We start from the raw sequence: 72,089 nt of genomic DNA, 5'->3' as shown, positions 1-72,089 counted from the left end.
TCATAGCATGATGGTCGACCGAAAATGAGGTTCAGTCGACCGAACAATAAAATCATTAATGGAGCATTAAGTGCGGATCTCGACGAACATGGAAGGTCACTATTCGGTCGACCGAACAACGGGATCGGTCGACCGAACCATTAAAGATCAATTAATGCAAAAGATCTAGCCAGCGCAGACTCCAGCTAGGAAGGAAGGGAGCGGGTTCGGTCGACTGAACAGAGGGATCGGTCGACCGAACAATAATGACACTTATAAAAGGAGCTCGAGGTCTAAGGCTCAGCAACTTTTTCTGATCGACTCAAGTTCTGTTCTGCAAGCAAACCGTGCTACAAGCCTTCATCAGCTCAGCAAGCCACACTATCCGGAAGTGCCGACTAAAGCTTCAACTGCATTTACTTGTCGGTATATTTTTATATAAGCTTGCATTGTAATTCACTTAAGCAAGATAGTAGGGTTGTTACTATCTTGCTCATTTGTATGATCTGCTTCTTTCTGAGGATATCGGAAAGAAGAGCTATAGTGATTTGCCCATCGGTGCGATCAAGGATCGCGAGCCTTCGAGTAGGAGTCGAGCTAGGCTCCGAATGAAGTAAACGAACTTGTCCCTTTATATTTTCTGCTGCTTACTCGAATTGTTTTGAAATAAAAAAAAATTTAAAAGAGCGTGATATTCACCCCCCCCTCTATCGCACTTAATCGATCTAACAATTGGTATCAGAGCCCGGACTGCCAGAAGGTTTAACCGTCGACTGTGCGCAAGAGCTATGATCTGATTGAGTCATGTGGGTACAATATTGACCTCGAACAAAGAAAGTGGGGGCTCCTATGTTCGGATCAAGAGTACCAGACACCAGGCAGGAAGTCCTAGTAGGTCGGGTGGACCAAGAGGCAGGAAGACCTGGTGGGTCGAGGATCGGACGTGGGAAGCCTGTGGTCCTTTGTTTGAGGGGAGATTGTTAGGGTTGCAAGGTTGCAAACATAGTCACACATTGAAAACACTTGGGAAAGATCATGAGTTTATAAGAGAAAGATATCTCTATTTGGCATGAGGCCTTTTGGATAGAGCCTAAGAGCAAAATCATGAGGGCTTAGGCTCAAAGTGGACAATATCATACCATTGTGGAGATATCTAAATTCTTTTCGATCCTACAATTGGTATAAGAGCCTCGTTAGCTCTGAAATTACTTAACCATTTTTCAAAGCATCTTTTAAAACTTTTTCTTTTCATCATTTTTTTTCTTAGAAATTTTTTTATTTTTCAAGCACTGCTAATCCCAAGACAAGAGTCTTGGAAATTCTTTTTGTTTCTCAATTTTTTGTGCAAGAACAAATGACACAATCTAAGGGATATTTGACCGTGCGTCCTCCGTTATTCGATGGAAGCGATTTCCCATACTGAAAAAAGAAGATGGAAGTTTTTCTCAAAACAGACATTGATCAACGGCTCATTATCCAATGCGGATACACATCACCAGTCAACAATCCAGAGGAATGGATAGAAGAAATAAAGAAGAAAGTACAAATTAATTCAAAGGCACTCAACACTTTACAATGTGGATTATCAAAAGAAGAATTAAAACGAGTCGACCCCTTCGACAATGCAAAAGATTTGTGGGATAAGTTAGTTAAACTACATGAAGGGACAAATGATACAAAGGTAATAAAGCGTGATCTATTAAATTCATTACTAAATATTAAAATGCTAGATGGTGAGTCGGCAAGACAACTACACATGAGGATTAAGGACATCCTAAATGGACTACATATCATCGGCCATCAACTTGAGAATCGTGATATCATCAGATATATGCTTAACTCATTCCCTCGAAACTCCTTATGGGCATCTATTATAGATGCCTATAAAGTTGCGAAGGATCTTTCCATTATTAAATTAGATTAACTATTTTGTGAATTAACATTACATGAACAGACTAACTTGAGTCAAGTCAATAAAGGATTAGCTTTGTATGTAGGGCCAAACAAGAAAGCTAAGCCCTAAACAAAATCAGAACCAAAGCACTTGAGTCATATAGCATTTATGGCAAAGACTGAAGACTCCGACTTCGAGTCCGATGAAGAGTACGAGTCCGAGAACGACATCGAATTCAAGGAAGGCTGCGAACCCAAAAATCCAAATATGGTAACGATTTATTCCAAGTCTAATTTACTTAAAGTAGTTAAATGCTTATTTAAAAAAATTGTCAAAATCTGAAAAACAAAGTAATCTATTACTTAAGGAAATAGACCACCTTAAGCAACAAATTAACTTAAGTGATTCGACTAACCAAGTTCAAGTCAGAACCTCAACTCAAGTTGAAAAACTTGAGGAAGAGAATTCCGATTTGAAGGGTCAAGTCGAGCGACTCAAGAAAACGTTGGAAAGGTTCGAACTGGGATCCAAGTGTCTAAATATGGTACTTAGGTTGCAACGAGCCATGTACAACAAATCAGGACTTGGTTACAACCCTAAACAAACAAACAAATCATATTTATCTTTAATCAGTCAAAATGTTAGAAGTCAAGTCCAAGCATGGGTTCCAATAAAATGTTTAACCAAACCAATTAAACCAAACCTCTACTTAGTCCCTGAGAGTCAAATTCATTACTTAGATAGACCTTATCTAAGCTATGATTCAGGAGGAGCAAGTAGAAAAACAATACAACCAACTTGATTAACCAAACTCATACACTTAGGATTAGGCTTATTTTCTGCTTAGAATGGTTAGATGAAAAAGGTTTACCAAACTCTACAACATAGCATCGGAATGGATTCAGATGATAGTACGTCAAGGAAGCTTTGTCGAAGGCATGTCTAGGCTGAATATGAAATTCTACCTGATGCACTAGACTTAGTGGATCTGACCGAAGCTACCTCAGTCAAACATGGGCTAGTTGGACCAAAATTTAATATTAAATTTTTTGGGCAGAAACATTTTGGAAAGTATTCAGCAAGTGGTACACCATTGATATACAAGAAGGTCATATACCTCGCCACTAAACTGAAAACTTATCCTTAGGACGTCTGCTTGATTAACCCAAAGCTAAATTTGAATCTAACCTGGGTTCAATAACCTTTTTCGAAAATTCAAAATTAAATAATTAATTAATTAAGTAATTAAATAAATAAAATATTCAATTAAAAACTTAATTAAAAGTATTTCAAAACTTAATTTATTTTTAAAACTTTATTAAAATTATTTTTAAACTTATTAAAATTAACATAATTAAAATTATTTTAAAACTTAATTAAAATTATTTTTAAAACTTAATTAAAATTATTTTAAAACTTAATTAAAATTATTTTAAAACTTAATTAAAACTATTTTTAAACTTAATTAAAATTATTTTTAAAAAACTTTTTTAAAACTTAATTAAAATTATTTTTAAAATTTAATTAAAACTTAATTAAAACTTAATTAAAACTTAATTAAAGCTTAATTAAAATTATTTTAAAACTTAATTAAAATTATTTTAAAACTTAATTAAAATTATTTTTAAAACTTAATTAAAATTATTTTAAAACTTAATTAAAATTATTTTAAAACTTAATTAAAATTATTTTTAAACTTAATTAAAATTATTTTTAAAAAACTTAATTAAAATTATTTTTTAAAACTTAATTAAAAACTTAATTAAAATAATTTTTAAAACTTAATTAAAATTATTAAAATTATTTTAAAACTTAATAAAAATTATTTTTAAAACTTAATAAAAATTATTTTTAAAACTTAATTAAAATTATTTTTAAAAACTTAATTAAAATTATTTTTAAAAACTTAATTAAAATTATTTTTGAAAAACTTAATTAAAATTATTTTTAAAAACTTTATTAAAAACTTAATTAAATTATTTTAAAACTTAATTAAATTTCTTAAAAACTTAATTAAATTTCTTTTAAAACTTTATTAATTTTTTTTTAAAAAAAAAACTTTGTTAAAACTTAATTCTAAAACTAAAATTAAATTAACACTCAATTAAACTCAAACTTAATTTTTAAAATTATAATTAAAACTTAAAATCGTGAACTTAAAGGAAAACTAAATCAACTCTAATTAAATTCATAACTAAATGATTAATCATTTAATTAAACTTGAAATCACTAATTAATTAATTTTCTTTAACAATTAATCTTGAAAAACTAAAACATAAATTAATAAATAAATTTAATAATAATAATAATAATAATAAACTTAAATTAATTTAAACTTAAACTTAACTAACTTGATCAATTAATCTAATAAATAAATGAATCAATTATTCTTAATTAATAAATTTGTAAACCTAATTTAATTATGAACTTTAAAGTAATCCTTAATTAATTAATTCTAAATTAATTATACAATAAATTAGAAATTAAATAAATCAATAAATTTTTAATCTCAAACCTAATTTATTTTAACTTTAACCATAAATTAAACTTTAATTACGTATTAATTTAACCTAATTACCAAAATAATTTGAATCATCTCACACAACTATAGGTTTATTTAGTTTGATAACTTAGAAATAGTGAGATTAATTAATTAAATTAAAAACTATTCCAAAATTTTGGTCTAACATATATTTTTCATATCTCGCTTGGACCTTAGGATTATTTAATTAAGAGGAGCCTTAACATCATTTAAAAACCAATCTTTCCTAGAATTTTTTTTTAAAAAAAAATCATGTTTTCAAAACTTATTGGTTAAATATTTCTTTTAGACTTATGGATTTTTAAAATTCTCTTTCCAACATATTTCAAAAATTATACATTTTTTTTTTGAAAAAGTATAAATGTTCTTAATTAGAATATTTTGCTTCAGCCTTTCAAAACCTAACTTTTGAACCAACGTTTTTTTTAAAAAAAAATCTAAAGATTAATTTCAAAACTTAGTTCACTATTTTCTCTTATAAAATTTTCTAAAGTTTTCCTTAGAAAATTTTTCTATCAAATCATAAAATTTATACTTTCTTATTTTTTAACTTACACTTATTCATGAAATTTTTAAGTTGTTCTACAAACATTTTCAAAAAATTTAACTTAATTCTATTAAGTTTTTATGAAAATATTTTATGAAGTTTTTTTTAAAAAAAAAATTACTATTATTTTCAATCACATAACTTCTAACTTATACTTAGAGAACCTTGATTTTTTTAAAAAAAAATCAAATATTTTTTCTAACTCAAATTCTTAATTTTTTCTCTTGGTTTACTTTAAATATGTTGGTTAGTATTACCCTTATTTTTTATATGTGTCAAAGGGAGAGAGATAGTAAATTAAGGGAGAGTTATTAAACTCAGGGGGAGAGTTAAATGTTTGTTTACTTAACTCTACATATTTTAAACTTAACTGTGAACCTTGGTTGCCAAACATCAAAAAGGGGGAGATTGTTGGTGCAAGGTGCACCAGAATCAAACCTGAGTTTTGATGTTGTCAAAGGTTCAAGTTAAGTCTTGTTATGATCTGATGATTTGGCTAAGTGTGAAGGCTATTTACTCAATTGAGAAGGCCCTAATCACGGCTAGATAGTAAAGTCTAAATAGGTCTGGAGGACCCAACGTTTTAGCAGGTAGGTTGAGGTAAATAACTGGAGGAGCGACAGTGAGGTCAGGTTCTTGAAGGGAACAACCTAAGGTCGTTGATCCAACTGAAGAAACCGGGATGGTTTCCAAGTTGAGATCAAGACAGTCCTAACTGTTATACTCATGCATATTACTACTCATGTATTATAACTGTGTTAACTTTGTTTTGCAGAAATACTATTGTTATATCGAACTAACTTTGTGTTGTAGAATCATATGACTCCTTGAGCTTCAAAGGGTCATAACTTTTGACTCAGAATCAGGCTCTATCAGTGGTCACGCATCCAGCACTTAGAAACCTTCAATTTACCAAGGGTTCAGTCAACTGAACAGGAGGTTCAGCCGACTGATCAAGGCATTTTATCAGTCGACCGAAAAAAGGTTCGATCGACCGAACAGGCAAATTTGGCAAAACAGTTCAGGCTCGCAAACATGTTATCACAACATGATCGGTTGACCGAAAATGAGGTTCGGTCGACCGAACAATAAAATCATTAATGGAACATTAAGTGCGGATCTCGACGAACACGGAAGGTCACTGTTCGATCGACCGAACAACGGGATCGGTCGACCGAACCATTAAAGATCAATTAATGCAAAAGATCGAGCCAGCGTCAGACTCTAGCCAAGAAGGAGGGGAGCGGGTTCGGTCGACCGAACAACAACGACACTTATAAAAGGAGCTCGAGGTCTGAGGCTCAGCAACTTTTTCTGATCGACTCAAGTTCTGTTCTGCAAGCAAACCGTGCTACAAGCCTTCATCAGCTCAACAAGCCTCACTATTCAGAAGTGCCGACCAAAGCTTCAACTACATTTACTTGTCGATATATTTTTATATAAGCTTGCATTGTAATTCACTTAAGCAAGATAGTAGGGTTGTTACTATCTTATTCATTTGTACGATTTGCTTCTTTCTGAGGATCTCGGAAAGAAGAGCTATAGTGATTTGTCCATCGGTGCGATCAAGTATCGCGGACCTTCGAGTAGAAGTCGAGCTAGGCTCCGAACAAAGTAAACGAACTTGTCCCTTTATATTTTTCGCTGCTTACTCGAATTGTTTTGAAATAAAAAAATAAATTTTTTTAAAAGAGCGTGATATTCACCCTCCCTCTATCCCACTTAATCGATCTAACACTTCTAACTAAGTTTTTTTATCAAAACCTTTATTTTGAAAGCTAACTACTAAATTTATTAAAGTCTTTTTAAAAGCTAAGTTTTGAAAGCTAAGTACTAAATTTATCAAAATATTTTTTAATCTAACTATTTTCAAAACTAAAAATTTAGCTAAGTTTTCTTTCTAAAGGCTATGACAGTTTCAAAACTTACGTTTATCTAAGTTTTTTTTTTAAATAGCTAAGTATTTTAAAAAAAACCTCTACTGCTAAGTTTTTTTTTAAAAAAAATATTTTCAAAGCTAAATTTCGTTGAGTGCTACCCTTCAGAGGGAGCTTAAAGTTTAAAAGAATAAATTTTTGCAACCCTCTCTCTATTTAGTATGCTTTTTTTATTTATGTTAAAGGGAGAGAGAGAAGTCAAAGTTAAAAAAGTTAAGAATTTAAACATAATTTTTATAAAAGGGGGAGCACAAAGTTTTTTTTATTATTTATGCTCATAATACTTATGCTTAAATTCCTTCATTTTATTGTTATGTTTTACTTAACTTTGAACCGTGTTGCCATAATCAAAAAGGGGGGATTGTTGGTGTGGGAAGCATCCGACAGTCGAACTTGTATTTTTATTATGTCAAAGGGTTCAAAGTTAGGTTGTCTTGTTATCTAACAAGTTTTATGAGATTGCAAAAAAGCCCTAAGTGTACTTAGGCAAAAGTCCTAGCTGTGGTTAGGCAGGTGGAAAACTCCTAGGGGGTGGTAACCCTAGGTCCTAAGGGGTGGTAACTATAGGTGAGGAAAAGTCCTAGCTGCAGTTAGACAAAGGGAAAACCCTAGGGGGTGATAACCTTAGGTCCTAGGGGTGGTAACCCTAGGCAGGAAGTTTTGGCGGGTCGAGGGCTTCGGGCAAAAGTCCTAGAGTCGGGGACTCTTGGTGGAAAGTCCTAGTGTTACGAACCAGGTGGAAGACTGAACGAGTCGTGGAGCGGGCGCCCAATAGAAAGTCCTAGAGCCTCAGAGGTTGAGCAAAAGTCCAGTCGGTCTGGAGGACCGATCTGGCAACAGGTATACTCTCCTGAGTGGAGTATGTGAGGAAACATTCCCCGGTAAGGGAACAGCAGGCGTCGGTTCGACCTAGGGTTTTTGGACGGAAATCCGAAGTTAGAACCGGGCAGTCCGAAGACTGTTAAATACTTATGTTTGACTTATTTTGTTATGCTAAACTCTGTCTTGCAGGATATGTTTTGTATTTTCGACTAACCCATCTTGTAGGGGGTGAAAAAGAAGTAAAAGCCTCGGATGAACAGTCTTGAGGCGGCCTCTATGGAGCTTGGAGGCGCCTCAGGTCACTAATTGAAGACCTCCACGCAGTAGGCCAGAGGACATCCTCCATGGATTTGAAGATGCCCTGAACGCTGGGTGGAGGGCACCCTCCATGGAGCTGGAGGCGCCCTGGACGCTCGGTGGAGGGCGACCTCCATGAGCTTGGAGGCGCCCTTAGGAGGATAAGCAGCGACGAAGCAAAGGCTTATCCACACGCGGTTGACCCGGGGATTGGAGGCACCCTCAATGAGGTTGAGGACGCCCTCAACAGGCTATATATGCCTGATTCGACCAGCAGCAGAAAGACAACAAGAACTCACAACCATTCTTCCATGTGCTACTCAAAGGATGATCCGATAAAGTTGTAGTAACACACCGACGAGCAGAAGCTTCAAATTCTTTACTCTTAAATTATCGGTATAAGTTTTCTGTACTGTTTTTATATTGTACTTCGAAGTGTAATTTTCTAGACTTATAGTGATTACCCACCGAAAGCGATTAACGATCGCGGACCTTGGAGTAGGAGTCGTCACAGGCTCCGAACCAAGTAAAAGAAACTTGTTAGTAATTGTGTTGATTTCTTTTCTTTATTCCGCTGCATAATTTTGAGTTTTCCAAAACGAACGAAATAACCATGAGTGCTATTCACCCCCCCCTTCCCCCTCTAGTTCTTTCGATCCAACATAACCTATGCTGACTGAAAATCACAAGAACTATGTTCAAAGGGACAACTAACCTGCACTGACTAGATACACTGTGGGGGATAACCCAATAAATCAGTGAAGTATGGAGGTTAAGCACACAACTTTAATGATCCAAGAAGAGTAATGTGGAATATTCTTGAGAGATCATCTATGTGAGGAAAAAGTGGGGCCGCTTCGAAAAGAATTTAAGGCACAATTTTTAGAACTTTTCACAGAACCATACGTGTTCATGGTCAAGAACGAACATACTCATGAGAACTGTGTTGTATCAGGGAGAGTCTTGGGTGAGATATGTTAATGCTTACATAGACGACATAACAGTTTAAGGGCATCACGTCTACTGTTAGCCAGTAAGCAAATAGATCTTCACAAGGAAAGGTTTAAAGGGTAAAATCTACCTATCCTATATTTGACTCAACTGTTGAATACTATCATATACCCTGTTCTCCATTCATGTGTGAGATTGTTGAAAATGTGAATGGAATAAAGAGGTGGAGACGAAGAGACTCTATTGTGCATGAGTTTAGTTCCACATTAGAAGTTTCTTGGCTTTATTGTTGGTTTAAATTATGGCGCATGCATTGATATTGTAAACATATGCATGGGGAGAGACTCTCTTACGCGTGAGTGCGCAGGGGTGGGTGGAAATTCAGGGCTCAGATTGTACTAAACCAAGGTTGACTCGTGTGCGAGCATGACCTACGCATGTCGAATGCCGAATCGATCGAGACAAAATTTGCCCAAAAGAATAAACCAATATATTGCCACTTGAATCTCTTTGTTTGCTACATGCTCAAGAGTGTAATAGAAACATTAATGTGAAATTAATGATGATTCCATAATGTCTCGACATTAATAGCGGCATTAAACTCATTAATAATGATTTCGTAACGTCTCAATATTATTGGCGACATTAAACCCATTAATAATGATTTTGTAATGTCTCGACATTAATGAAGACATTAAACCCATTAATGATGACATTAAACTCAACATTAAATGATCATAATTTGATCATTTATTGCAGGTAAGGTGAGAGCTCATATATAAGGAGACTGGATCTTGAGCAAAGAGTAGAGCGGAAGATAAGTGAAAGAGAAAGCGAGAGGAAGAGCAGAGAGCGAACCTCTGCCCACCCGTGTTCTCCCACAAAACTCTCTCAATTGTGCATCCGCTCGGCTGAATTACTCGTGATAATATTTAGGTGCATTCTCAGTTCACCACGAACAACCAGTGATTGGTTGTGTTCGTGGTTTTGCCGTTGTATCCTGGGAAACAAACGACCTGAGAGAACCTTGAAGCATAGCCGGAGGTGGGGCGAATCTGTTTCAAGAAAACTGCGTTGAGCACAGGCCTCGACATCATACTCGGTGAATTCTCTTTCCGACTTGACGATCGACTCCCGATTCTGCTATGCATCGCATCGACTCCGCCACTCGGACCACCGGAAGCTTAGCAGAACCAAGCCAGCTGGTAGCATGAGATTATCAGCTCAGGTCATCTCGACAGATAAGTTATAATTGATTTTGTGTAATTTCAATTCAGTTAATTCCCCAATATCTCCGACAACAGATTATCCAACACAAGTCTAGTCTAGTCTAGTCAATGTGACTATGACTGTCAATACCCAATCAAAATCGTATAACTCCAATAGTTAGTTCCATCTTTTTCAGTTCCCAAACAATTAGCCGAGCAAATTATCTCGATCCCAAGGGCTTTGCTTCCTCATTAGTGTTCCATTTGTCGAACTTGGGAGACCATCAATTGATTGAATTGGTCTAATCTTGATGTACATTCCAAACAAACATTCTTAGTTATCTCATAGACGCTCTATCGATCAGGTAATTCTTACCACATGTCAATCAGATCCCTTGATTCATGAGGGTCATGCTTCCCCCAACTCCTTTATCTTATTGCCATATATTCACCATATTCTAATTAGATTTTTCTGATTTTAGGGACTCAAACTCCCTTCAAACCCTTATAGATGAACATACACATTATTTGATTCGCTCGCCCACAACCCTACGCTTGGTCCCCATGGCTTGCAATAGCCCCTTGAGCCTCCATTAGATTCATCCTATAAGGGTCTAGGTCATGAATGCCCAATAGGCTCTGGGTTCACATATCCACCAACATTAAATACTACGTGTGGGATGTTAAAGGCACATGCAACAGTATCATTATATGAATACAATATATGAATGATGAGATTGCTCAATATAATAAAAATATAATGATTTAATAATTTTTTTTTACCAAAACAAGATACTCATTAATAAAAAGATTACAATGAGAGAGATTAAAGAAGTACTTTGCACACGTCTATTTTTTACTATGCTCAAATTTCACATTCATTTTCTTCATTATTCATCTTCCACTTTTTCACTATACTATCGCGCTGGACACCCTTAGTCTACTTGTTAATGTTTCTTTTCCTTCTCTTTTCATGAGCTTATAGGTTTTCTTGTTTTGAGATTTTTTTCAATTAACTTTAAAGCTAGTTTACTGGTATTTTAGTTTTTATCCATTTTAAATAGGATCGCCATATTATAATGTTTTGATGAAATAGTATGTGAAATTATGAAAACGTATATTATTATTATTATTATTTAATTTAAATGATTAAATTACATATAGTTTTAGTTAATTTTTTTTAAGATGTCCAATTTACTAAAATATTACTTCAATTGTCAACTAAAAGTCAAATTTAAGAATTTTGACCATTATAAACTTTTAAACACCTAAGTCATTTTTGATGAAAGAAAAAATTTGAGCGTAAATTATTTTATAAAATAGTTTATGCTGATTCAATTCAATGTCAATTTTTAAAATGTCTGCGCTTTAAAAATTAAATATTTTAACTATTATGAATTTCTAAATTCCTTAAATATAACTTTAATACTTTCATTAAATATTGAAAAGTTTTTAAATATATTAAATGAAAACTATTTTCTATATCTATGTTTATTTTTAAAATACAAGCTAATTTATAAATAATTTTATTTATTATTATTATTATTATATATTTTTTAAAAATATAATTTTTATATTTAAAAGCTAGAATCAAATTTTTATTGTTTAAATGCTTTAAATAAACAATATCCATTAATAAATCTTTGTTAAACTAATAAATAAATAAATAATAAAAACTCTTACCAAATTTTAAAATAAAATAAAATAAATAAATAAACTTAAAATATCAAACTCATTAATCAATAAAATAAATTTTTTCAAAACCATCAAACAATCTCAAATAAAAACTTAATAATTAAACCGAAATAAATAATTATTTAAAATTTAAGAATTAGTCCTATTTATTTACACTTTTTTTTTGAAAAATTATTAACAAGTAATCTTAATTACTGTTTTGATTAATTGGCTAACAAAATACAACTAAGCACGATTTGCCAATTTGGAAGCCCCGTTGCATTTGCGACACCACCCATCATATTTCACAACTATTTTACTGACACGTGGGGCTTCCGGAACTCTGATCAGTCTATCCTACGTACATCTGACATCACTCGATTACCCCACTTCTCTCTATCGGTCGAGTCCCATCGGATGCTTCGCGCATCTCAGAGTTCAGGGGATTTTTCACTCCCCCGAAGGATCCCAAACCGTAACCGAACAAAAACCCTAACTGGCCACGCCCTGCGGCCCGACCGCCCGCCCGACACCCCTGGCGGCCCTCTCATACCCTGCTTTGCTCTCCCTTCCCTTCGACAAAATTAAACAGAAACAAGAAAAAGTTCACAATTTGCGGTGATTTCATCCCTCTGGTAGCCAGCGAATAGGTCCGGCGGAAGGTGGATGAGAGGTGGAGAGCTACGATGCTCTCTGCCACCGTTTTGCGGGGCTGCCGCCAGCTTCGCCGCCGCTTCGCCATGCCTGTAGCTCCGACCCTTCTGTTTCGCTCTTTCTACCCTGCAAATCCTACCCTTAGACCTAGGGTTACCTCAAACCTTGGTCCCACCTTCGCGCCGATGAAGACCGGCGGCGGCTCCACCTCCGGGGTCTACGTGCCGCCGATCCCGCGACGGCTTCGGTCCATGATCAGCTCGGCGAACGGGACCCTCAGCGCTGCGAGGTCTGTCGACTACGATTGGCGTGATGGGGTTGGGCAGGGAGTGGCTCTCAGTCCGACGTCCTCTGCGTCGGCTGCTTTGGGAGCCGATGGATATCTGCCTTATTTACACCAGCAAAGCTCGCACTACGCCAGGTATGCGTACGAGGATTACCCTGACGACGAGTCCGATCGCGACGTGGAGCCATCATCCGCGTCTGACAAGGTTGGTGGTTTGTATTTATATTTTTTGTTGATAGGGTACGTCTGCTCTGTAGTGTACTCTACTTTGATGTTAGACCTGCTATAATCATTGTGAAAAAAATGATCTTTGTTCGGAAAATTGTTAAGTGGAAGCTGAGAACGGAATTACAATCTTTGCGTCACTTTCTTTCCCTTTTTATTTGATCGTAGCTCTAGCTCAGATTACAAACTCAGCTGTTCAAATTCATGGTCCATTACTGGACTCGAATAATATTCCTTCCTTTAGTTTCTACACATTACAGAGATATCGGTATCAAAAATAATCACATTAGTTTTCACAATGTGGTTTTCCTCTATGATAGCTTCTGAAATTTGAATAACATTCCTATTCCGCAACTGTGACTTTGTAGATCTTATTAGCGTGTTTGTCTAGTTCACTGTTATATTCCAATATATACTCTCTCTCTCTCTCATGAATTCCGCTTTTGAAATGTTCAGGGTGCATCAACTTTGGAAAATGTTGATGAATGGAAGTGGAAACTAAGCATGCTTCTCCGAAATGAAAGTGAGCAAGAATTAGTGTCAAGGGAAAGAAAAGACAGGCGTGACTTTGAGCATCTTGCAACAGTGGCTGATAGAATGGGCTTATGCAGGTATGCTTTATCCATCTTATTCCTTCCGATTTAGTATATTTTCACCAAGTAAAATATCCTCTCTATCTTTTGAGTATGAAGTGCTTATTTAAAGAAAATTATTTCTATTTCAGTCGACAGTATGCAAAGGTCATTGTCTTCAGTAAGGTGCCATTGCCAAACTATAGACCAGACCTTGATGATAAAAGGCCTCAAAGAGAGGTACTTCTGAGCAACTACTTACAGTCCATCCATTAGTATATGAAACATTCAAAATCTAGGATGGTAGTTTGTTTTTTTCTTTATCAAAATTCATTATTGATTTCACTTATTCTGTCTTTTTTTGAAATAGGTATACTGACATAACCTACTTCTTATTCTTCTAGGTCTCTATTCCTATTGGTTTGCATAGACAAGTAGATTCTTTACTTGGGGATTATCTCATTCGAAAGAGAAAAAATCTTGAAAATTTTCCTAGTGTTGGATTTTCCAGAACAAGTAGCACTGACAGTTTTGCTACCAATGAAAGCCTTTTTGAACAACAAGACATACAAACATCTAAAAATATTGTGATGGAGAAAACCCTCAGAAGGAAAAGTCTTCAGCTCCGTAATCAACAACAGAATTGGCAGGTTAAATTTTCCTAGTTCACATAATTTTTATATCATTTATGCTTTATCTTCATAAATTTGTAAAAAATGTTGTTTGTCAGAAGCCTCTTGACATTAGTTATGTATGTGGATATGAATCATATGATATCTGTATTTACCTGGTAGTTGCACATATTCCCATCTATCTACTTGGGAAATGAGAAGATCTAGCCATCTATGAGTGGATTTGTCTATATGTGTCAATCCATGTAGCATAGCTTAGTGATGATCCGTTTTGTGTAGTTTACTCTAGCATAATTCATCCTTCCACAACATGCCTAGTTGATTGTAGATATCAAATTATATCATCGATATTTTTTTTTGAATGATCCATTGTAGTGAACAATTTCAGCCATTTTCCCTCAAGCTAGTTTATAGATGTTGATCAATGTTCATTTTGTTTAAAAAAATAATAAATGTACTACAGTCTATAGATATGAAATTAGACCACTAAGAGTTAACAAACATAGCAAAGATGCAATATTGGTGCTGTTGAGATAAGTGGAATATTGAACAGAATTTGACAAAGATTTTTTTTTCTTGGATTTGATTTGTTACTTAAACTCCAACCACAACATCTGATTAAAAGCAAAAGTGAAGTGAAAAATTGATCACAAATAAAAAAAGATATGTTAGTTTTTTTTTTTAAAATAAATATCTATTCTTGTCACATACATGCGACATTAAAATTGAGTAAAATTCTGATTTAAAGATGCCTGAAAAGAGAATAGGCTGATTAAAGCTTTGTTATCTGCTTGAAAGACGAAGGAAGATATTGAAAGAGAGAAAATGACACCTATAAATTGTAACCACTGTGCAGCCTATAGATTGACATAACCTATAAATTGTAGCCTACTGTGTTATCGAGGGATTGATAAAGTGTTGCAGTCATTAAAGAGATTAGTGCTCCAACATTTACTCTCAGAGGGGAGAAATGTTAAGAGAAGATGACATTAGATAACGTGAAATTTGACATTGATTCTGAAAGAAAGATATTGGAAGAGCTAGACAATTGATAATCTTCGTTTTAGGTACTGTAATCAATAAACAAAAACTTGAATGAAAATGAAAATTCATGGTGAAATAAAGAATCTGGCAGCCACAAAATTTGAATTAAAGTTGCTTTCATACAAAGAGACAATAAAGCAAAAATATTATTGAATTGAAAAAGAATCACAAAAACTCATGTAGGGCTCCAACATAAGATCTGATGATTAAATCAAAATCAATGTGGGAATAAACAATTAATTCTTATTGCTTTTTATGTGGGATTGAAGTTGGTTATGTAGAAAGAACAAAAAAAAGATCCTGCAAGAGAAGATTGATCTCATGAAGCTCTAGCTTCACTAGCATTCATGGTTTCTGAGGTATTTTGAAGAATTTAAAGTCCACTTACACATCTTTATTCCGCTTTGATGCTTTGCTAGAAAAAATGATCTCCTAAAGCTCTTGTTTGTCTAGCGCCTGTTGTTACTGAGATATTAGTTGAGGGATCTAGACTCTGCTTTATATGTTGTTCCTTGGTTGAACTGTGTAAGCTTGCCTTCATTTCCTACCTGTATTCTTCTTTGCTATATGATTCCTTTGGCATTGCTCTGTAATATAGATTGACCTTGGTGGTTGAACTTTATCTGGGTCTTTTTCTTTAGTATTGGTCATGTTTAGCCAATGATGGAATGCTTATTGTTTGAACCCAAATTTTACCCATCAAATGGATGTGGTGAAACAATAGAAATTAGGGAAAATTGTAGAAATGAAAATTACTAGAATTGTTGGCATGCCTCTGATTTCCCTGTGTCAATTAAAGATTTAGATGTTAGTTGCTCGGGTAAACTTTTCATGTGTTGTAGCATCCAGGCTAGTGTCATACCTTGACAAATCTTATATTCTTGTATAGGAATCTCCAGAAGGTGTGAAGATGCTTGAATTTCGCAGAAATCTTCCAGCTTATAAAGAAAAGGAAGCTTTGTTGTCAGCCATATCTCAAAATCAGGTTGTGTACAGTTCCTACTGTTTCTCCTACTTCAAATATCATACTGATTTTCACTATCAACAAGCATTTTTCTTCATTTCTTGAACTTCATCTGCAATAAACAACCATTTGCAATTTTCTTGGTTTAAGACATGTCATGTGTGATGTTTGATCCATTAAAATACTCTAAGCAATTACAATATTTTTTGTTTGAATTCGTCTGCTAGTTTCATAGGCCTGCTTGAGTGCCTCTGGAGTTCATCCATTAAAATACTAAATGGCATTTCCTACCTCCTGGTATTTCTATTTGTTTATGCTTTTTCAAAATCCTTGCTTAGAAACTTTAGTTGTGTTTCATCTAATCTTGTGTATTTTGACATACTGTAAACTCATTTAGTACAATTCATCTCTTGCTCATTAACTACTTGACATCAAGGCAGCGTGGTTGGTGCCTGTATATCAGAGGTGTGCTGAATGTATGCCAAAGGAGGAGAAGGGGAAAAGAGAGGAGGAAGAAGGCCGATGCCAGAGGAAGAAGAGTATGAGATGAGGAACTTAGCTTGCATGTTAGGGTTTCAGTGTGGAGCTAGTGTAGAGGAGCGACGGTGCAGAGGAACGACGAACTGTAGAAGACGCTGCTGAAATAAGCTGTGGAGGAGGATGTGCCCGCTTATGAATGCTCATTTCATTCTGTGCCGAGGAGGAAAGTTGTGGAGCAACAAAGTGGAAGACTTATTTGAAATAAGTCGCAAAGGAGGAGGTGTTGGCTCACATGTGCTCTTTTCATTCTGTGCGTAGGAGGAATTCGTGAGATAGTTCTGTGAGACGGAAATAAGTTGTTTGTGAGATAGTTCTGTGAGACGGAAATAAGTTGTGCGCCATGACTTTAGTGCTCATGAAACGAAGGTGCTGGATGTGCTGGGTGCTGCTTGTTTGGTGGAATGAAATGTTTTGCCTGTTTTGAACGGCACAAAATGGAACTTAGATCATGTCACCATGGTGAAGTAGTTAATGATCAAAGATGAACTTGATATCTTCTGTGTGCTGATCAATGTGCTTGAGCAGATCTGCATCTGAAATTACCTGGGTCTAATTTTATTTTACATTTGACCATTTAGTCACACTTGAACCCCATTTTCATGCATTCTGTTGTTCACTCTAGTAGTTTGGCTTTGTATGACCAAATATCTAATGTCTTTTTCCAACACACTTCTCTGTTGTTCACTCTAGTAGTTTGGCCCTGTGTGACCAAGATATCTAATATCTTTTTCCAATACACTCAACAGGTAACATCCTGATGTTTCTAATTGTTAGATTTCTGATGTTAGTCTGAACATCTTTCGTTTGCCTATTGTTCACCAAGTTTTTGTTAGTAGTCCAGCAAATGATATTTTTCTTCCTTCTATAGGTGGTGGTTGTTTCAGGTGAAACAGGATGTGGTAAGACTACACAACTACCTCAATATATTTTAGAATCTGAGATAGATGCAGCACGTGGAGCGACCTGCAGTATTATTTGTACTCAGCCTAGACGAATATCAGCAATGGCTGTTTCCGAGAGGGTTGCTGCTGAAAGGGGAGATAAATTGGGTGAATCTGTAAGTGCTTTTACATTGAACACTTAGTCGCAAATGCTCTATATGTGAATCAGATTCAAGTATATTGAAAGAACTAGTAATCTTTATCATTTTTTTGTAGGTTGGATATAAAGTTCGTCTGGAAGGCATGAAAGGAAGGGATACTCACTTACTTTTTTGCACAACAGGAATCTTGTTGAGGAGATTGCTAGTTGATAGAAACTTAAAAGGTGTTACTCATGTTATTGTCGATGAAATTCATGAACGTGGAATGAATGAAGGTGATTTTGTTTGTTGAGACTGTCATGAAATCCAGTTTTGAGGGGAAAGTAGCAGTTTATCTTTAACGACCTATCTATTGCTTGCATTCACCAGATTTCCTTCTCATTGTTCTAAAAGATCTTCTCCCCCGTCGACCTGAACTTAGGTTAATTTTGATGAGTGCGACTCTGAATGCTGAATTGTTCTCTTCCTACTTTGGCGGTTCTCCAATGCTGCACATCCCTGTAAGTTAGCATTTTGTTGAAGAATGTCTTTATTCTTAGAAATCTGACCTCTAGTGCTACTTACCGATTTTAGTTAGAGCTATTTCTTATTCTACTTATCACTTATTATTGTTCTTTTTTTCTTCTTTCTTATTTCATTTACCTATTCCTTTTTTGTTTTTTCAGTTTTGTCTCCATTGATTTGGTCCCATCTTTTTGAAATGCAACTTTAGCTATGAAAGCTTGATTAGAAAGCTTGAGGTCCTAGTCTAGTTACTGGTTGGTTTGTTGCATGTTTGATCATAATCAAAGATGATTTATGCCATAACATTAATTGATAGTTAAGTAGCTAATTAGTATAGTGCATTTGTGTGTTTTTGGCACCTTCTGAATCCGTGCTATCCATAGAGTTACCAAACTATTTGTCTGGCATGTTTAGATTTTTTCCTTTGAGGTGTTCTAGATGAAATGATTCTTAATCAATGATCTATATCCTCCGTACATCTTCCCTTCTCTTCTTCTAATTATGATGGATGACCTAGGATGATGCTAATGGAGTTGGAGCTGACATGGATTGACAAACTTAGCCAACGTCACCATCTGGATCAGCAAATTGGATTGAAATTGGCTTAGTTTGATCTTATTTTTGTACGTGTTGTGGAAGTGGCTGGATCGCTAGAGGGGAGAGGTGAATAGTGTACTTGCAAATTAAGCGTTCTTTTTCTATTGCTAACTACTCAGTAAGGACACACACATTAATTAAAATAAAATAAAAACATGAAAGAAATGGACACCAATATTCACTTGGTTCACAATCCATAGGTTGCTATTCAAGGCTTGTGCACGGAAGCTTCTGTCCACTATTCTTCTCCTCTTTGATAACATACCGGAGGTGGAGAAACCTCATACAATTGTTTGAGTACAAAGAGAAGAAAAGAATTAAAGACTTTGAATGTAAATGAAACTTGAGTCGTGGATGTGTGTTGTGTCTTGCAACTGAGCTCCTCACTTCCTTTTATAGACTTGTGATCGAGTGTTGATGCGGTACGTATGATCGACTTGAAAGGCTTTTTCAGTCGTCAGGAAACCAATGACATGACAAGTCGATCTAATCCTCGAAATAGTTTTGCTCATCCTTTTGCTGATGTGGCATCCTTTTAGTCGCCTGATCACCGTTCATGTCAACTGGAACTTGGTCAGCTTCGAATAACTGCTTTTGATATTCTGCCATGTGTGATTCGGTCGCCTAATCCCGCACTCCGATTGCTCAATCTCACTTACGTCGGATCTGGGCTGCTGCATCAGCTTCCATGTGGCTTCCGGTCGCTCGATTCCGATGTTCGAGCTACTTATCCAACTCGATAAATAACATGTAGGCAAATAACTATTATCCTATGCATAGGTCGATCGATCAAAAATCTTTTTCCAATCCCCTAAACCTTCTAACTCAGTCGACTACATTTGAGTTTGCCTATGGTTGAGCTTTACCCTCTACCTGAATACATGTCACTCAACTCATCCCACCAGCTTACCTTGCATAGACTTCCTCCCAGCTTATCGTCCCTTGGATTCTCACTCCTTGTGTCATTCTTCTCCTTCACTGGAGTACCCTTCCATATTTTCTCATCTCTCAAATTTACCAAACACGTCAGCTCCCTTCTCGTGCCGTCATTTTCGCTTGTTTGTGTCTTTTGCCAACGTTTTGCTGTCTCCAATGCTCCTCATCCTTTCCGGTCCCTTATGTGTCCCATACCACCTTTCATCGTACTCCATTGGATCCTGCACATACTTGTGTGTCCTCTTAAGTCTCTACGTACTTAAACACACACATCAGAAGTAACAACAAGACCTAATTTAAACTCATTTGGCAACATATCAAAACAATCGTGGCTCAACCACTTGGGGTTCTAACAATTTTATATGTTTTCTTGGGTATCTCAAGTGAACCAAGGAGAAGAAGAATGCAAGGGTTAGAAGCTTCAAAAACCTAAGTTCAAGTGGACGTCATAGAATTTCAGGCTAATTGAATGATACCTAATGCATTGATGACTAAATGAAGCAGTGATGATGGTGAAACTGTGCGTTGTTGGTATTTGGTTCTGTTTGACTTGTGATTCTGTGGCCATTAGGAGATCTGATTGTATGAGGTGGGGGAGTGACATGTGTTGTGGTTGTGAGAAAATGTTGGGGGGGGGGGGGGTGTAAGAAACATAAAGATATTAGGATTTTCAACTTATATACTTATACTTAATGTAAAATATCAGTTATTAACTTATTTTTAATAAATATGTAATTGTACAGTTTAATATGATATCCTGGTTTGGTACAATTAATTAATGATTCTGATATTGCCTTGTCCTAATTATTGTATAGTTAGTTATCATCAGGAAAAAATTGTGTTTGTTTCAAAAAATACTGCTATTTTTTAATTAAGGGCAGGTCGATACACGAAGTGCCTACTAATGCGGCTTCTCAGGAAGGATCTATTGTACGTAGTATTACCACTTTGTAAGTGTTTTCGCGACTCGAACCGTGACCTCTAGATTTTACATGACAACAACTTTATTATTGTGCCAAGACTCTCCTTCATTATTAAATATTAAATATAATTATCATTAATTTATTATCATATTTTGATGTTAAAATATTAAATATTATTTTAATTAAAAAATATTTATTGGTAGACTTAATTAAAATTATAGTTCCTAGGATATATTGCCCGTTATTAATACCTTTTCATTTATCAATAATTTAGTAAAGTTGAAATAAATTAATATTTTTTATGCGGGGATTCAAATAAAGTAATAGTTACTAGTATTTTAATGTCAATTAACAAGTGTAATTATTTTCATTATATAGTGAATACTCAATATTTTTATTGATGATTAATAATTTACTGCTAAATTAGTAATCTAAATGGGTATTCATTATGTTAAATATTATAATTATTAGTGATTATTTCTCATTTAAAGTAACAATATCAATTGATTATCAAGTAATATCCTTAATATTTCTAAATGATATCAAGAATACAGGTAATTTATATGAGAAGGAAATAAATAGCAAACAATACCATTGGCTATCTTTTGAAATATTTCAAATATTAATTAATAGTCTGAAAGACTTTTTTGGATCCCTTTTGTTATTTCAGTTATTAAATAAATTTATTTATTAATATTTTTTTTTTCAATTTTTAAGGGTTTTCTCTTTAATTCCACTAATTCGATACGGCAGATACTTAGGTTTTTGGAATATTTGCGATATTGATACATGCCAATCATGGTTCTCATGAAAGCTATTGAATGACCCTCTCGGGGCGGTGCGATGGTTGAGACATGGGGTGTTGTCACATGAGGTCTTGGGGTCGAAATTCAGCGCGTCTGAGCATGCCCTCCCCCATGCCTTGGCCACTTATACTAATGGCTAGTAGTCATCCGTGATTTATCTCTTTCGTGTTGGCTTAGGGACGGGTTGACGTGCTGGGGGGCGAGCGAAACACCTTTTACCATTTGAAAGCTATTGAATACTTGAATATATAATAGTGAATTTGTGGATCTTGGTTAGTGGTAAATTATGTTCTGATTTGAGTTTCTCTTTTGAGTTAGTTTGTGTTGGATCGTGCAAGACGGGGACTGAATTAGAGTAAGAATTGCAGCGGAAATAAAATGAAAGTAAAACTAAAGACTTGGTTATTTTTACTTGATTCAGAGAGCTGATTCCTACTCCAAAGCCCTTGATCCTTGACTGCTTTCGTTGGGCAATGCTAATATTAGTTCTTCTGAAGAATCAAGATCGTACAAGTATGATATGATGATAGTAACAATCCTACTATCTTCAAAGAATAAGTGCAAGACAATATTAAAGTTACCAACAACAATTAAATAGAGATGTAGCATAGTTGTTGGAGAACTCGGAGCAGAGTTGTCAAAGCTTGCATGGACACAACAAGAGCAGATTAGATTGGATGAGAGAGTTGTTGCTGGCTGGGTGCTTGAGGGCTTCTTCTATAAGCAATGTTTGGTCGACTGTAATATCGTTCGGTTGACTGATCCTACTATCAGTCAATTGAATCCGGCACCTTCCTTATTTACGTTGATCCAAATCGGCTGATCCCGTGATTTTCGCTGTTCGGTCAATTGATCAAGCCTATCGGTTGACCGAACCTCTGAATTACAATTACAGTAAAGATTCAATCTGATTGTCTGGAACTTTCTTTTTGGGTTCGGTCGACTAATCCCCATTATCGGTCGATCAATCCGCCTGTTTACCAAGTTCACGAGTTCTACCATTTCTGTTTGATTAATCGACCGATCTTATGATTTGGTCGACTGAACCTTGGTCAACTCGGAACTTAGTTTTATCTGCAAAACAGAGTGAGCACAAATACAATAATAATAGCGCTCATGTAAAGTAGAGTTAGACAGATATATTATTGAATAAACAAGATAGTAAGATCTCAACTTAGAAATCTCCGTCGATTTTTTTAGTTGGATCGGCGCTTAAGATTTGTCTCTTCTGGACACGACCTCACCACACTACCTCCAGTAGCTTACCTCAATTCACCTACCAAACATCGGGCCCTCCAGACTTGTTTGGGCTTTACCACTTAGCATCGGATCGGTTGCTAGGGCTTCCACTTGACTCAATATCGGATTTTCCAAACCTACCGAGTTCACTTGCCAGATGTCAGGTCCACTTAACCCATATGGACTTCCTGTTTTGTTCCATGATTTACTGAGACTTCCCTTGTCTAGTATCGGATCCAGTTGGGATACTAGGACTTTTTGAGTTGAGCATCCTGTACACTGAATCAATTCATCGTATAACAACAAGACTTAACTTGAATCTTGACAACATCAAAACATATGTTTGATTATGATGCTTCCTGCACCAGCAGTTTGTAGATTTTAAAATCTGTTGAGCTTATAATCCAGAATCCCAGACTCTAAATCAGTTCTATTTATAGATTTGTTTGGCTTAAATTAGTGGGTCATATCCTTGAATTGGTTAACGTTCTAACCATTGTTGTTTAGTATCAACTTTGTGATGCATGATCAGATATCACTATTTTTGCTTTCATTTATATATTTTCCTTTATAAATATGTGTAGATTGTGCTTGACTGTTCTAGTTTTAATTTCTCCATTGGTTCAATATTTGGATCTAAAACTTAAAATGGGATTAAAATTATCTTGATTGACCAATTTCGATTTGGAAAATCAATTTAATCTGTCTGAATTGGGGATTTTGGTTGGCTTACTTTGGTTGATCAATCTTGGTTTATTAATCTTCGAAAATTTACCTTACAGTATCAGCATTTTGATGTATGCTCAGATGTGCGCTTGCATTTTTTGTTTTCACTCATATATTCTGCTTTTCTTGTAGTTTATTAATTGAATACTTGAACCACGAGTCCTCTAATTTTATTTACAGGGTTTTACCTATCCAGTTCGTACACATTTTTTGGAGAGTGTTCTGGAAATGACTGGCCATAGGTTGACCCCATACAATCAAATTGATGATTATGGCCAAGATAAAACGTGGAAAATGCAGAAACAAACTCTCAGGAAAAGGAAAAGCCAGATTGCTTCTGCTGTTGAGGTATGAAATATAGCATTATAATTTATAAGTTAAAGCTCTAATTTAAATAAAAAAATAATAATGTTATCATTTTTTCAGGATGCCTTAGTGGCTGCAGATTTCAGGGAGTATGGTTCACAGACTCGTGAGTCACTATCTTGTTGGAATCCAGATTCCATTGGTTTTAACCTTATAGAAGGTGTTCTTTGCCATATTTGTCGGAATGAAAGGCCTGGTGCAGTTTTGGTGTTTATGACTGGTTGGGATGACATCAACTCTCTCAAAGATCAGTTGCAAGCTAATCCTCTTCTTGGAGATCCTACAAAGGTTCTACTTCTCGCATGCCATGGCTCAATGGCTAGTTCAGAGCAGGTGAAACTTAATCTTGCTGTTCCCTAGTTGTGTATATGTTTTCAATTTGTTGAATCATGTGCTAATACAAATAGAAATTTTATAAATAAATCAATCTATGGTCTACATTGCTCTACTTGTTTTTGAATAACTTCTATTTTTTTCTTACCTTCTCTACTAAATCTAGTCTATTTTGTCCTAGTCTTCTGAAATCAGATTATTTTAAAACCTATATGATTTTCATTATTCTAACAATAAATATTCTTGGTTCTCAAATATTCTCTTTAATCCTGTGGGATCATAAATTGAGAACCAAAGTCATTTGGATGGTTAATTGGCATCCAAATTAACTTGTGCAGTGGGTATTTGCTAAAACTAAAATCAGAAATTGATGATGCGTGAAAGTTTTTATAAAAAACACAAGATTAGTTGTGTACATAGTTAGTCATCCCCTTCAAACTGTCAAACATTCCATGCATATTCATGAGGGTGATACAACAAATTGTATGGATCTCTATGCGAAAGTTATTCGTAGTCTAGATTGATGATATTTTGATATATAGAAAGTGAAGCATTTAATTTGTGTTCTTTAAGTCTTTCAAAACCAAAAGTTTATATCAATTTCAAGAAAATGTTTTTGTTAAGAAATTCTTTTAACATTTCTAATCAAGATCTGATGATGACAAAATTAAGATAACTAAGGGTTGGCCTAAATCCAATTACATTTAAGAAGTTCAATGTTACTACACACTATTTCTTTTTCTTTTTCTTTTTCTTTTGCGCACTTCATTAAAAAATTTAGTACTATCCCATAAGGACCTTTATTAGAAAAGGAGAGTTCACTTTGGATATACTCTGCTTTCACAATCTTTTTGGAGATCAATGAAAGGATGACTGGTCTTCTGTCCTTAGTCACCTAGATCATAACAAGCCTTTTGAAGCCACTTGTACATGTATGGGTGGGAGACACCTTAAGCCATAAGGAAGAGTTAATTATGTTCTTTAGCGAAAAATTCAACAAGACTAGAACATGCTTCTCAACTTATGATGAACAGTTTTATGCTATCATTGAGGGTTTAAGATGCCGATTGTGTTCGTCTTGCACTTTGATCATAAGGTACAAAACTTCATCTAATTGTGAAATATTGTGTCAAACATGCTAGATGGGTTTATTTCTTTCAAGAATACAATTTTGATCTTGAAACATCATCTTGGGAAGAACAAACTTGCTAATGCACTCAGCAGCCTTGTTGCTGCTTCAGGATGAGCACACAAATCATAGAATTTGAGTGTCAGAGGGATTAGTTTATTACTTGTCTACTTTGGAATGATTTTTAAGAGATATAAAGTGGGAACCATCAGGACTAGATGAACTACATGATCAATGATGTTACCTATTTAAGGGAACACATTAGTTTGTTCCTTGAACATCCATTCAAAATATTTTGTGCATTATATGAAGGTAACTTTTTGAGACGCTTGGAAAGGTTATTGCAGCCTTAGTAATTGATCGTTTTTTTTTTCCATCCTTGTGAGGTTGCAAGGGTTGTCTTTGTGTAGCACATGTTGAACAACTAGTACTGTCAAGAAAAATATTGATTTTGTGCACACAATTAGATTCATTGTTCTGTTAGGGTGGTCATGGACAAATTTTACAAAATGATAAGACTTTCTTTTGAAGGGGAGTCTTGGCGCAATGGTAAAGTTCCTGTCTCAGAAACAGCCTCTTGCAAAGCAAGTTAAGGTTGTGTACGATAGACCCTTCCCTGGACCCACATTTGCGGGAGCTTTGTGCACCGGACTGCCCTTTATAAGACTTTCTTTTATATCAGAAAAATAATTATGCATCACATATCAGAGTAAGGCTGCGTACAATATATCCTTCTCCGGGACCCCGCATGGTTGGAGCTTCGTGTACCGGGCTGTCCTTTTTTTTTTTTGTTATATCACAACATTGTTATGGAGATTCGTAGGTTGCTTAATTTACCTACACTGCTTTTGTCAAATCGGGATGTTAAGTTTTGGCTACTTCTAGAAAACCTTATGGAAATTTTTTGATACTGTACTCAAATTTTCAATTGCATTTTCTGTGAACTAACGGACACAGACATTTTTTTACCATTACCAAAGAACATTTAAGCCTTTATCTTGACTTTTTTAGAAGTCTCTGTCATTCAATTATTGTGCTTATACTGTTGCAGCCCAATGCACCCACTAATATGTGCATTAGGGCATTCCAACAATTGTCATCCACTTTAAAATAATGTCGGTGTCCACAGCCTAAAGGAGAACAATTAATTGACACAATATCTAATTTTTTTACAATTTTCCAAAACATATCACGATGGCAACACCAACTATTAAAAAAAATCTATTGAAGGAACAAATCAATAACTGTATATAAAGGTACTACATTATTTTTTTGGTTGGGTTCACTAGACCACTCACTAGAATATGAAAAAAAATGTTAAAAGCAATAAGGACAATTGTTAAGTAGGAGTCAAGGTCAAATGTTATAAATAAATATTAATATCAAGAGATATATAGATAACAAAGAATTTGCATGAAGGATAAAAATCTAAAAATCTTACAATAATGATCCATCACATCATAAACCTCATTATGTGTCATTACAGTCCCCTCGGATGGGTCTAGTGGCTAGCGCATGAGGTGTTGCCATCATGAGGTCTGGGGTTCGAATCTCGACAAAGTCAAGGTAAATGCCTCCCTTATGTGCTAGTCACTATTCCAAAGGCTAGTAGCCGCCCGTGATTTACCTCCTTCGTGTTGACCCTGGGACGGGTTGGCGGGGGCGCTGGGGGCGAGCATATTAGCCTTTTGCCATCATTATGTGTCATTACAAAGACATTGAAACACAAAAAACCAAGATGCGAGCTCTGATAAAGAAACTTTTACACTCCCTTAATGTGGCCTTCACTCTCACTAGTGTGCTTGGATTGAGGATCTATTATTCTCGCAATGGGGTGACCCTGTTGTTGCTACGTCTGACAACTCAGATCTGAGTTAGCGCCACTACATAACATAGAACTACCAAAACTGGACTCTTGCATACTGGAGCAACTAGTGTCCAAGTATGTAAGAGAGATGTACAAGTATTTTTTTTTTTTGATAGTAAAGAAATCATTATAGAAGATTTAATTTAAAATAATTAATCAATTAGGTGTTGGTTCAAGAGTTTTTGGTTTTAAATTCATGATGTCATCTTTTTTCTTTTAATTGTTTTCCACTATTAAAATCAGAAATTTAGAATTGATAAATTAGAAAATTTGCATTTAATTAACCAGAAATCTTAGGTTTAATTTCCAGAAATAATGGTTATAATTAACTATTCTTGTGTTTAATTAAGGAGAACTCATGGTTATAATTAACTATTCTTGTATTTAATTAAGGAGAAATCATGGTTTGAATTAACCAAAATTCTTATGTTTAATTAACCAGAAACCATTATTTTAATTAACCAGAAATCTTATGAGTTTGAGTAGTAAATCTGTTTTCTCCTCAAATCTATTTAATATACTTTGGTATTATCTACTGTTACTTTGTCTTATTTAATTTTAGTCTATTTTTTCTAAGCCAGTTCTTGTTCTTCTTTTGCAGAGGTTAATATTTGATAAACCTGAAAATGGTGTGAGGAAAATAGTTCTTGCAACTAACATGGCTGAGACAAGTATCACAATCAATGATGTGGTTTTTGTTGTCGATTGTGGAAAGGCAAAGGAGACTTCATATGATGCTCTAAATAACACCCCTTGTTTGCTTCCAGCCTGGATTTCAAAGGCAGCTGCTAGACAAGTAAGAGTCAATTTCGATCTGCTTAAATTTTTAGTTCAAACTATTGCAAAAGAATTTAATTAATATTTTGTTTCTTTCAATGTTTTCTCCCTGATTCCCTTAATCATTTTTGAATTCCTCTTAATTTGATTATGTTGAGAATTATTAATGTTTGCATGGATTATTCTACAGAGAAGAGGGAGAGCTGGTCGTGTACAGCCTGGGGAGTGCTATCACCTTTATCCAAAATGTGTCTATGATGCATTTGCTGATTACCAATTACCTGAGCTTTTAAGGACACCCTTACAATCTCTTTGCCTGCAAATCAAAAGTCTTCGTCTTGGAAGCATATCTGAGTTCTTATCCAGGGCATTGCAGTCACCAGAACGTCTTTCAGTATGTTCTGGATTTTTTTCATTTAATTTATGTCACAGTAGCAATTAATTGACTTGGCTAGCTAGGCGCTCTGATTTTCAAATATGTATTTCTATTTTTTTCATTGAAATAATGGATGTGATCACCCCTCAACTACAGTTTGTCTAGTTATACCTGTTCAAACTGAGGGCTTGGCCCAAAATAAACATTGAAAATCAAATGGTCTGCTATTGGTGACAATCCCATCTGGTGGGGTTGATTTTGTTTCTCATGCTTTAGCATACAGTCTTCCTGTAATTTTTTGGTAGTTGAGTGATTTGAATGCCACGTGGAAGCATAATTTATTTCCATTGTAGGTTCAAAATGCCATTGAATATCTTAAAGTAATTGGTGCATTGGATGAGAAGGAAGAATTGACCATTCTAGGTACCAAGTGATATTTGTTCATCTGCTCTGTTATTAACCATTCTTTTTGTTGTAATAATCTTTTTTTCTTGAACTGTCATGTACTTCTTTCTACAGGACATCACTTGTCAATGCTTCCGTTGGAACCCAAATTGGGAAAAATGCTTATTTATGGAGCTATGTTCAACTGTCTTGATCCTATATTGACTGTTGTTGCTGGTCTAAGTGTTAGAGATCCATTTTTGACCCCCTTTGATAAGAAAGATGTACGTGATTTTCTTGTGTGCTTTTAACTGATTATTAACTTAATGTTTGTATCCTGGATCTTAGTGCTATAATTGGCTGAGCTTCTTCCATTTGTCTTCTGATGTTCTTAGTATTTTATAAGGCTTAACCCAACTACCATTAGCTAGCTTGCAATGAATTACTTTTCAAATAAAAAGGGAATGACATGCAAAACATCCACATATCATCTGGGCCCTGCAATGTGAGGATTTTCATTTAGGAGTACAAAATTTGGTTTCAATTGAGATCCAGTTGCAAAAAGATCACTCCAGCCCCATATATAGGATGATAAAATGGAAAGAACATTTCCTATTCCTTTTTTGCATATAATATCTTGCTTGTAACCTTCACTATGTTTGAGTTCTCAGATTTCAAAAATTCCCAGCACGACAAATTTTGATTGTGATGACTTGTAAATTTTATTGCAGTTGGCAGAATCTGCAAAATCTCAGTTTTCTTCCCGTGATTATAGTGATCATCTTGCTTTGGTTCGAGCTTATGAGGGATGGAAGAATGCAGAAAGAGAGCAGTCTGGATACGAATATTGCTGGAAGAACTTTCTTTCAGCACAAACTTTGAAAGCTATTGATTCTCTTCGAAAGCAGTTTCTTCCTCTTCTGAAGGAATCTGGTCTTGTTGATGATAATTTAATTACTTGCAACAAATGGCATCGAGATGAAAGCCTTGTCCGTGCTGTAATATGTGCTGGCTTATATCCAGGGGTCTGTTCTGTTGTTGTAAGTTCTCAATACTTTAAACCAGTAATTTTCTGCACTATTCTTTTCAACAAAAAATGAAAAGGGCTAACAGTTACATTAGGCCTTGACAACTAGTGGTAATAGTGTGTAAATAATTGAGCATGAATCTCAACCCTATTTCTTATAATCACATTGTAAACTTTAAGCGACACGAGGAACCTTGACAACTTGAGTACGTCGATGTTCAAAGGGTGACCTAGGAAGTTGGCTAGATGCAATCAATCACATAAGAACCCAGATATGATGGAAAATAGGCAAGGATATTCACACTGTTGGGGGAAAATGAGGGTCTAGAAGCTGGTCTATTATTGTAACATTAGATTAACCTCTTCAACATATAAACACTTTTAAGAGAATGACCGGACTTTGTAAATCCAATGATGCAAAGAACATAAAATAACATGTTTGTAGGAAAAATATAGTTGAAGCTAGGCTCGATAAATAGGCATTTTGCGAGATCTAAAATGATTTTCATAGCTAATAGAATTGGAAATAAAATTATTGCGGTAAGATGGATTTTTTTAGAAAAAGAGATTTGATGATCAAGTGTGTATGCTTCTCAAGTAGGATTGAAGGATCAAATCGGATGAGAATTTTGGGAGAACATAGATCATCGTATTTTTGTGACTGAAAAATTTATACTTGACAGATTAAAATGAACATGCAGAGAGAATTTATGAGGAATACAAGGGAGCATATGGAGGATTTTGTAATTGAAAAAGAAAGAAAGAAAGAGGGTGGCATGATTTTGAATGTTGCCATATCTCATTATTAATAATTCTAATAAAAAAATATTTGGTTTTAGAGACTAAAATTTCTGGTAAACTTAGAAATCATAAATTTGTTAGATAGATATAGATAGACAGACAGATGGATTGTCTGAAGTTGAAAAACCTTCAAAGAAAATGAAGGTAGGAAAAAATAAGTTTGCATAATATTCCTAATGAAATTTGGAGGAGTTTAGGACTCGTTTTAGCTAATTTAATTATTCAATTATTGTCTTAGTTTGTATAATTAGATTAATTCATTTTATTTTTGATGTTATTAATTTGAGTATTAGTAATCTAATTTCAATAACATGTCTAATGATTATAGTTAGACCAACTTTTTATTAATATGATGTTGTTTTTCAATTGTCAATTATATTAACTATTAATTTAATATAGTAATCCAATTTTTAAATGGTAGTTAAATTCCTTATTGCTTTATTAAATAATCCAATTTTCCAATTTAGCCAAATATTATATCATTTACTTTTATTTTATTTTTCATCAATAATTATAATTATACTATTTGTTATATATCATTAAATATATTAATCATATATTTTGTTTTAAAATATCAAACATATCTTTCTTAGACATTACTAAAATATAAGTAATTGTATATTTATAAGGAGTGGTTATTACTTTTATATTAATATATCAGTTAATTATACTATGTATTATTAGTTTAATAATCAGATTGTTTTTCTCAATATCCTGAAAAATTGAGCAATAAAATATATTGCAGTGAATTGAGAAGTGATATTTATTTATGAAGAGTGAAATTTCCTTGGTATTTATACTGAAATCTCTTTAATGTTCAAAGAGATTCCCATCTATTTTATTGTCTCATAGGATTTTTGGTCCTCTACTCCTCTTCATGAAAAACTAATAATATTTAGCAATTGTTTTAATGTACTACCAAATGTGATTATTTTGATTTCTCCTCAATCATATCTAGCTAAGTTTGAAGTTTCTTGGTCCCCTCAGGGCGGTCCGGTGGTTAAGGCATGGAGTGTTGCCACATGAGGTTTTGGGGTCGAAACTCGGTGCGTCTGAGCATGCCTTCCCCCATGCCTTGGCCACTTGCACTACCCGTAATTTACCTCCTCCGTACTAGTCTAGGGACAGGTTGGCAGGGGCTCTAGAGGCGAGCGAATCACCTTTTGCTACATAAGTTTGAAGTTTCTTAGTTTTCCCATTAGGATTCACGCATTGATGCTATATTTAATTCTAACAATATTTTTTATGATAATGTTTATTAAATTTCCATGAAAGAACTAATTTTAATTATTTTGTCATGCATTCACATTATGTATATTTTTTTTTTATTGATAACAAGTTATTTAAGTTTTAGAATACATTTTGTGCAATATTTTTTTATTGAATCACGATGAATTATTTGTTGAAATTAATAATTTAATCATGATCATAATTGATTTTTACTACATCTAATTATTTTTGCAATAATTTAATTTGTCCTTTTTTTGCCTTTTTAGAATAAAATAAATGTATTGATGGACAATATATTTTCTTATACGGATAATTCTTAAATGAAAGTTTAAATTTTTGTGAAAAAATATTATTAATTTATCAAAGCAGGTTTAATGTTATTTGTGCTATTAATTTTTTTAGATTTATATAGGGGGTAGAAAGAGTAGGTAATTGACTAGTTATTGGGACAAGATCTGACTCAATATTTTTATTGACTTCCTAAAGCAATATAGTAACTGTTTTAATGAAGCATAATATTGTTCATTTCCTAATATTTTTGAATTTTTTTTCTTGCATCTTGAAATTATTTATCTTTTTTATTTTTCATTTTTTTCTAAATTTTTTCGACCCATTTCGTTCAATCAATCCTAACAATCCAATACAACTTATACTTAATATATTTTACTAGCGATATCAATATGCGCGCACACACACACCAATTCTGCAATGGTATGTGTAAACTATTTATAGGTTTCGTGAATAAAGCTATATCTAGTAATTATGTTATTGGAGTAAAAGATGTCTAATTAATATAGTTATTAGTATTAGAGTTGTCAATTATGTTATTGGAGTAAAAGATGTCTAATTAATATAGTTATTAGTATTAGAGTTGTGTGACAGACGATTTATCATCTAGGATTGTCTCTAGTGGAATAAGGCTTGATTGTTGTTATAGTATTGTCTCTAACTTCTTATTTTAACTTTGTACAAGTTGACTTCAGTAATCATATTAAAGATAAATGACTTTTGTATATGATTTGCAAATGCTATTGTGATAGGACAAGTAGATTAGATATGAAGTTTGAATTGTAGAAATAAACTTCATTACCTAAAAATTGGAAGTTAATTATAACTAGGACATAATTTTTATACATGTTCAAAAGTGATTAATAGAGTCTATAGTTGAATGTCTTCTATTTAGTTAATTGAATCAAAATTCAATTAATTGATCTATATTAAGAATACTAACTATATAGCATGGTGCTCAATATTTGGGTAAGATTGATGTAGCCAACTCAAATAGTGGAGACAAACATAGCTAGATTGTATTAAGTATTCTTCTTTAAAATATTTGGTTTTGTTTCTGTTTCTTTGATTTTCTACTGTACAACTTCTATAATGTCATGAAAATATTAAAGTGAGTATTCATGATGATTAACTTGACGTTCTACAGAACAAGGCAAAGTCAATATCTTTGAAGACAATGGATGATGGTCAAGTTATGCTTTACTTTGTAAGTTTTCCTCTCTACCTGTTCATTTGACCGCATGATACATGCCTGTAGTTTTTTTTTTTATTGCAACAAATGAAAGTTCTAAGCTCATAATAATAGTAGTCTCTACAGTTATAGTTTTGTTTACATCATCATTTTTCTTTCACAGAATTCAGTTAATAGCAAGGTGGCAAAGATTCCATATCCATGGCTAGTTTTCAACGAAAAGGTTAAGGTTAATTCTGTGTTTCTTCGGGATTCAACTGGTGTATCTGATTCTGTACTGCTGCTCTTTGGGGGAAACATTTTGCGAGGCGGACTTGTGAGCTTCTTTGGTTTCATTTTTTGTTTATTTATTTATTTTTTTTATGCATTTTTGGCATTCCACTTTATTTTTGCTTACTATGTTTTTATTATTTTTAAGGATGGTCACGTGAAGATGTTGGATGGTTACCTGGAATTCTTCATGAAGCCCGAGCTACAATCAACTTATCTTAGTCTCAAAAGAGAGCTCGAAGAACTTATTCAACGCAAAGTATGATTATTTTTTCACTTTAGTATTAGTTGTTAGCTTTGCGTGCAGTTTAGTAGAAAGAATACTCGTGTTTAGCTTGATGACCATCTTCTCGTCCTTGGGTTGATGCTGCACATTAGGTGTTTTTTTGAAACATTTAGTTCTTGTAATATGCACTCCTTTTAACTTTCTGCTCACACCTGTTTCTTAAACAGCTTGTCAATCCTAGAATGGACATACAGAGCAGTGAGGATCTCCTTTCAGCAATTAGATTGCTAGCAGCAGAAGATCCTTGTGATGGTCGTTTTGTCGTTGGTCGACAGGAGCTGAGACCAAAGGCAGCAAAGTCCCTGCTTGAAAGCAGCTCAGGCGGTGGTGATAACTCCAAGAACCAATTGCAGACATTGCTCAGCAGAGCTGGGCACCAGAACCCTACTTACAAGACAAAGCAACTAAGGAATGATCGGTTCCGAGCGATGGTTGAGTTCAATGGAATGCAGTTTATTGGGCAACCTTGTAACAGCAAGAAACTTGCGGAGAAGGATGCTGCATCGGAAGCCTTGGAGTGGCTCAAGGGTGGTGGCCCATTGCCTAGTTCAAGGGACACCAATCCCAAATCCATGCTGCTCAAAAAAAGTAAAAAGCAACAACACTACAGTTAAACTGACACATCTTGAACAAGAAGCAATGCCACAGAAGTGTCTGCATAGGGAACAAGACCTGCCATGGCAGAGTTTGCCAAGTCTATTTTTTTTTAGCTTCTCCCCAATTGTTGAGGAGCATACACCTTAGCATCATAGAAAGTCGGTCATATGCACTTTCATTTTTCATTGGGATAACTTCACAGGCATCCAAATTCTTGGACTCTAGAGGTCTTGGAGAACAGGTGGGAACTTGGATAAGATGGATTAGATGGACAAAACATGTAATTTAGTTCTTGTATATTGAGTTCCAACTCACTTGTGCCTCCTGTGTTAGAACAGCCAGTTTGTGGCCAGGCAATCTGCATTAATAATGCTCACTTATATATTTATTTGTAGCTAGGTTGAAATCCCTTTTTCATAACTTCCATCTTTGTTTTCCATGAGCAGCACCTCTGCATCGCCAAAGCTCCAGAATGCCCTTGGATGCCTACATGGACAGGGGGCAGGGCAGGGCAGTTCGGATCCTTTGCCTCTATTTTTCTCTGTCCTCGTGTCCCACTGCCGATCGGACGGATCAGATTACATCTCAAGGATGCCTTGCACATCACGAGAATACTGCACACTTTAAAGATGTCATGATGCATTGAGATGTAATCTGATCCGTCCGATCGACAGTGAAACACGGGGACAGAGAAAAATTGGAACAGAGGATCCGAACTAAGGGCAGGGAGCTCAAACGAGTGTTATGGTAATTGGTAAACATGGCTTATGCTGAGTGCCTATTAATTTTGTGCTTTTCAAGTATTACTGTCAGGTCCTCTTGTTTCCAAACAATCTAATATGTTGGCACATTTAATACTTTAAACATAAAGCAAGGTCCAAATACCATTACTTTGTAGGATCACAAAGTTGTCAGTCAGAATGATTTTGAGTGCTATTAGCGAGTTAGGGTTATTATGCTGAGGTTTGATTAATTCCACCGGCAATCTATTCTTACTCAACTGTCATTCATTTTCCGTCTATATTTTCCATTTCAATCCTGAATCGGAAATATAATATACCAACTACGAAATTGTAATTGTTATATTAGTAGTAGCTACGGTTTTGTAGATAACAGCTATGATTTGATGAGATACATTCGTTGTTTGGTGGTGGTGGATTTCGTTTCCTTTACCCTAATTTCCCTAATTCCTGAGAAGCTTCAGAGCCCTCGACAAAACCGGCCTGAACCGCCTCAAATCCAGCCTCACGTTCTGCTTGTCCAGATAGATCGCGCCCATGGTGAACCATCCCAGCTTGTGTATCGACTCCGGATCTCTGAACACCGGGTCGTCCCTCGAGTACAGCTCCGTCAGCGTGCTCTCCTCGGCTCCGATCGTGTACTCCAGGTACCGCAGCCTCATCTCCCTCGCCGGATTCCTGAAGTAGTTCGCCGCGATCCACTCCAGTTTCCCGAAAGGCACCACCTGAATCAGAACCGCGTTCGTCGGCAGGAAGACTGCGTTGGTGAGCCCCGCGCCGTGCACGCCCAGCATGGCGTCGCAGGAGTTGACGAGCCGGGAGAAGTTGGCCACGCCGCCGAAGTCGGCCTCCGCCACCACCACCTCGAACCCCACCTTCCTTGCTAGCCTCGCGATCTCGTCCACGTTCATGAACTTCCGGGTCCTCGCCCTCGAGATCACTAAGAGCCTCGGGTTCCTCCTCCCCCGCGCGCCGCCGGCGTGGTCTCGGTCGAGCGAGTAGGCTTCTCTCATGAACTTGGTGAAATCGAGCATGGTGTACCTCGCCGGCGAGCTCGCCGGGTCTATAATCAAGTCCCGGCTGCTTCTCAGTCCGACGAGCACGTGCCGGAAGCAGTGGACGCGTTCGTCCCTGTCGAAATCGATGATCGGGTACCGCGAGATCCTGTTGAAGTACGGCAAATACTTGCCGACCCACCAGAACTTGAAGTCGGCGACGACGAGCTGGACTTCGCCGGCGAACGGCCCGGCGGTCTGAAACAGCGGCACCAGCACGTCGGTGAAATCGTGGAAGTAGTTGCCGAGGTAGCCGCCGGTGGAGAAGACGACGGCGGGCGCCGTGTGGGTCACGTCGCATCGCGGGACGGCGGCAATATGGTCGACCACCGCTCGCACATCGATTTGCCTGACATTGCGCATCGCCGTCGGGTCCGACTTCCTGGCGTACGGCTTGATCTTCCATGACTGCACGCTTGAGCCGCCGGGAAGAACTGCTACCACAGAGGGCGAATCCTTGCCGGCTACTCTGGCGTCGCCCTTGATTTCACAAGTGTCGCTTCTGTAGTTGGAAAGATCGCACAGTGGCGATCGATCCGACATTTCTGCTTTCGTCGTGGGGGATCTCTGCAACTGATCCACAGTAGTAGATGCATTGTTATTGTTTAGGGATTCGGCAGTCTCTCGGCTCCGATCGAGCACTGCACGATCATCCACTTCGCAATAGTTGAACGTCAGATCGCACGGCGATGATCTCTCAATTCCCTCTTTTTCCCTCGTTCCTGCAGAGCAGATGCCAAGTACTGTAAACCAACTAAGAACTGCAAAATCAGACCACAATTCCAAGAAAAGAACAAAAAGGGGAAAGAATGTGAATCCTTTGTCTCATCTTCCAGCTTAATTAAGAAAACTCACCAAATTGCTGGTTGCTACTAGCGGTAGAACTCGCAGGAGCCGTAACAGAGTAAGACATCTGAGAACCCACTGCGAGGCAGAAATCAGCACGCGAGAACTCAAAAACGATGAAGAAAGCAGTGAGCGAGCAATTTGAGTGAACTAACTAACAGTTTGAGAGCCCTTACGGAAGGAAAAACTGAGCGCGTCGGAGTTGGTGGCGGAGAGGTAGATCAGGGAGAGAAGGAAGCAAGCGACGAGCAACCACGCTCCGTAGTACACAGGGGGAACTCCCTTCAGCGGCGCTGCCAGTTTCATCTTTCCGCCTGGACAATCTTCTGCGCCTCGAGGAGGAAGACGCCTACTCTGGGAAAAACTAAGGGCAGGGACCAAGGACAATCCCACACAAATCTAGGGGAGGGGCCCTGTCGGCCGTCCGATCGGAGATCATTGGACCTGTGCAGTAGCAGGCCATTCCACCGTCAATGATGGACATATTATTTGTCTCCGTGGGTGCTCAATTTATTTAAAGGTGGTAGATTTATTATAATAAAATTCGCATTAATTTTTAACGAACGTATATATATATATATATATATATATATATATATATATATATATATATATATATATATTTTAAAAAATCTCTTTTTATTTTTTATTTTATTTTCCTTGGGAACGAACTAGAAGGACGTCTGATATAATCGTAATTGCCTTTTATTATAATTAAGGAGGTACCTCTATGTTTTTTTAATTAGGAATCCAAATCTGGGATTAGATTAATCTTGAAGACTTAGCCGTCTCCGCCCACGGGATAAATCCAAAAATAAGTGAAAAAAATAACTTGCATTGCATTATAATTAAGATTTAAATATTTGTGAGTCTAGTAAATGTATTATCATCATAGTTTTTAAAATCATCAACATGTATAATAATAATATTATTATTATTATAAGATTTAAAGTCAGGATCGTAAATTATACTATCTTATATTTTAAAAAAATTTATAATATATGATTAATAATTATATATATATATATATATATATATATATATATAGAGGAGTGATCTCCTGCGCGCTCACACAGTGCGAGACTGTGCAAGCGCGCATGAGATTGCTCAGTTTTTTTTTTTTTTTTGATTTTTTTAATATTTTAAATTTAAAAAATCAATTAAAAAATTTAACATTTCTTTATATAAATATTTAATATCTTAATATATCCCCTCAACTTATTATAATACTCAATAAATACTTAAATTAATTTTATTTTAATTTTTTTTAAAAACCAAACACTATAACCTAATTGGAAAGCCTAAACACTAGAGGTAAAATCTAAAAAAAATAATAACTTTAATACTATAACCAAAGCCTGAACCCTAGAAATAAACTCTTAAAAAAATATTTTATTTTTTAATTCATAAATTAAAAAAAAGAAGAAAAAACAGTTGTTATCCTGCGCGGTGCGCACAGTCACACACTGTGACGTCACGTGGGATAACAAATTTCTCTCTCTCTCTCTCTCTCTATATATATATATATATATATACACTAAAATTACAAATCATCTTATAAATTTAAATTAATTAATAATTTAACTATCATTATAATATAATAATACTTAATAATATTTATATTTTCATATTATAAAAATAAAAGAGTTCTACTAATACAATAATAATAATAATAATAATAATAATAATAATAATAATAATAATACGATTTCAACCTAAGAATGTTCCATTATTCATAAGATTACTTAGTTTAAAGGCTAATAAAAAAATTGACGTAGAGAAAGATATTGAAATCATTGATTTAAATACTAAGATTGAAAATAATCTTTTAAAAGACTTATTAATTCCACATAATATAAGACAATAGACATTTAAAAATTTATTGTTTTAGAAAAAAGAAATGATGAAATATTAATAACAAAAGGCTAACTAAAAAATAATTTAAATTATAATTAAAAAAACTAAAAATCTTCTAAACATTTGAAAAAGTTTAAATGACATTTTTTGAATTTAAAATTAGACAATTTCATCCCATGATCAAAGTTAGTTTTTTAAATTAATTTTAATTTGATATATTAAATGTCATGTCATTCAATTCAAATTAAAATTTATGAAATCTTAATTTACTAATCCTACTCTGGTCCTACTATGATTCCATCAACCCCACTCCATTCCGTTGTAAAAAATAATCCTGTACGATCCCGAATCGATTTGGTAAAATCGTGATTTTGCAAACACTGAACGACCACTATATCATGTCACTCCGAACAAATTTAAAATACAATTCATGCATAAAAAAATTTAAATTCTATTTTTTTATTCCTCGTAATATTCTATGATGCTGCCAGACTCGTATGGCGAACATTCATTCAGTCACTACAAAACGTGAAACGTGGTGGAGCAGCCTTAGAGTGCCAAAATTGGTTGGTAGTGGAGCTAATTTTGCGATTTGCCTACCTAGACAAAGGAAGATTCTTGGTTTCTACTTATCTCTATGGACCACTTGATCGAGACACGCTAGGTAAGGACACTAATAAATGTCTAATAATTAGATATGATAAAAAAACAAACTTTTAAACCGCACGCTAAAAGTTATGAAAATCTTAGGGGGCATTTGGTTCTTTCCTAGGAATAGGAATCGGAATGAGAATCATTGTATTGTGGAATGAGAATGGGTATCAGCATGAATATCACTCTTAAAAGCAATGTTTGGTTAGTTGTATATCTTCTATCGGAATAAATCAAAGTTTCCTTTTTTACCCTTAAAGGAAAATAAGAGAAAAAATTAGATGTGGGAGAATGAATGTGAGAGAAAAATATGATGAAAAAGAATGATGAGAGAGAAAGTATTATGAGAGAGAAAATGTGATAAGAAAGAATGAAGAGAGAGAAAGTATTATGAGAGAGAAAATGTGATAAGAAAGAATGAAGAGAGAGAAAGTGTGATGAGAGAAAATGAAAAAAGAGAGTGTGATTGGAGAGAGCATGATGAGAGAAAATATGATGTGAGAGAAAGTATGATAGGAGATGATGAAGAGAGAGAAAATATAGTGAGAAAAAATGAGAAGAGAGTGTGTCATGAGAGAGATTGAGGAGAGAGAAAGTATGGTGAGAGAAAAAGAGAACAGTGAATATGATGGGAGAGATAGAGAAAGTATGGTGAGAGAAAAAGAGAACAGTGAATATGATGGGAGAGATTGAGGAGAGAGAAAGTATGATGAGAGAGAAAGTGTGTTGAGGAAAAAAGGAGTAAGTGTGACAAGAGAGATTGAGGAGAGAGAAAGTATGAGGAGAGAGAAAGTGTGTTGAGGAAAAAAGGAGGAAGTGTGATAAGAGAGATTGAGGAGAGAGAAAGTATGATGAGAGAGAAAGTGTGATGAGAGAGAAAGTGTGATGAGAAAAAAGAGAGTGCGATGGGAGAGATTGAGGAGAGAGAAAGCATGATGAGAGAGAAAGTGTGATGAGAAAAAAAAGAAGGAAGAGAATGCGATGGAAGAGATTGAGGAGAGAGAAAGTATGATGAGAGAGAAAGTGTAATGAGAAAAAAAGAGGAAAGAGAGTGTGATAGGAGAGATTAAGGAGAGAGAAAGTGTGTGATAAAATGATGAGAGAGAAACTATAATGAGAGAGAATAAGGAGAGATAAGTGATATGAAAGAAAAAATAAATAAATATATTTTGATATTTGATATTAATGGAGAAAATTTTAGTTTTAAGTCAAGGGTATTTTTGGAATAAGGGAATATTTTGATTGATGAAAATAGGGTAATGACTCATTGAAGAGGGGTACATGGGAATGAGTTATTACCCAATTTCAAGAATTCATTACCTTATTTGTATTCCTATTATCCAAACATTAACAATGGGAATCAATGATTCTCATTCCCATTCCCCACTCCTATTACCCTAAATCAAACGCCCCCTTAGACTACCTTCTCATGATATAATCCTATGTTGAATTTATTAAGATGAAAAGAATTTATTCAGGTTCGATCTAACTTTTCATATATTTATTTTTAAATTCTATTAAAAAAATCTCATATATATATATTCTCTTATAAACTCATAATATTTTTATTTAATGTATTTTCAATATGAAATTGGGATTGTATTCAACGAAATTGACCTCTCATAAGTTATCAAATCTATCTACCCACCATTATAAAAGTAAAGATTTTCAATAAAAATAAATTTTAAAAAAATCTGTCCGCCATCCTATTTTATGTAATTTTTATTATTATTGGGATTATAATCAAGAGCAAAGTCATGTGTTAGTGAACTTTAATCCGGGGCGATGACATTGAAGAGTTACAATTCAGATCTACCATGGGAGGAAGAAAGGTGGGAGAGAAAGATAGATGACAATACGTGGATGGCAATGACTCCTCCGTAGTCTCCATCTATTATTATATTCATCCTCGTATTCATCTTTATACTCATCGTGTAAGTAACTTTTTTCTCCAAATGAGACATGCAATTAAAAAATACTGGACTCCTGAGTTGCCCGCTACAAGCACTTCCCGATTTATCCTGATAACCGATGAAAAACTTCCATAAGGTCAAGCTAGTCACCCCAAACTCGACGTTACCCAACATAATTAATCATTTTTTTTTTTCATTTTTCATTTTATTCATACCCATCGAGTAATTCTTTGAGATATGATGCAACGATAGAATATCTAGATTATTATCAATGAACACTTCCCGATTTATCTTGATGGGCGATAAAAAATTTTCATATAATCAGACCAGTCACCCTCTAGGACTAGTCAATGATGCTAACTAGATTTATCATTTTATTCTATACCCATCGGATAATACTCTCGAAAGAATCTAGTGGCTAGTGCATAAAGTCCTGCTAACTTGAGGTCTGTGATTCAAATTGCGACATAGCCGAAATAAATACATCCCTCATACGCTACCCACTATTCTAAAGGCTAATAACCACCCGTGATTTTCCTTATTCGTGTTGACCCTGAAACAGATTGACGAGAGCACTAAGAGTGAGCACAGTCATTTTTTACCAACTTCTAGACCCACCAAGGGCTAATAACCAACCGTTATTTACTTTCTTCGTTTTGATCATAGGACGAATTAACGAAGACACTGAGAGCAAACACAATCGCCTTTTACCAACTTCTATATCCGTCAAGTATTTAACTTTCATCCCCCCTCCTATTTATCGAACAATCGAGATGCATACCCTTTCCATTATCCTATTATCACCTATAATTCTCTTTTATTTTTTTTTAAAAAAATATTTCAATAAAATTATAAATATTTATTAAATTATTATAAAACTGAGTGTTTGTGAGAATTTCTCATGAAACAAAAAAAAAAGAGATAATATTGATAATCGAGTTTTTTTTCCCTAGGACATAAAGAATATTAAAATTCCTTCTTTCCCATACATAGAATTTAATCACATCTACCCATGCCTGAATATTTAATTATTTAATCAGATCAACCCTTCCTATCCTCTAAAAGAACCTAAATGTTACTATCTGATTAGAAAAATCTAAGACGACGTCTTCTTATTGGTGAAATGCTGTGAAAATAGGATTAATAATAATTGGTGAATCTCAATGGTTTTCTAATGTTTATACGCTATATATCATTAATGTTGAGCTTAATAGACAACATTTGCAAGAGGTTTATTTTAAAAATATCGTTTAATCACTAAATCTATTGTTGCTGAACTCTAAGTGACAATTCATACGCATACTAATAAATAAAAAAAAACATAAAATAATTACTTAAATAATATTTTTTTAACAAATAATACAACAATTGTAGCATAAGATAGAATCTATCATCCAACAATTCCACGCAATCAACCCTATAACTATCTATTGATCGCCCTATAACTATCTATGACAAAGTAAATCAGAAAACTATAATTAATCAGTGCATGAATTTTTTTTTTTTTTTTATCAATTTTACTAAAATCCACACTTTTATATAACAACTTTACCCACACTAGCCAACTCAACCCTATCCCAAAAATAATAATACAACACCAAGGCATAAGATAACCATGGTATGAACCATAAGCATTGATTATACTGATCGTTAGTTAATCACCGCATCAATTGCTTGCGCTACACCATTTGATATGTGTTACATATTATTTGTACTTCGGCTCTCGTTGTTGTTACATTGCTCCGCCGTCTTTCTACTACTCCGATGACTGACTTAAACATTGAAAAGTCAACACCGAGAACTCCTTCCCTGGCCCAGCACTAACATTCCTTGTGTTACAGAATGGAACAAAATCTTCACGCGATTAACCAAGGAACCATATCCCCAACCCACCGTCTTTGTTGTTTTCGGACAGAATCCCATATAATGATCAATATTTTAAGCTTTGATAATCTCAATTCATAATTACGTTTGGAGAAATAGTGTTAATCTTAATTCATATTAAGATAGAAACCAACCGAACTCACAAAGGTACAAGCCACATAAACTCAAATCATATTAATGTTTCATGTTTTAAAAGGAAGGTATCAAAGAAACTCAACTTTCATAAACAATTGTCAATACAAAAATAATAATATCTAATATTTATGTTAATTAATTGTTGTAGCTAGTAATCATACGATCGAAAATGAGCATGCATTTTCAGACACAGAAACAGTTGTTCTAAAATCAGAATAACAAATGGAGAAGTAATAGAAACAAAATGCAATTTCAATACAATCCAAAGAATGAATGATGTGTTAAGAAATTTGTGTGTCTAGCGCGTAAGCTTCAAATAATGCCAAGAGAGCACAAACACAAAGAGACGACTCTAGCTTGAATACTTTGTAAGCATATTTCAGCCAAAAAGTGAGCTAGTGCAAGGCCAAGGCCAATCAAAATTCCTCTAAGGACTATATCGACTCAACACTTCCACAATGCAAAGTCCCAAAGCTCTATACAAGTTCTAAAAGAGAGAAATATGCGTGCCGAGAGTAATAATGTTCCTGAATAGAAGAAGAGTAGTAGGAGGTCTAAGCATGAGCAGGCCGTGGCACTCTTCGCGTTTCAAAAGCTTTGGTGTCTAGGAGGGAAACATGATGATCGATGGATCTGAAAAATGCATCTTCGTCCGGTAGAGTAAGCTCTACGACACACGAGTTAAGGAGATCAAATTGCGAGAAAGAAAAGAAAGTTACAAAGATTACTCTTGATAGATAATGATTCTTTGCAAACTATTTAGGAGTAAAAATCACCACCATCCACTACTCCATTCTCAAATTTAGCATCTCCATCATCTTTGACAAATTCAAAATCACCTATTAGAAAGATAAGGAGCATAACTAGAATTGAGGCAAAAACGAGAAGAGCTTTTTAGGCGATGATTTTGCAGTTGCTTTTGAAGATGGAGGAAAAATGTCGATGAGTTGAAGAAATTGAGAGTACCCAAACGAGAAGAAGCTCATTAGAGTTAAAATGTGTATACAGCACCAAGAAGAATGCACAATGAGAAGTTGAGAAACATAAACCACAGCTAGTTATGAAAGGATAAAAGCTAAGGCATGATGATGATTATGAAGAAACATAAACCGTGGTTCATAATGGAGAAAACAAAACTCAATTGTTACCCTAGTTTGGAGTTAAGAAAATATGGTCACTCTATGTGATGTATTTGAAGAAGTAAAGTTGACTTAGTGAATTCATGTCTAGGTGATGTATTTTCCAATGTATTTCTCTAGCTATCTATCTATATACATAGACACACTCAAGAATGCAACTTAAAGCATTCCACTTAGTGAGAAAAAATTACTTAAATGAGTGTTCTTCCTAAAGTGATCTTTGTGAGCATTAGGATTAATATGGAGACCAAGTTTCTCCTCTATAATTTAAGAAATGATTAAATTAGTGTCACTTGTAAATTTTTCTTCTTATTAAAAATCTACAAAAGGAGAAATGTCTATTCTTAATCATTTTTTCACATCCAAGTGATTTCAAGTAACTGTAAATGTTCACATAATTAATCTTATCAACTAGAAGAAATGCCTATGGCCTACATCCTGTTAGATATCAACCAAGAGACACAACTTAACGATGAACGATAAATATTGTAAAAGATGAATAAAACACAAGTATTGATGAAATAGAAATGATATCGAAAATGTGTAAATAAGTTCATCTACAAGCTAATGGGCTGATTGAAAATGATTCTGAAGTCAATATGTTGGATTACGAGGATTGCCCTAGAGTTTAGTATCTTTTTTTATTCAAAAAAATCTAATTAATGGAGATGTTAAAATGAGAAAAATAGGTTGGATTATTTAGGAGATCATGCTAAAAAGTCATAAACAAAAGAAAATAAAGAAATATTTAAAAAAATAGTTTAATTATATATAGAGAGAGAATCAGAGCATATAGATGATCACGATCTCTTGTCATTCAAAAAAGATATTAAAATTCATACTTGACAACCACTAATAATATTCGAAAAGAAGTATGTCAGATATCATACATTAGGCGCAAATTAACACAAAGCTTTTACTCACCACAGTGATCAAGTGTGGTTTAGGATGATGCAAATTAACTGGGGAAAATATTAGAATAAAAAAGGTACGTGCCTCAATCGAGAAGGAAGATCATAATTAAGATTGGTTTATTAATTACAGAAAGCACACGAGCACAACATGAAAGCAAAAGACGAACGAACAATTAAGGGAAAGTTTGAAGAACTCGATAGGAGGTTTGCATTTATTGTTACACCAATTTGCACAAATTAATTGGCAGTAGAATTACCTGGAGTAGGAGATGGCTTCCATGTCCCACGTTGGCTGTTGGAAGACGCCGGCAGCTTTGAGGATTATTGCTGCCGCTCCTCCGGGCTCCAGTTGGTTATTTCCGTACAACGGCATGGCTACCGGACCACCGGCTGCCGTCGTCGTGATCAGATGACAGCTTCTCTCTATCGCCTGCGCAGACTTCGTTTCCTCCTCCTTGACCTTCATGGCGTCCGAGAAAGAAGACATGAGCCGTTGTTTCTCCATCGCCCTCCCTTTCGCTCTCTCCCTCGCCTTCGCCCTCGACTGCCTCGCGGTCGCCGAGTGGAACTCCGTCTTCTTCCTGGAGGCGGTTTCCGTCTTGTGCTTCTTCTTTGACTTGGACGCTTCGCGGTCGTCAGTGAGCGCCTCGTCGTTGGTCGTCGTCGTCGTCGTCGTCGTCGTCGTCTTGCCCTTGGGACCGTGAGCGCCGGCGGAGGAGTACTGGTAATCCTCGCACGCCAGAGTGGAGGATTCGGTGCTGTAGGGGCTTTGGACGACGGAAGTGGCGACCGCGGCGGCGAGGTCCCTTATCGCGGAGGCGGACATCGTGAGCAGCCATTGCACCGTCTTGCTGGCCTTGTCGAACCCCAGCATATCCTGCAGCTGGAAGAACTTTCCCGCCACCTCGATCGACAGCCGCATCCGCCGGTCCCTCGGCCCCCTCGCCGTGACTATCTTACTGTGCCGGTCCTTCCTCCTCAGCCTCCGGCCGACGCAAGAGGAACTCTTCTCCTCGCTCCCCCGCGTCGACGTCACTGCCGGCGCCGCCGCCGCCGGTAGCACCAACGGAGCCGCCGCCGCCGCCGTAGTACTGCTCACAAAAGCATCCAGCGAAGAAGCAGAGGGGAAGAGGAGGAGGTCATCCGGGCACAAAATTGGCGGAGGGGAAGCGAACCAGGAATAGCTCGCATCCGCGACGAGCTGATTAGGGTAAGCCTGAAGTTGCTCGGCGAAAGGTTTGGCAAAGATATGATCTTGATAATCGGGAAACGGTAGCATATTCCCCCTCTCTCTCTCCCCTTAAGTAGATGGTAAAGATTTGGACGACGGATAATTGGATAATGGCGTGGAAGAGACACAGAGATCTATGGACTGTAACCCATCTCGCAACCTACGTGGATGAAGGGGATGAAGGCGTACGTACAGTCGAGGGAGTTACCTTTGCGTGAAAGAGGAGCTAGCTACCTCAAGCAAACGAAATCTGCACAGTTCCGGTTCTGTCGTTTCATCTTCTCCCTTGCCCTCCTCCCTCTTTATTCAACAACCCACTTGCTGCTTTATGTGCAGTGAAATGGATTCGGCGAGATCTTCCTCAACTCGAGCACGGAGGAGATCGTATCCATCACACCTCTAGGGTAGGAGGGAGGCTGGGAGGAAGAAAGGAAGGGGGGATAGGAGCGTGGAGAAGTGGACTTGACAATGGAGAGAAAAGCAGCATTGATGGTCTCCCTCGCATTTATGATCATATATCGAACACGATATCCACGTGTCCTCATCAAAATTTTCAGTTAAATTAAAAAGATTCTAAACGAATCTTCGTCGAGATCACAAGCACGTGGAGCGTGGACGGGCTTCCTTGTCGCTGGCTACTCGCAAGCTGACCAGGAAGGAAGGAAGGAAGGCAGAGGAGGAAGGAGATCACACTCGTTCAATCACTGGGAAAGCGATACCGATCAGTCTGCAGTCTGACATTTACGCTCCTGCATTAGGAAGCATATCGTTAGAGTAACACAGCATCTCCCTTGCGGTAATAGCGAGGTTTTAGGGTTAAGGCTCTTTCAGAACAGTCGTCGAACAGGTGGTGGGCGTTTGACGTTTCCAACTACGAACGTACCTTCGCATGTCCTCGCCTCTCCTCTCCAGAGCCTACGCGTGTCCTTATCCTGCAACGCACATTGTGCACAATTATTAATTCACTATGCTGGTTCAAACCCTTCTCCCTCCTCTGCAACCCTATTACCTCCCTCCTCTCTCTCACTCTCTCTCTCTGTCCAGTACACTATAAAGCGAGCATGGTGTCACTTTGCTACACTGTTGAGTTTGGGCCGCCCCCGCACACAAGAATGACCCCCTGGTTTCTATTGGCTCGTACAGGCACACAAACAAAATGCTTTATATCGAGGATGAGAAGGAAGAGGAGGAGGAAGCAAGCGGCCAAGCCTCGCGTAGGCTGCTGCAGGCAGGCCTTTTGCCTTTGGTAGTGGCAGTAGTCGTGCCATCACTTAAGAAAGCTTCTCGTGCTGTTGCTATCGCCCACCCCCCGTCCCTTTTCTTTTTATACATGCCGCTCTTTCCCTTGTTTCCTTCGTCCGTCCCAATCATCGCCTCATGCTCGGCTGCGAGCTTATAGCCAGCCAGCCATCTGCTCTTCCTTCCCGCCTGCCTTCCCAGCGTGCCATGTCTCACTGTGTCGAGCCATGATTGGCCCGAGAACAAATTGGCTTCAGTGTCTCGGTTCATTGCACTGCTGGAATCTCTGCCTAATCATTGCCTTCGATTCCAAGTCACGCGCCTTTAATATTTCGAGCAAAAATTTAGCTTTTTTGGTTTTGTTTTTTGTGGTTCGCAACTTTAGCGTAGTAGCATCATACATGTCTGGTTAGCTGGTGTGCCAAAGGCAATGGCAGACGTTGGGGTTGTTCTCTCCTCTGAACAGAGGAAGGTACTGTACAGATCCACATTTGCCAAGCTCGAGATGTTTGTTCTTTTTCCTTTTCTTTATATCACAGCACCGCGTATCCAAGTCTGATCTTCTTTGCTGATGCAGTGGCCATTAGGTCACTCGCAACTCGAGAGTGATGAAAGAAAGCTAGCGAGAAAAACAAACATAATGCTGGAATTAAGAAAACTGTGTTATATATATAGACAACAGAAAACACTAATCTGTACAAATGAACCAAATCTTTGATTATTACGAGGCTCAAAAATGCTATAGATGTTGGAAAATTTAAGGGCGTCGGATAGGTTGGATGAGTTCGGATCGTTTTGAAATAAAAATTTTATTAAAAAAAATTAAAAACTCCTAAATTTGAATTCGAATAACTTGATCAATATTATTTAAAACAATTTTTTAATATTTTCCTTCAATTTAATTTAACCTAAAAAATTTATTAAATCTTGAATTTAGGTTCATTCGATCTCAACTTGATCCTAACGTAATCTCAAAAATTGGAATCTGAATCCAAAAACTCTCAATTTAAATCTGATATTTTTTAAATCAATTCAAATTGAACGGATTGGATTTACTATTGCCACCCCTAAAAAATATCTTACCCCTCCTTTATTGTAGGCTATAGATAACTATCCTTTGTAATGGCTTAGGGCTAGCTGCTAGTTTAGGGTTGAACTATGCACGGGATCCAACCCTTGCTTGGTATGAATAAGGTGGCTTGTTGTTAGCCCCCTAACTTGGTGGTAAGGTTGGATACGAGGATTGGCTCATTGTTTCTTTGATCCAGCCTATTGAGTATGTGTGTGGGGCGTGTGACATGTGAAGCAGTGAAACATTTGAACGGCGCGGGGTTGTTCAAGCCCAAGTCTTGCAGAAGACAAAGACTCGACAAATCAACGGGCATGACATGTACGCAAGACATGCCAAGCAGCCAACAAAACGACAGCGCGGGGTTGTCAAAACCCAAGTCATGCAGAAGGCAAAGACTTGACAAATCAACAAGCATGACATGTAAAATATGTCAAGCTATGGAGCGGCTGCATGAGGTTGTCCAAAGCCCAAGTCTTATAGAAGAAAGACTTGGCAATTATCCGAGTGTGGCTTGTGCACGAGTCATGCACTATGCAGCCTTGGTAATCTCTCGAACATGGCATGTGTCAAGGCATGCCAAAACAGTATCTAACATACTAGACATGCAGTAGCAGACTTGGTGATAATGCGGACAGATAGACTTGTCCGTGGCGCTAAGGGAGCGGACAAACAGACTTGTTCGTGGTGCTAAAGAAATGAAGCCGTGGACCGAGCACTTGACGTGCATACATACTTTGGCACGGGGCCAAAGAAGCGGAGCCATGGACCGAACACTAGGCGAGCAGATGGGCTTGTCTGTGGTGCCAAAGGCGGACGGATGGACTTGTCCGTGGTGCCAAAGCAACGGAGTCGTTATGCGTACACTGGGCAGATAGATGGATTTGTTCGTGCAGACTGACACTTGGTGTTGACCAATGCAGTAGAACCATGCGGCAAAGCATAAGCAAAGCATGCTGAAACTTGACATGAACCAAGGCAGCATGATGATGGAGCAAAGTAGGCTGCCACTTGGCATAGTGCCAATGCAGCCAAGACATGTGGACAAGACGATTTTGGAAGTTGAGTTAGGTTTATCCATGTGGCACAAGTGGTTAGTGCAACCACTATGTAATTCCTTTGTAACCGCCGCCTATGCATGATAAATAGGCATGGTGGATTCATTGACAAGAGGAGGCCAAGGGTGCTAGAGTGTGCCAAGGGTGTGCCAAAGGAGCGTGCAAGAGTGTGCATTGTGAACAAATTTGTGGGGAATTTGTGAAGGCGGATCGTGAGAGGTTGTGAGCAAATCATGAAGGATTTGTATGGGCGGATCTTGAGGGATTTGTAAGTGACTCTATATTGTTCACTTATATTCCTTTATTGAGGCTAATAAAGGTTGGGAGTTTTCCTGTAATTGTGTGTGTTGCTTTGCTGTGGTTTTCTTGTGGCTTTGAGGTGCCTTTGTCTTGAGATTTCTTTATACATTTGTGGTGCATTCGTTGGGAGGCTGAGAGTCCAGTGTAGGACTTGACTGTTGCGCAAGAGATTTTCAAAAGCAAAAAAATTTACCCCTTGACACTTACCAACTTAGCTTTTAAAAAAAGACAAATTATCCTAAAATCTTATCAAAAGTTTTAGTTTTGTCATCTGTCCCTAAGTTAAAAAAATATTTATTTTAATTTTTTAATTCATGTCAATTCGTTTAATTCACTATTTATCCATACATTTCAAAGGGTTGTTACAAATTATATGTACAAAAAATTCAAAAAAAAGTATTATTGGTCCAAAATGAGGTATAATTTCTCTTAAATTCGCTATCATTTAAACTTAAACCTAGTACACTGCTTGTACACATAATTTTTAAGTACATGGTAAAATATAGGTATAAGAAATTCATAATGAAGTATAATTCTTCCTAAATTCAGCATATGTGCACATTTTTTTTAGATATGTGGCAAAATATAGGGATAAAAATTTCTCTTAAATTTAGTACCATTTAAACGAAAATCTAATATATTTACTATCCAATTGAGCACTATCTATAATAGATGATTAATATCATATATATATAGGGGTACATAATTCACTTTATTAGGTATAAAATATTTGAAATCAAGTATATATAGTCTATTTGGGTATAATTATATAAGATTATGCACAGATAGTGAATTAAGTGAATAAATATGAATTAGATGATTGAAATAAATATTTTTATGACATAGGAACTGATGGTAAAATTAAAATTTTGTATGAAAATTTGAGGACAATTTATCGAAAAAAAACTCATCAAATTAAGAGCACTTGTTTTACATGAGTATGTTCCCAACTCTTATTGTTTCACAAAATACTATGGGATTTTCACCGCAGAAGAGATTGGCATAAGGAAAAAAAGAGAAACAAAAGGGCCGAAAAAGAGAAGCAAAATGGTGGGTGGCTTAGGTTAAAGAAGATTCTCTTCTCTTTACGATCAATAAAAATTTGATATACTGATTTATCTTTCACTTTGAAAGTAAGCGATGACATAACAACATTAGAAGCAATCCTTGTAGGCTTGGATATATAGAATATGGATGATAATTTATTCTGAATTCGAAAAAGGATTCATATCGGACCTGAATAAAAGAAAATATGAATGAATTTGTTAGACCCGATTAAATAATAGGGTTAGTAGAATCTTACTCACATCGGCTTGAATATCAATTTTATATACACACACTATTATGTTGCGCACCACATAACAATTTGTTTTAAATTTTTTTAAGCTTAGGGTTTATCCATTTAGGGTATAGTATTAAGTCTATTTTTTTTTTAAAAAAAATTACATTGGGTGGTCACGGGTTGTGCGATTAAGGCTGCAAACGAATCAAATTGAATCAAATCAAATAATATAAAAATCTTGATATTTGAGTTCGAGTTAGAAAAAGAGTAAACTAGAGAAAAATCCCCAATCACAACTTGAATTTTGCATGCAATCCCCACTCATAAAAAACTTTGTTTCCACTCCCTGCATGCAAAGTTTTATTTGCTTCAACTCCCTGGTGCAAATATTGTGACCTAATTGCCCCTCAGATTTTTTATGTACAAAAGGTCCAAAAATGAGTATAATTTAAAGAAAATCTAGTATATTTTCTATCCAATTGAGTATCATTTAAAGAAAACCTAGTATATTCGAGTATATTTTTAATTAAAATTGTCCTTCATATATTTTAGGTATAAATAATCTAAAAATGAGTATAATTCCTATTAAATTCAACATTTTAGACTAGAATCGAGTATATTTTCTATTAAATTGAGTACGACTTTTTTCCTATTTAATATAATTCCTCCTAAATTTAGTACCATTTGCAAAAAATCTAGTATATTTTTCATTCAATTGAGTATCATTTAAAGAAAATCTAGTATATTTTACATCTAATTGAGTACCATTTAAAGAAAATCTAGTATATTTTCTATCCAATTGAGGTGGAAAAAGAATCGTACTCAATTTGATAGAAAACATACTAGATTCTAGTTTAATGTACTGAATTTAAGAGAATTTATATTCATTTTTAGACTTTTTATACTTAAAATATCAGGGGTAATTATGTAAGTATATTAGACTAGAGAGTGAAAAGAAAGATTTTTTCCATTGGGGAGTGCATGCAAAGTTGTGTTTGCCAATGGGGACTGCATGCAAATTTTCCCGAAAAAGCTCCTCGATTTAAATATATATGATATATGAAAATCGATTTAAAGCTCGAAAATATAAATAATTTTAGCTCCTCGATTTAAAATAAAATTCAAACTCTAGTTCAATTTGAATTATTCAAATTTTGATTTAAGCATATTCGAAATGACTTAATTTGAATTTGGTTCAAGTTATTCCAACTTTAATTTGAATATATTTAACTTAAAATTATGTAAAAAAAAATTAGAACTCCATTTGAATTCGGCTGGCGATCAACTCGTGAATAATCGAACAAATATTATAGGCTCGAATTCGATTCTAAAAAATTATCGAACATATATTCGAGTTCAGCTCGAATTCACAAATTTTGAACACGAATTGAATATTTTTCGAGTAGGCTTAAAAAGCTCGAGAACTGGTTTAATTCATTTACATCCCTATATATGACATATGATGTACGGTAATATTCCTATATATATTAAAGAAAGCTTTTATTTTACCAGACCTGACTTGCCATCTTCCACTTTTAAACCCAAAGCCCTATATATTTTAACCTTTTTTTGGATGAAAAGAAGATGAAATCTCAATTTCCAACAAAGGACAAAGAGTGCAATGTAAGGTATTTGTCATTATTTACTTTTTATGGTTATCACTTCTTAATCTTATTTGGAGACAAGAGTCCGGAAATGAGAGAGTTAATAATATTTCTAATCAAAGTTTGAACTAGAAAACCAATGTTGCTTTCTCTATTCTATTTTATATTGTCTTTTCTTTATTTTAACATACATTACGACACCATTTTATAAACCCAACAGTTCTTACAATAGAAAATGAAATACTGCTATCTAAAATAAATAATGAGGTTTCACAAGTTCCATAAAATATGACATCTGTTGCCGATGCTTCCCCTATGAACAAGAAAGAGAGTTAACATCTGAGTTTTGGAAGTATTTTGGAAGAAAGAAAATTAAATGAATAGATAAGGTAATTTGCAACTATATTGAGAAACCTCTTTCTGATAATAGTAAACATAGGACATGTTGTTTAACATGTATGAAAGACGGGTTAAACTGTAAATACTTATAATTATTTTTCGTTGATCTTGTTCTTCTTACTTATTATCGGAAGAGCAATCACAAGATCGAACAACCCTTCAATGTTCATGAACCAAATTCCTCTCCTTATGTGGATGTTCCTCTCGCAGAGAAGATGATTCTTAAACATCAAAAAACCAAGAGTTCTAGCAGCACCTTCTTCTATACTAATTGGACGCATCAATAAAGGAGAGTAAGGGAAGGCAATGTGTCTCCCACTACCTGCAACGTGTGCCCACAACCAATGCATGGCCACGTGTGCCTCCTACTAATATTTCTCATCCGTCTAAGTCAATTCTCAAGATCAAATAAAAATATTCAATCCATACATATGGAAAAATAGTAGTTAATATGACAGCAAGCATACAGAGCAATCTTTACATAACCACTCATCAAAAGGAATTGGAGACATTAATATTTTATACTTATCCTAGATTAAATTATTTATATCAATACGAACATCTCTAATCCTTTATAATGACTATATCTCAAGATCATATTCAATATATATTTTCAATTAATATAATTATTCACAATTATATTTTATGTACTTAACAAAAATATAATTAGTCGATTAGTGAATAAATGTCAAAGAGGTAATAAATTCTATTTCATTTTTAGCTAGAATCCATTCATTTTAATTAGTTACTTTCATAATCATGTTTCATAGACCGAATCATCCATAGTCATTAAAATATATGCTAAAATAGGCGACCCTAATCAAAACTTCAAGTAGATAGCTAAATAGTCATTTAGGATAAAACTGAGATTAAATTATAATTTTAAATATCTTACATAGTAAAGAAGTAGGAATCCATTTTCCTACTACCCTCATTGTCGCTATAACACATACGGTATAAATCACATGTTACGATATTTTTTCTCTATACTAATACATAGTGATCCGGTGGTAAGGTGGGGCCCGCCCGACAGGAGGCCAAAGTGGTCAACGTGCTGGGCCGACAGCCGATCGAGCGAATTACCTCCCTGGTCAACAGGAAGAATAACCTGCCCGACACTTCGACATCTCGGTCAAACACCGAGCTTCCGATGCTCATAAGACTCAAGTAGGGAAAGACAGGGGCCGAGTGTCCATCCCGCTCGGCCGAGCAGGGGATATAGCCTGACAAGGAGGAGTCGGACATCAAATCACCGACCAAGCGGATATCCAAATCGGTTCGGCCTTGGTGTCGCTTGGAAGGCGCTAGCCGAGCGGTTCCTCCGATCGGCCCGATAAAGGACAAAGGGAGCAGTTAGCGATATCTTCCTAGAGACCAGTGCCGCCGACAAGCGGCATGGTCAGCGGCATGGTCAGACGGAGAATCGTACGGTGAAAACTTCCACTGTCACGTCAGGGATATGCTCGTGCTATTAAGGTATGACGTCAGACATGCTTTTCTGACACGTCCACTCCAGGTATACTTTGAGGAGCGTGCACGCCTCGGGGAGTGTTCGCGCGCCTTTGGGGAGCCCTATATAAGGACCCCTAGACTTCGAAGGAGGTACGCTCACTTCTTTGCTGTAGCTACAGTTCTCGTTTCCTCTTTGCTCTACTTCTTTCCGCCGGAGATCTTACTTAAGCGTCGGAGGACCATCGCCGGGAAACCCCTCCCCGGCTTGGCTTTGTGCCTTCAGGTCAACGTCAGCAGGAGATCTACGTCTTCGGAGTCTTCGACCAGTCAACAGGAGTGCCACATCCCCAGCGTCCATCGACTCAGCCATTGGACAGGATCAAATTTGGCGTCGTCTGTGGGAACACATCTGAATTCGAGCCAAGGAGATGGAAGAAGCTGGATGTCAGCACACTGTGACGCTCTCTTAAGAGGAGCTCGACATGCTCATACATGCGCGAGCGACCAAGATAATAGAGCAGCAACAGAAGGCGCTAACCGATCGACTGGCACAACAAGCAACCTCAGCATCTAGAGGCCGAGCGTAGCACGAAGACCGACCAAAATAGCTCTCCATATGGGGGCAAAACAAGGGTCCGATCGGAACGCAAGTAGAGGCGCCGCCCGCCCCGATTCCATTCCATTGGGCCTTGTTCCAGACGCCATCCGAAATTGCGCAAGCGAATCGAGACCGATCTTCATCAGACGAAGCTCTCGCTCGGGACGCGAGAAAAGGCAAAGCACCCCAAGCTGACTCATCCCCCGAGCGGATCAACCGCAAATTCTCCAAGGCAATTCTGCAGGATCCTCTGCCGAGGCACTACACACCCTTGGCGATCGGCGAATACAATGGGTCGACTGATCCAGACGACCACCTCGGTAAGTTTGATAATGTCGCAACCCTTCATTAATACATAGATAGAGTTAAGTGCCGAGTCTTCCTCATTACGTTATCTGGATCGGCACAATATTGGTTTTGAAGATTGACAGACGGGTCGATTCAGAGTTTCAAGGACTTCAGGATAGCCTTCCTCCACCACTTCACGAGCAGCAGACGCTATCAGAAGACTAGCGTCAGCCTGTTCTCTATGAAGCAAGGGTCGAGAGAGACTCTACGGGCCTACATTCAACGCTTTAACCAGGCGACCATGGATATCCCCACGGTCTCGTCTGAAACTCTGATGCATGCCTTCACACAAGGGCTCATCGATGAGGATTTCTTCCGCTCGCTCATCAAGAAGCCGCCCCGTGATTACGACTATATGTTGAAGAAGGCCAGTGAGTATATCAACGTGGAAGAAGCTCAGGCAGCCCGAAGGAAAGAAGCGCCATCAGAATCATCGGCGCATGCCGAACGAAGGCCGTCAGTCAGCCACCAGCCTTCGAGAGGGCCCCGAGCTGATGTGACACGACCGCATCAGGAACCTAGGCTACATGTCGTCCAACACGTGTCTGCCGAACGGTCAAGGTCCAAGGCAAAGGTATGGACTCCTATGTTCTGTACCTTCCATCAATCAACAACCCACAACACCCGCGACTATCGTGGAGTCCCTGCGGTCGCTCAACCGACTCCCAGGAGTTACCGCTGCCGATCGCCTTCCCCCGAACTGCGATATAGGCGACCGAATGCCGGACGACAAGAGGAGAACAGGCGGTCATTCGAGCGGCAACATCATCATCAAGCAAAGGGTGACGACTGTTGGAGTGTATACTGAAAGCCTAAGCTTTTGTAAACATTTTTTTTGAATAAAGAATCACATTTGGTCAAATTATCTACATTTGTTTGTAGTTGTTCAATTAATTTATATTGTAGATAACATAGCATGTGGTGTCACATGCAGAAGATGATGTTATCAGTACCTTATAAATTATAAACAGTAGCTTACGACCAAAATGGAAAGGAACAAATCATTAGAAGGTCGTAGTGTAATTAGGTATCAGTTTATCTTGACTGTATAATTACACTAGTACACTTAGAGTGTATTGAGTAGGACCATTTGAGGTCGTTTCTTTTATACTGACTTTATAAAGGAACAAAGACCTCAGTTATTATGGAAGTGTGTGCTCTTAATCCTAATATAATAACAAGCACATATATTTGATATTTATTTCTTTAATTTATCAATGGGTGAGATTTAGTTCGATGAATCAATAAGCCCGATAAATTGGGAAATGATATCACTTATAGTGTGTGTTGTTGATTATAGAAGGAAGCTGTGTCCTAGAGATACTAGGTTGATAATGTCCTTAAGAGGAGCTCATAAGGATTGTCATGTTAAACCCTGCAGGTGGACTTAGTCCGACATGATGATAAGGTTGAGTGGTACTACTCTTGGACTAAGATATTAATTAAATGAGTTGTCAGTAACTTACTTAATTAGTGGACATTCGATATCTTAAACACAGGGAGACTAACACACTCATAATAAGAAGGAGGCCAAAAATGTAATTTGGGATTGGTGCGGTAGTTCAATAATAGTTCTCTAGTGGAATGAATTATTATTGATAAAATTAAATTGTGTGTTCGGGGCGAACACAGGATGCTTAATTTTATCGGGAGACCAAAACTAATTCCTCCTCTCGGTCACTATCGTAGCCTCTTATTTATAGAGTACTATACCCACATATACCCACCTTCTATACCCACCTAAAGGGGGCCGGCTAAGCTAGCTTGGGAACCAAGCTAGGGCCGGCCTAAGCATGAATTGGGGTGGCCGGCCCTAGCTTGAACCCAAGCTAGAGGGGCCGGCCATATTAAATTAAAAAGAATTTTAATTTTAATTTTTATTATGTGGAAGATATAATTTATTAAAGAGAATTAAAATTAAAATATCTCTCTCTTGTAAAAGATCTACAAAAGATTAAAGAAAGAGATTAGATCTCTTTCCTTATTTGTAGATTGGTGAGATATTTTATTTTCTCTTTAAAAATTATTTACATGTTGTAAAATTAAAATTATGGAATTTTTTTTTTATCAACCATGAAGAGATTTTTGAAGAGAAATTTTAATTTTAAAATTTTCGGAAACAAATTAGGAAGTTTTAATTTGTTGATTAAAACTTGTCTAATTTATTTCTCCATGTGGTGGCCGGCCAATATAGTTTAATTTGGGAAATTTTATTTTATTTTTCTAAATTAAATCATGTCAAGGAAATTAAGGAAATTTATTGTAATTAAATTTCCTAATTTGCCTAGGCCAAGGAATATAAAAGAAGGGGTGGGGGTGCCTTCATGTGGCTGAACCTCTTTTATTTCTCTCCCTCTTTTGTTCCTTGGTGTGGCCGGCCATCATCATCCTCTCCCTCTCTTCCTCTTGTGGTGGCCGAAACATCCCTATTGCTTGGAGTTTTTGTGGAGGCCGGATACTACTTGGAGAAGAAGATTGAGAAGGAGAGAAAGCTAGCATCTCTTGGAGCTTGGTTGGTGTTTTGATCTTCTTCCTTGGTGAAACTTCCTTATTGTTGGCCGAACCTAGCTAGGAGGAGAAGAAGGTGGTTGGTGTTTTCTCATCTCGGAAGATCGTTGCCCACACAACGTCTGAGGTTAGAAGAGGAATACGGTAGAAGATCAAGAGGTCTTTCTAGAAGGTATAACTAGTAATTTTTCCTTTCCGCATCATATTAGTTATTTATGGAAATAATACCAAATACAAGAGGCTTACGTTCTAGTATTTCGAATATGTTTTTCGAAGTTGTGTTTTTTATGTTTTATTTTTCCTTGTGATTTGATTGTTGTTTTGGGTTAATCTAAAGTTATTTTAGGAAATTAAATATTAGATTTCTATAAAAGGTTTTGTCTAGTCGGTGGTGGTTGCTCCCATATCCAAGAAGGCCATATGCCTCACCACGTCAGTACTGGGAACCGATTATGGAAATTAATATTTAATGGAATTAATAACTTAAGGTGACTTGGGTCGAACGTGTTAAGTTCCGCAGGAGATCCAAGTCAAAACCTAAAAGAACAAATAGATTAAGTTTTCGATCAAACGTGTTAAGTTCCGCAGGCGATCTAAAATTTAATTTAAAAGAACACATGGTAGTTAGGAAAAGGTTCAGACCTTTGTACAAAATTTTTGTACAATGGAACCTCTAGGCTTTCCGAGTAGCAACCTACAATTGGTATCAGAGCTAGGGTTTTGCCTCTGTGTATTTGGCATTAGGTTAATTATGCACATGTTATACATAATTTAGGCAGATTAATAGTAGGATGTGCTAATTTTGTGGATGCAGGATCCAACTATTATGACTTTTAATTATTATGTGTGTGATTGGACCCTTGGACATGTCAAGGGCATTTATATATGTGTGCATGATTGTATTAAAATACAGCAGGAGCTGTATTTAGTTTTATTAGGATTTTATTTTTGATCTAGATACATGTACATTCCTTTTATGGAATATAGGATCAAAAATGTAAAATTCTATTTATGTCGCGGATCGAATCTTGCAAAGCGTGGAACCTTCTAAGGACCAGAGGCGCAGCGGAACTAGGAGCAAGATGGAGGCGACAGCTAGACCCGGTGGCGGTGGCCAAATATGGCAGTAGCTTGGGATGACAACACACGGAGGATAACTAGAGATAAAAGCCATAATAGTTGAAAATTAGATTTTCTATTTATTACTTTTATATTGTGCTGTGTGTGCATGTTAGTTTACAAGTTTAGTAGGCTAGCATAGTTAAAATTTCTCATTTATAAATAACTAAGTGGGAGAGGGATTTTTAAGTAAATCCCATGGTCTCCATTACTGGTTTGTAAGTGATGCAAACAAGCTTGCGCGTTGGCTCTGAGTGCCTTCCTCCATAACAGATGAGCTTGTTTGCGGATCACTAGAACAGACTTCCATTTTTGGATGACTATAGGAAGTTAATTAAGAGCGTGTGATCTGTTGGATCGAGACGCGCTAGAGGGGGGGGGGGTGAATAGCGCTCGCGGCTATTTTTAACGTATCGGAATCGTAAAACTATCAAAGTAAATATACGCAGCGGAAATAACAAATGCAATCTCATAGGGACACAAGAAGTTTTACTTCGTTCGGAGCCTAGGTCGACTCCTACTCGAAGGCCCGCGATCCTTGATCGCTTTCGGTGGGCAACACTTATAAGTACGTAAAAGAGTACAAGATTTACAATTAGTACAGTAATTAAAAACAAGTATACCGACGACAGAATCGTAATCTCGAAGCTCCTGGTCGTCGTGGACTCGTAACAGCACTTCAGGGTCGTTGATTAAGCAGCACGCAGCACAAGGATCGCTTGGAAGAAGGTAATACAAGCTGCTGGTCGAGATGTCCTTTTATTGGGCGTTCAAGGCGCCTCCAGTGCCAGTCAAGGCGCCTTGAACCCCAAAACTTATCCCTGTTCCTGCGCTGTGATAACCTCCGCTGACTGTTGCTTATCCCAACCTGAAGGCGCCTTCATCAAGCTCCAAGGCGCCTTCAATGGTCCAAGGCGCCTTCAATCCCTATGAAGGCGCCTCCAGCTCCAATTCGCAGCCAGCTTCAGGTTTTGCACCCGAGGCGCCTCCAAGCCTCATGGAGGCGCCTCGGACACTGTTCATCCGAGTTCTTCTTTGTGTTTTTGGTACCTGCAAGTATGTTAATCCAAAAATACCTGCAACACAAAGTTAACACAAGATAATAGTGTGAATATGAAATTATGACAGTCTCCGGACTGTCCGGGTCTGACTTCGGATTTCCGACAGGAAACCCTAGGTCGACCCTCTACGGGGAACGCGTCCTCACCTACTCCACTCAGGAGATTTACCTGTTGCCAGTACGATCCTCCAGATCGACTGGACTTTTGCTCGGCACTCGATGCTTCCAGACTTTCTGCTGAACATCCGCTTCACCGGCCAGTTCAGACTTTCACCTGGTTCGCGACACCAGGACTTTCCACCTAGGGTTACCACCCCCTAGGACTTTTGCCTGAAGCCATCGACCTGCCAAGGCTTTCCGCATAGGGTTACCACCCCCTATGACCTAGGGTTACCACCCCCTAGGGTTTTACCTTGCCTAACCGCAGTTAGGACTTTCCTGAAACACTCAGCAAAAGCTGTCAGAAAACAAAGCACCTTAACTTTGAATCCTTTGCCATTATCAAAACTTAGGTTCGATCGTCGGATGCTTCCCGCACCAACAATCTCCCCCTTTTTGATTAATACGTAATTCAAAGTTAAGAAAAATAACATATGCATAAAGTTAACCAAGCTTAAGTAAGTAAACTTCAAATGCAATAACAGTTAAGATGGAAACTTTTAACTTGGTAATATTAGACTCCCCCTTAATAAAAGTCCTCCTTTTATTAAATACTTTGAATTTTATTTTAACTTTAATTTACCTACTCTCCCCCTTTGCCATATATCAAAAATAAACCAGTTTGAAAGTAGATTTGTATTTTTCCGAAGGAAAATTTTCAAAGAGGGATAACAATAAATTTTCTTCTTAGATTGCCAAATTTGAAAATACTTAGCTATATATTTAGCTTCGAAATGATTTGTATTGAGAAAATATTTTGCCAAATAGCTAAGTTTAGAGTACAATCTAGTTAAAATAGTCTTAAAATTAACTAAGTTTGAAAATATGAGTATTTGAATTTTCAATAAAGGGATTTGCTTAAAGGGATTTGCTTTGAAAATGTTTGAATACTCAATTACATGGACAAGTTTTGAAAAACTGTAATTAAGTTTTGAATATGCATTTTGAAGAAACTTTGATATTAAAAAATATTTAGTTTTAGGACACAGGGAGTAGCAGTAGTTTCTTTTCTAGTCCAAGCATGAGTCAAATTAAATTATTGAGTTTAATTTGATTAAGTATCAGAGCCTTAAAATAATCTGGTAAAGTAATTTGATTAGAATCTTAAAGTACAATCATGCTTAAACAAAAAAAATTGAAACACACTTTTCCCAATTGTCTAACCTTTAGCTACTTGCTGATTGCCTAGAGGGCAGTAGCTTTCACATGGCTAGTCAAGTTGAGTTATTTTGATCCAGGTAGACTTGACTAGAGCTGGAGAACTTAACTTGATTAATGTTTAATGTATATTTAACGCCCAGACTCATATTGATGCACAGATATAAGCATTCTTGAGTCCAGGCAATACCCTATGCATCTCACGCCTTTCTAAGTTTTTTCAAAACACAAGCAAGGTAGACCTAGGTGTTTGTGAGATGCTCTGGCTTAAAGCTAGAGGAACATGATTTTTAGGGGGAAACCTAGGCTAAATCCAAATGTTGAAAATCATTTTGAAATTCTAAGAAATTGGAATTTTGAAATCATTATTTTTCCTAGAATTTAAAAAATTAGTAACCTCTAGATCATTTGAAACTAAGTAAACTGTTGACTGGGAGCATGCAAATAAGTAGATATCACATCAAGAAGGTCTAACAAAACAAATACACAGTGAAGTGTTAGTTTCATAGTCAAAAGTCCTTAATACAATGCATAAAATAGTCGAATCAAAGAGTAGGATCATCGACTCGAGGAGTATCAGCTGGCGGAGCATCAACGGGAGGTGGCGCATGGGGCTGCGCAAGTGCTGGCTGACCCAGACGTCGTATCTCGTCTCGGAGGGAGGTAAACCCGGCAGCCATCTCGGATCGAAGGGTGAAAACTATCCGTCGTGTCTGAATGGACTCGACCTCGAGTCTAGCAAGTCTATCCTCGACAGAGAGTGATGCCGAGGTCGAGGGCCCGGCTGATGTGGAAGGTCCGGCAGAGGAGGAAGGATCCGCAAACAAATCCTCGGCTAAGAAGTCGGCCCACTCCTCTCCCTCGCCCGGTATATCCTCGGCCTCTGGAGCGATAGGGGCAGCGGCTGGCTGTGGTCGCCCTGTCCAGGCTAGAACTCCATCAGCAGTGACCTCAGCATGGGCTAGTCTACAACTACGAGACCCTAGCTCATCGTAAATAGTTAGAGGGATGACTGTCCCTCTGGTCACATCTATGCCCTCTATGGTCGAAAAGAGTCGAGTCAAAATATGACAATAGGGCATGTGTACTATGCGGGAAGTGACTGTCCCAGATGCACAAATGATGTTCTGGAACATATGCAAGGCGATATTGATATCTAATCGATGACACAGGGCGTACAAGAAAAATGAATGTGAGGACCGCATCTTCGGGACATCCCGAGATGAGATCGGTAAAATACATGCAGTCAGGACCCTATACATCACATAGTCCTGAATCCGAAGAGAAACTGATCTGAACTCAGTCAGGCCAAGAGGTCTCTCCTCCCCGAAGAAATACGTATAGATAGTATCTAACGTAATATGGGAGTAGGGATCGCCAAATGGTAATTCCCTACTGGGATAACATAGGAAAGTGGACTCTGAGGGCCTAAGTCCTAGGGTGGTACGTAATAAAGTGGGGGTAAGCTGAATGTCAGCGCCAGCAACTCTGGTGGAGTACGTACTATCATCAACCCTCTCAAGGTTGTGATAGAACTGTGCACATAACTCCTGATTTACTGCATCAGTGCAGTAAACCAGTGTGTCCAACTGATAGTGCTCTATCATCTGAACTGATGGCAAGCAAAACTGGGTAAAGAAGGGCCTATTTAGGTATCTAGGCTTGATAGGATCAAAAGTGTAACTAGAAAAGGTATCCCTAAGATGGATAGTTGGGAATCTGAGGTTTGCTGATGGAAGTCTAGCTGTATCGGGATCTATTTGACGTCGTTTCCTATTTTCAGTGATTTATCACAAAAATTGGCAAAAATAAACCCAAAAATTATGTAAAATTTGATTGGGAAGAGTTTAGGGTTTACCTAGGAGGCATTGTAGGGTGTAGAGAGGGGAAGAAACGGTTGAAGGCGCCTTAGTTGGGAAGAAAACGCACGAGTATCGCGTGCTCGGCGTCGGCAGAAAACGAATAGAAAAGCTTCTGTTCATTTTGATATAAAGTGTTGAAGGCGCCTTAAAACAAGGTTTAAGGCGTCTTATATACGTTGGAGGCGCCTTGGGTTAATCCGAGGCGCCTTAAGACGAAGCGGCGGGAATTTTCCCGCTGCTTGCTAGGGCGCCTCCTTTTGAAGGGAGGCGCCTCCGATAAGCTCCACGCGAATTATAAATAATTTTGAAGAGGTTTTAAAAGTAATTTTAAAGGTAATTAATTTTAAAAAATTTTTAAGGAATTTTCAAATTGAGTTTAAAATAATTTTGAAATAAATAATTTTGAGATTGAGTTTTGAAAAAATAATTTTGAAATTGAGTGTTAAAATAATTTTGAAATTTAAGTTTTTAAAATAATTTTGAATTTTAAGTTTTTAAAATAATTTTGAATTTTAAGTTTTTAAACTAATTTTGAAATTTAAGTTTTAAAATGATTTTGAAATTTGGTTTTAAAAGATTTTTGAAATGATTTTGAAATTAAGTTTTAAAAGATTTTGAAATGATTTGAAATTAAGTTTTAAAAGATTTTTGAAATTAAGTTTTAAAAGATTTTTGAAATGATTTTGAAATTAAGTTTTAAAAGATTTTTGAAATTATTTTGAAATTAGTTTTAAAAGATTTTTGAAATTATTTTGAAATTAGTTTTAAAAGACTTTGAAATGATTTGAAATTAAGTTTTAAAAGATTTTTGAAATTAAGTTTTAAAAGATTTTTGAAATTATTTTGAAATTAGTTTTAAAAGATTTTTTGAAATTAAGTTTTAAAAGATTTTTGAAATTATTTTGAAATTAGTTTTAAAAGATTTTTTGAAATTAAGTTTTAAAAGATTTTTGAAATGATTTTGAAATTAAGTTTTAAAAGATTTTTGAAATTATTTTGAAATTAGTTCTAAAAGATTTTTGAAATGATTTTGAAATTAGTTTTAAAAGATTTTTGAAATGATTTGAAATTAGTTTTAAAAGATTTTTGAAATTAAGTTTTAAAAGATTTTTGAAATTATTTTGAAATTAGTTTTAAAAGATTTTTTGAAATTAAGTTTTAAAAGATTTTTGAAATGATTTTGAAATTAAGTTTTAAAAGATTTTTGAAATTAAGTTTTAAAAGATTTTTGAAATTATTTTGAAATTTAATTTTAAAAGATTTTTGGAATGATTTTGAAATTAAGTTTTAAAAGATTTTTGAAATTATTTTGAAATTAGTTTTAAAAGATTTTTGAAATTAAGTTTTAAAAGATTTTTGAAATTATTTTGAAATTAAGTTTTAAAAGATTTTTGAAATTATTTTGAAATTAGTTTTAAAAGATTTTTGAAATTAAGTTTTAAAAGATTTTTGAAATTATTTTGAAATTAAGTTTTAAAAGATTTTTGAAATTATTTTGAAATTAGTTTTAAAAGATTTTTGAAATTAAGTTTTAAAAGATTTTTGAAATTATTTTGAAATTAAGTTTTAAAAGATTTTTGAAATTAAGTTTTAAAAGATTTTTGAAATTATTTTGAAATTAATTTTGAAAGATTTTTGAAATTATTTTGAAATTAAGTTTTAAAAGATTTTTGAAATTATTTTGAAATTAGTTTTAAAAGATTTTTGAAATGATTTTGAAATTAGTTTTAAAAGATTTTTGAAATGATTTGAAATTAGTTTTAAAAGATTTTTTGAAATTAAGTTTTAAAATATTTTTGAAATGATTTTGAAATTAAGTTTTAAAAGATTTTTGAAATTAAGTTTGAAAAGATTTTTGAAATTATTTTGAAATTAGTTTTAAAAGATTTTTTGAAATTAAGTTTTAAAAGATTTTTTGAAATTAAGTTTTAAAAGATTTTTGAAATGATTTTGAAATTAAGTTTTAAAAGATTTTTGAAATTATTTTGAAATTAATTTTGAAAGATTTTTCAAATAATTTTGAAATTGATTTTGAAAGATTTTAAATTTCTTAATCATCTCACCCGACCTAAATTTCCAATCAGGGAATCCTATAATTGTTGTGAGATGAATTACAATTCAATTTTAAGGTTTGGGTTAACTTTGTGTTAGATTCAGGTTTAGCTTTGGGTTCAACAAGTAAGCATTCTTTGGATAAACTTCTGGGCTATGGTGAGTCACAAGGAACTCATTAAAGTAACCATGCCTTCGAGGTTTTCCAAATAGTCCTACCCATTGAGCTTAGTACTAAATCTTGGTCTAACTAGTTAGGATCCATTTAAGGGTAGCTTCGGTCAGTTCCACTTGGCCAAATGCACCAGGTCGAAGCCATATCTTCCTAGACATGCGATGCCCAAGCTTCCCTAACGTACTATCATCCAAAAACTTCACCAGTACTGTGGTTAAAGTTAACCTTAGTCCGTTTTAATCTAACCTTAATTACCCTGCCGGGTAATCTACTCTTGTTTTACCCATTTCGGGTAAATTAGGTTCAGTTACCCTGTCGGGTAGTTCAGTTGGAGGTGCCAGCTAGTTTGGATCCACCATCTATTTTTGAATTTAGAATTTTGATTTCAATTTTGATTTCAATTTTGAATTTTGAATTTAACTTTAATTTCAATTTCGAATTTTGAATTTAATTTTAATTTCAATTTCGAATTTTGAATTTACTTTTAATTTCAATTTCGAATTTCAAATTTTAAATTTTTAGGATTATTTTTCTTTTTGCTCCCCCTGGATCATGGCCTCGATAAGGTCTATCGAGGTAGTATATTTGATCCTTCGGAACCCAGTATTGGCCAAGTACAATTTGATTGATCAATTCGGACTTGGGGACCCATGCTTGGACTGATTTACTACTTTGTTTGTTTATTAAGGATAAGTAAGATTTAAATTTACTTTTATATCCTAGTCCAGTTCTATTGTAGATGGCCCTTTGTGTCCCAAGAATTAGATCCAAATTTTTGGAGCCCAGAGAGAACTTTTCTAAAGTGACTTTTAAATCATTTAGCTGATTTTTCAGATTTGAATTTTCTTTCTCAAGTTGTTGTACTTGAGTTGAGTCTTCAGTTAAAGATTTTGATTTAGTTACTTCTTTAAGAATGTTTATTTCTTTTAAAAGTGACTTAATTTTCAAATTTGACTTGGCTAATTTGCGAAGTAAATAATTGACTAAATTATTAAGCCTAGGAATACTTACAGCGGAGTCTGGCCCTTCGGAAACGGATGCGGATCCGTGGCTTTGCTCGGAGTCGGCTTCTGACTCGCTCTCGGATTCGCTGATCTGGTCCCGGGCCATCAATGCGAGTAGACTCGTTTGTTCGAGCTCGTTGTCGTCGTCCTCCGATGAAGATTCGTCCCATGTTGCCTTAAGGACCTTTTTCCTTCTTTGCTTTTTGACCTCCTTCAAGTTAGGGCAGTTGGATTTGATGTGCCCTTTTTGGTTACACCCGTAGCATGTAACTTCAAACTTCATCTTTGTATTTTGTGGGCCTTCCTTTGATTTTACTGCCTTCTTTAGATCTCTTTTGTCGAATCCTTTCATCTTGTAAAGCTTCTTCACGAGGTTTACCAACTCGGTTGTAATGTCACCTTCTTCATCGTCAGAATCTGGTTCAGCTTCCGATGTTGGTTCGGTTCTCCGTCGTGGTCTCGGTTCCCGGGTTCTGCTTGTACCTGCAACCAATGCAATACCTTTCTCGGTTGGCTGTGCATTAGTCTGCTCATGAAGTTCAAATTCACTAAAAAGTTCATCTAGTTTTAAAGAAGATAAATCCTTGGAAACTTTGTAGGAATCTACCATTGATGCCCACAATGTATTCCTTGGAAACGAGTTTAGGGCATACCTTATTACGTCCCGATTTTCTATCTTTTGGCCAATTCCGTGAAGAGAGTTAAGGATGTCTTGTATTCTCGCGTGAAGAGAACTCGCCGTTTCGCCTTCCTGCATTTTTAGATTATATAATTTATTAAGCAAAAGATCTCTTTTACTTACCTTGGTGTCGTCAGTGCCTTCATGGAGTTCGATTAGCTTTTCCCAGAGCTCCTTTGCAGAGGAGAACGGGCCAACTCTGTTGAGTTCTTCCTTGGTAAGACCACACTGGAGGGTGCAGGTAGCTTTGGCGTCGGCTTCCACCTTTTTTATTAAAGAAGCGTCCCACTTCTCGCAGGGTGTAGTTTTGCCGTCGTCATCGATTGGCAGTTTCAGTCCCGTCTTTATGATCACCCACGTTTCGAATTGTATCTTTAGATACGTTTCCATTCTTCCCTTCCAGTAGCCAAAATCCTCTCCGGAGAATAGCGGGGGACGTACAGTGCTGAAACCCTCTTGTTGGGCCATTTATAATATGCAACAAAAGAAAACAACAGAATATGTTCCAAGACTAAGTCTTGGATTAGTAGTGCTGGAATAAAGAATAATAAAAACGAACTCGAGTGGTGTTGCACCTACTTCGAGCAAGAGTCGATTCGAGGGAAACAAAAATTAGAATATAGCTATAAGGCTAAATTCTAATTCGACTCCGAAAACGAAAAAAAACTGCGAAAAATTTGTTTTGAAAGGTGGTTGCACCAATTCAAAACGACCCCGCTCTGATACCAATTGTTGGATCGAGACGCGCTAGAGGGGGGGGGTGAATAGCGCTCGTGGCTATTTTTAACGTATCGGAATCGTAAAACTATCAAAGTAAATATACGCAGCGGAAATAACAAATGCAATCACAGAGGGACACAAGAAGTTTTACTTCGTTCGGAGCCTAGGTCGACTCCTACTCGAAGGCCCGCGATCCTTGATCGCTTTCGGTGGGCAACACTTATAAGTACGTAAAAGAGTACAAGATTTACAATTAGTACAGTAATTAAAAACAAGTATACCGACGACAGAATCGTAATCTCGAAGCTCCTGGTCATCGTGGACTCGTAACAGCACTTCAGGGTCGTTGATTGAGCAGCACGCAGCACAAGGATCGCTTGGAAGAAGGTCATTCAAGCTGCTGGTAGAGATGTCCTTTTATTGGGCGTTCAAGGCGCCTCCAGTGCCAGTCAAGGCGCCTTGAACCCCAAAACTTATCCCTGTTCCTGCGCTGTGATAACCTCCGCTGACTGTTGCTTATCCCAACCTGAAGGCGCCTTCATCAAGCTCCAAGGCGCCTTCAATGGTCCAAGGCGCCTTCAATCCCTATGAAGGCGCCTCCAGCTCCAATTCGCAGCCAGCTTCAGGTTTTGCACCCGAGGCGCCTCCAAGCCTCATGGAGGCGCCTCGGACACTGTTCATCCGAGTTCTTCTTTGTGTTTTTGGTACCTGCAAGTATGTTAATCCAAAAATACCTGCAACACAAAGTTAACACAAGATAATAGTGTGAATATGAAATTATGACAGTCTCCGGACTGTCCGGGTCTGACTTCGGATTTCCGACCGGAAACCCTAGGTCGACCCGACGCCTACTGTTCCTTCTACGGGGAACGCGTCCTCACCTACTCCACTCAGGAGATTTACCTGTTGCCAGTACGATCCTCCAGATCGACTGGACTTTTGCTCGGCACTCGATGCTTCCAGACTTTCTGCTGAACATCCGCTTCACCGGCCAGTTCAGACTTTCACCTGGTTCGCGACACCAGGACTTTCCACCTAGGGTTACCACCCCCTAGGACTTTTGCCTGAAGCCATCGACCTGCCAAGGCTTTCCGCATAGGGTTACCACCCCCTATGACCTAGGGTTACCACCCCCTAGGGTTTTACCTTGCCTAACCGCAGTTAGGACTTTCCTGAAACACTCAGCAAAAGCTGTCAGAAAACAAAGCACCTTAACTTTGAATCCTTTGCCATTATCAAAACTTAGGTTCGATCGTCGGATGCTTCCCGCACCAACATGATCTTCCCCAACGGAAGGGGCATAATCTTATTAATGGACTTAGTGTCAAGTAGTGGTATACACTTAGACACATCTAATAGTATCCTCCCCATCGGAGTCACTGCTATTATTTGTGTGACCAAATGATACCAACTATTAATTTTATTTGTCAAAAAGGTAGGTTGACAAGATAATAAAATTAATGGGTTTAAACCCTCCTTTTACAAATGTTGAATTTGTATACGTCCACACTAACGTGGCATACAAAATTCACGGTGTTTTGAGGTGTTGGTTAATTTAAAATAGTATTGTTTGAGGAATCAATATTATTCTAAATTTAGAGTTCTGACCAAAAGTTATTTGTGATTCTTAGGATGACTTTCAACCCACTGTCCATCATACTTCAAAAGAATAGACTTACTGGACCTAATTACATAGATTGGAAAAAGAACCTGGACATTGTCCTTACTGCTGAAAGCTATAAATTTGTACTGACTGAGCCTTGTCCTGAAGCACTTACTGGTGAATCTACCCAAGAGGAGATTGAATATCATAGGAAATGGGTAAAAGCAGATGAGATGGCGCGGTGTTACATTTTGGCTTCAATGTCAAATGTATTGCAACATCAGCATCAAGATTTACCAACAGCCTATGATATTATGAACAATCTCAAGGAACTCTTTGGTCATCAGGATAGGGCTTCTAGGCAAGAAGCCATGAGAAAGATAATGACAGCCACCATGCAAGAGGGTACTCCTGTAAGGGATCATATCCTAAAGATGATGGCTTATCTGAACGAGATACAGATCCTTGGAGGAGAAATTGATGGGGAAACCTAGATCGATATGATCCTCCAAACGCTACCTAGAAGTTTTGAGCAGTTCGCTTGAACTATAATATGAATAAGAGGATTTATTCATTAGTGGAACTACTGATAGAACTTCAAGCAGCAGAAGGATTATTTCGTCACAATTCTCAAATTCACTATGCTGAGAATGGTTCTACTTCTAAACCGAGAGGAAAGAAGAAGAAGAAACAAGCTGGCTCAGCAAAGAAAGTGAATAAATCTCAGAGTACAGGATTTAAAGCTGGAGTGAAGAAGCCGAAGGGCAAGTGCTTCATCTGCAAGCAGTCAGGGTATTGGAAGGCGGACTGTCCTCGTAGAAATCAGAACAACAAAGGTATATCTCATGCTCTAGTTGTTGAAACATGTTTAGCGGTGTTATCTACCAGCACCTGGTGTGTAGATACGGGAGCCACTGATCATGTCTGCAATTTCCTGCAGGGGTTCCAGGAAACCCGATGACTAACTGAAGGAGAGATTACCGTCTACATGGGCAATGCTACTAAGGTGGCGGCTGTTGCAGTGGGAGACGTCTACTTATCTTTTAGTAGAAATAGAAATTTGGTTTTAAGAAATTGTCTTTATGTACCCAGTTTTAGAAAGAATTTAATTTCAGTTTCTAAACTGTTTTTAGATGGATATTCAGTTTCTTTCAGTAACGATGTAGTTATTAAAAGAAATAAAGTGATTATCTGTTCTGGTGCATTAGTTGGCAATTTGTATACTTTAAATCCAATTTCTTCCACAAAGCAAAACATGGAAATTTATAACTCATCTTCTAACTCTAATAAAAGAAAAGAACCTTCGGAAATGAACCAAGCATATCTTTGGCATCTAAGGCTTGGTCATATTAACTTAAGTAGGATTCAGAGGCTTATAGCTGATGGACTTTTGAGTTCGTTAGAGTTGGAAAATTTTCCAACTTGTGAATCTTGCTTGGAAGGTAAAATGACCAAGAGGCCGTTCAAGGCCAAGGGGTATAGAGCCAAAGAAGTGTTAGAATTGGTTCATTCTGATTTGTGTGGTCCTATGTCTGTCCAGGCAAGAGGAGGTTTTGAATATTTTATCTCTTTTATAGATGATTATTCAAGATACAGATATATTTACCTAATGCGCCGCAAATCCGAGTGCTTTGATAAGTTCAAAGAGTATAAGGCTGATGTGGAAAAACGACTAGGTAAAAGTATCAAGACACTACGATCTGATCGTGGTGGCGAATACCTCTTAGGAGAGTTTAGGAATTACTTATCAGAGGCCGGGATTCAATCCCAACTGTCCGCACCTGGTACACCCCAACAGAATGGTGTGGCAGA

General features: G+C 36.5%; 3 protein-coding genes across 3 annotated transcripts; 1 reads left to right on the top strand and 2 right to left on the bottom strand.

Moving 5' to 3' along the window:
* Nucleotides 1–12,351: 12,351 nt before the first annotated feature.
* Nucleotides 12,352–34,862, top strand: LOC122022743 (DExH-box ATP-dependent RNA helicase DExH3-like). Its single transcript, XM_042580834.1, has 19 exons — nt 12,352–12,996; nt 13,473–13,627; nt 13,741–13,828; nt 13,993–14,238; nt 16,154–16,249; nt 17,637–17,825; nt 17,926–18,085; nt 18,180–18,310; nt 23,722–23,889; nt 23,968–24,240; nt 27,838–28,032; nt 28,204–28,407; nt 28,743–28,812; nt 28,909–29,057; nt 29,505–29,813; nt 33,267–33,326; nt 33,475–33,627; nt 33,730–33,840; nt 34,035–34,862. Exons 1-19 carry the CDS (start codon nt 12,538–12,540, stop codon nt 34,479–34,481), a joined length of 3,663 nt encoding a protein of 1,220 aa, XP_042436768.1. The 5' UTR covers nt 12,352–12,537; the 3' UTR covers nt 34,482–34,862.
* A 657-nt stretch (nt 34,863–35,519) lies between these two features.
* Nucleotides 35,520–37,552, bottom strand: LOC122025363 (beta-1,2-xylosyltransferase XYXT1-like). The gene is made up of 3 exons (XM_042584168.1): nt 37,282–37,552; nt 37,115–37,183; nt 35,520–36,981 (listed from the first exon to the last, which is right to left on the bottom strand). Exons 1-3 carry the CDS (start codon nt 37,409–37,411, stop codon nt 35,648–35,650), a joined length of 1,533 nt encoding a protein of 510 aa, XP_042440102.1. The 5' UTR covers nt 37,412–37,552; the 3' UTR covers nt 35,520–35,647.
* Nucleotides 37,553–45,677: 8,125 nt separating this feature from the next.
* On the bottom strand, nt 45,678–47,327 carry LOC122024928 (transcription factor CYCLOIDEA-like). The gene has a single exon (XM_042583665.1). The coding sequence runs from the start codon at nt 46,875–46,877 to the stop codon at nt 45,852–45,854; it is 1,026 nt and encodes a 341-aa protein (XP_042439599.1). The 5' UTR covers nt 46,878–47,327; the 3' UTR covers nt 45,678–45,851.
* Between the last annotated feature and the right edge of the window lie 24,762 nt (nt 47,328–72,089).

Source organism: Zingiber officinale, chromosome 9B (assembly GCF_018446385.1).
Source record: "Zingiber officinale cultivar Zhangliang chromosome 9B, Zo_v1.1, whole genome shotgun sequence".
Classification (NCBI taxonomy): domain Eukaryota; kingdom Viridiplantae; phylum Streptophyta; class Magnoliopsida; order Zingiberales; family Zingiberaceae; genus Zingiber; species Zingiber officinale.
The sequence above is the reverse complement of the archived record's forward strand: the minus strand, read 5'-3'. Positions and strand labels throughout refer to the sequence as shown.

Coding starts and splice junctions, on each gene's coding strand:
- LOC122025363 (XM_042584168.1), bottom strand. CDS start 37,411: ATGAAACTGGCAGCGCCGCTGAAGGGAGTTCCCCCTGTGTACTACGGA. Junction 37,184..37,281: donor CGCGCTCAGTTTTTCCTTCC/GTAAGGGCTCTC, acceptor TCTGCCTCGCAG/TGGGTTCTCAGATGTCTTAC. Junction 36,982..37,114: donor TAGTAGCAACCAGCAATTTG/GTGAGTTTTCTT, acceptor TCTGCTCTGCAG/GAACGAGGGAAAAAGAGGGA.
- LOC122022743 (XM_042580834.1), top strand. CDS start 12,538: ATGCTCTCTGCCACCGTTTTGCGGGGCTGCCGCCAGCTTCGCCGCCGC. Junction 13,829..13,992: donor ATAAAAGGCCTCAAAGAGAG/GTACTTCTGAGC, acceptor TTATTCTTCTAG/GTCTCTATTCCTATTGGTTT. Junction 29,814..33,266: donor CAGGGGTCTGTTCTGTTGTT/GTAAGTTCTCAA, acceptor GACGTTCTACAG/AACAAGGCAAAGTCAATATC.
- LOC122024928 (XM_042583665.1), bottom strand. CDS start 46,877: ATGCTACCGTTTCCCGATTATCAAGATCATATCTTTGCCAAACCTTTC.